The sequence below is a fragment of the Hyaena hyaena genome, unplaced genomic scaffold (assembly GCF_003009895.1).
Source record: "Hyaena hyaena isolate Hyena2069 unplaced genomic scaffold, ASM300989v1 scaffold_175, whole genome shotgun sequence".
NCBI lineage: Eukaryota > Metazoa > Chordata > Mammalia > Carnivora > Hyaenidae > Hyaena > Hyaena hyaena.
Window position 1 is genome coordinate 1,571,509 of NW_024080808.1, and position 71,767 is coordinate 1,643,275.

The 71,767-nt window shown below is 44.3% G+C and overlaps 1 protein-coding gene across 5 annotated transcripts; it reads left to right on the top strand.

Moving 5' to 3' along the window:
* Positions 1-35,430: 35,430 nt before the first annotated feature.
* BMP4 (bone morphogenetic protein 4) lies at positions 35,431-42,317 on the top strand. Of its 5 annotated transcripts, none has more exons than XM_039240500.1 (4): positions 35,431-35,504; positions 38,757-38,881; positions 40,028-40,354; positions 41,342-42,317. In XM_039240500.1, the coding sequence occupies exons 1-4, from the start codon at positions 35,440-35,442 to the stop codon at positions 42,196-42,198; spliced, it is 1,374 nt and encodes a 457-aa protein (XP_039096431.1). In that variant the 5' UTR covers positions 35,431-35,439; the 3' UTR covers positions 42,199-42,317. The 5 variants fall into 5 exon arrangements, with proteins under 5 accessions (XP_039096431.1, XP_039096429.1, XP_039096430.1 ...); XM_039240498.1 differs by having other exon boundaries at positions 35,480-35,504; positions 38,757-38,877; positions 39,975-40,354; XM_039240499.1 differs by lacking the exon at positions 35,431-35,504 and adding an exon at positions 35,524-35,714 and having other exon boundaries at positions 39,975-40,354.
* Positions 42,318-71,767: the final 29,450 nt, after the last annotated feature.

Here is a 71,767-nt window from a genome sequence, read left to right on the forward strand (position 1 = left end):
ACTACTTCTATATGGCATTATGTCAATTGGGAGAAAAGTGGGATTCCTTTGCAGGTGATATAAATATCTTGAAGGTACAGATCATACTGAATCACTGAAAGAGACAAATACATGAAAGGAAAAAAATGAAATACAAGCCAATAGAGATGCATTTGTGGAAGAATGGATAAAGTAAATGGTGTTATTTGCTTTAGGAAATTTTACTGAGAGGAGTCAAATAACCCTGTTTTGACTGACTGTGGAGAATGTCATAGTTGGAGTGAGATTTCAGAACCTGGCAGAAGAATAAGGGAGGAATAGTTGGTGGATTCTTTGGGACTCATGGCCATTAAATGCTTTGTCACTCTGACTTTTTAAGTATAATGTTTATTTATTTTGAGACAGAGAGGGAGAGAGAGGGAGGGGCATACAGAGAGGGAGAGAGAGACTCTCAAGCAGACTCTACACTGTCAGCATGCAGCCCAATGTGGGGCTCCATCCCATGAACCCTGAGATCATGACCTGAGCTGAAATCAAGAGCCAGAGGCTTAATTAACTTGAGCCACCCAGGCACCCTGGGAGACTATTCTTCTAAAAATATAAGCAATTGTTGCTTGAAACATCTCTCTCTCTCTCTCTCTCTCTCTCTCTCTCTCTCTCTCTGTCTCTCTCTGTACTGAAGATAGTTTTGATATTGGTGTCAAAATTTTCTCATGGACAAATTTGCCTTGGTGTTTATAGTCACAATTTAAACAGTGATGCCTGGGACAATTCTCTCTTTTAGCATGAAAGGAGATAAACACAATCTGGGTATGGTGGGCATTTAGACTAACCATCTGAGCTTCCTTTGCCTTTGTAGAAGCCACAGTGGTGTCTCATTAAAGTATAGGACTAGGCAGGTGACAAATTTAAAAGCTAGACCTGGGTATGACCTGGATCCGGGGCTGCTTAAAGAGAAAGTTTAAAAGGACAAGAGTTTCTATTGCCCTGCTCAAGAAGTTCAAGTCAAACCTGATACTTCTGCTATTTGGCCTACATACCAAGATATATGGTTACATCAAAATACTTGTTGACAACTTCACTACTTACTCTAGGACAGGTGTTCCTCACCAGGGATCTAGAGACTCTTAAGGGATTCAGCAAATTCCCCGAAATTATATGCAAAGTTTAATGTGTAGATGAGCGTATGTGTTTTTCTGGGTATTGTTCATCAAATTCTCAAAGGGGTGTGGTCCCAAAACAAAAGTAAGAACTGCTTCTCTAGAGGGGAAAATTTCTCCAGGATTTTCCAAATGAACAAAATTCAGTAATTTCTGGCTACTTTTTTCAGAAGAATTAAATTGAACAAGTTACAACTTCACTGTATTTAACTTTTTGTATAATTTTTATTGCATAAAAATACAGAACAGTCTATTTGTTCATCCAGATTTAATCTTCCTTTTTTTTTTTTTTAAAGTGTATGTTAGTTTACTGGTTACAAATGAAATGCATATTTAGAAATTCTATTCAAGGGGTGCCTGGGTGTCTCAGTCAGTTAAGCACCAGACTTCGGCTCAGGTCATGATCTCACGGTTCATGAGTTCGAGCCCCACATCAGGCTCTACGCTGACAGCTTCTCATGCTCTCACCCACCTTCTAAAAAATAAACAAACATTTTTAAAAAATTCTATTCAAATCAAAATGCTATTCCATACTGCAGTATCCTATTTAAATTCTAGGTATTTTAACTAAAATATTTCAAAGACCATTTCAGTAAGAAACAAAACTATAGCTTTCTCCAAACTTAGGAAATACAAAATGATCAAACTTTTTATCACTGAAAAGTACATTAGAATACTAGCCAATCACTTTAAAAGTCTAAAAAGAAGAGGTATACGTAATAAGTCAATATAAGGGATAAAATAGAATAATAAAAATGCTCAATTAAACCCAAAGAAGGTAGAAAAGAAGGTCATAGAAACTAAGAACTAGTGCCCTAGAGAGAGAACAGCTAGCAAAATGGTAGAATTTCTGATACCAACAATCACTTAAAAGTGAATGATCTAGACATGCCGGTTAAAATACAGAGATTTAAGTTATTTTTTAAATGTTTACTTATTTTTGAGAGGGAGAAAGAGTACAAGCGGGGGAGGGGCAGAGAGAAGACGACACAGAATCCGAAGCAGGCTCCAGGCTCTGAGCTGTCAACACAGAGCCCAATGCGGGCCTTAAACCCACAAACCATGAGATCATGACTTGAGCTGAAGCTGGATGTTTAACCTACTGAGCCACCCAGGCACCCCAAAAGACAGAGATTTAGGTTGAGTAAAATAGCAGGACACAATTACATGCCCTCTATAACAAACCCACTTTAAATGTAAAGACTAAGATTAAAAGTAAAAAAATGGAGAAAGATATAACATGAAAATGGTAAGTAAAAGAAAGCTGGAGTAACTATACCAATTTCAGACAGAGTAGACTGCAGAATCACAAAGATTGTCAGGGATCAATAATAAAGAAGTCAATTTTCCAAGAAGTCGTAACAGTCCTATATATGCATCTAATTGTAAAGGTTCAAAATGCATGAAGCAAAACCCAGCAGCAGTAAATAAAGAAATAGACAAATGTGCAATTATAACTGCGGACTTCAACACCCCTCTCTAAGTAATTGATAAAACAGACAGAAAATAAAGAAGAATTTAGATGACCTGGACAGCGTGAGCCAGCAACTGGACCTCCTTGACTTTTATAGACCGCTGCGTCTAGCAGTGGATACTGCCCTCGTGCACATTGACCATTCACTAACATACACCATATCCTGCACCTTTCATAAAGCTAAAGGAATAGAGATCACACAGGACATGTTCTTCTCAGGCCACAGGGGAATTAAACTAGAAATCTACAGTAGAAAGATGTTTGGAAATTAAACTACACACGTCCAAGTAACCCATGGGTCAGGGAGGAAGTCTCAAGGGACATGGATAGCACATCTGTGTGTAGCTGGGATTAGGGGTGGTGTAAGGGAAGCTGGCGTGGCCGACCAGTGAGGGGTCAAGCCCCCAGGCCCCTCAGAGAAACACCATGAGATGTGGGGACGAGGTGAGCAAGGAAGGCGCTGAGGGTGTGGGTTGGGTGCTGAGGTGGGAGAACAGTGTATGGAGAACATTTGGAGCCCTGGTGCTGTTGTTTCCAGCACAACTGCCCAGCTTGTCTTCCCCTAAGTGTTCCACTCCAATAAGTGCAATGATTTTCCTGGGCCAGATGCAGAAACAAAGTCAAAGGGCCTGGCCCAGCTGCAGTGGACCCTTCAGTTCTGAGCTCTTTGCTTTTGATCTCTTCCCTTCGACCCTCTGAGTATCTCAGACTCTGCTTTCCCCATTCTAAGCACATCACAAAATTTAGAACTATGGTTTTTGGGTTTGTTTTTTTTTTTTACTACTAAGCATTTGGCAAACATGAGTTTCTTCAATCCTCACCAAAAAAAAAAATCCTCATTAGGGAGATATTCTTACCTCCATTTCACAGAGGTGTAAACTGAGGTGCAGAGAGATTGATCAGGCACACAGCTGGCAAGTGGTGAAGCCAGCGTTTGACTCCTATTTTGTCCGATTCCTAAGACTGTCAGTGCCCATGATGTGCTGCTCCCCACTGCTGCCCTACTGTGGGCATTCACTTCCTGGCTGTTAACTTCTCACTTGTGAGTGTCTAAGAACACAGAGGTCTGAGAGGATCTGAACAAGAAGCTTTTGCCTTCCTTGGGCAGAAATTTAAATCGTTAAGAAGGCCCAAGGAGGACTTAGCAGCCATTGGGGCAGGAGTTTATTTAGACAGAACCATTTAGACACCCATTTACAGTATCTTCACTAATGTATGTCTAGATTTAAAAATTCATAGCCTTGCCTTCTTCAGTGGGCCTTCTGGTTTGACTCTTCCTCAGTGGGATCCTGGGACAGTACACCATCAGCATGGAGGAGAAACTCATTTTAGATGTGCCTTCTTCAGGCTGGGACTTCTTTGACTACCCATCAAATAACTGGGATTAAAAGCAAAATGAATCATTTAAAAATCTGTAGTCACTCTTTTCACCAAACAATAAAAATATTGAAGGAAAATAAGGATGCTACACTAGATAGAAAAATATTTATGTAGACAGAAAAAGTAAAGGGTAAGTGGTTGGGAGCATAAAATATAAATGTGTATACATTTGAGTGTGGTGTTTAAGTTTGCCACCTCTGGAGTTAGACAGCCTGGGATCAAAACCTGCCTCTGCTGCCTACTGGCTATGTGGCCTTGGGAGTCTGTTGCTTTGTCTCTCTTTGCCTCAACTTCCTCATCTCAGGAATGGTGGCAATAACAGTGTTTATTATTAACACAGGGCTGTTGTGAAGACTAAATGAATATAGTAATATATGTAAACATATATATGTGTGTGTATATATACATACACACACACACACACACACACACACAAGCAGTATCACAGAATTAAAAACATGTCTGGGATAGTTTGAGACCTAAAGAAATGAGGCTTAAAACATTTAGCTTCCTTCCAGATCAATTGTGCTTGCCTGAACTTCCTAAGAGAATTATTTTTCCCTCTTTCTAAGCTTTGGGTAAATGAGTAATTTAGCATTCCTTACCTTCTGAGTAATAGAGAGTTACTTGTGTAGCTGTCTCATCGGCCATCCATGGCTGGGACCCTGCGAGGGCAAGAATGGGGTCTTGCTCATCTGTCTCCCAGACCCTCCCCACCCTAGCTGTAAACACAAATAGCACCTAGAATTGCCCCTGGGACTTAGCTGGTTCTGAATACATGTTTGTTAAATCAAACTGAACTGAATTGAAATGCAAACACTGGGCCACTCAGGACCAAAGAGACAGAGCTAGAAGCAAAGTGAGGCTTCCCTGACACTGGTTGTGCAGAATTGGGACTGTGGCTCTCCCCCTGTGTATTTGAAGGAAAGGCATTCCATGCCCAAGCACCTGTGAGCACAAGTGAGCCTAGTGAGGCCAGGTGGGGACTAATGATCCTTTACAAAATACGGCCTGGGAAGCCTGTTCACTTTAGGGATTTGGGCCGCCCAAATTTCAGTCCCTATGAAGCTCAGAGATCCCTGGGATGCTTTTTACAAAGAGCTATGCAGCTCTCCTTGTGCGAATTAGCGTGACCTAAAGGAAACTTTTCAACACACTCCAATGTGACATGCTAGTCAGAAGTTCATTGCATTCATAGGTGTCAACTTTGGCAAGAGTGAGTCTAGCTTTGTTCTCTGGAGGCCTGAGCAAAGTCACGGGAACCCAGATGCAATTAGTGATAGTGCCATGAATCCAGAGGGACTGGCCCGAGAGTAGTAGTATGTGTTCTGCAGCGTAAGCATACACTGCTTGCACACATGCTCTCTCAAACAATCGCGTGTGCTCCTAAACACTCAGTCACACACACGTACTCTCAAAGACACACACACGCACTTTTTCCTAGTAATCATTTCAGAAACCACATTGGAGCACTTGGGCAGCAACCGTTCATGTGGGGATCAAGAACCTGGCTTCTGTTGTAGATAATGTCAGCGCTGAGTGGTTTCCAGTGTTTGGCTACTGAACTAGTAGTTCCCACCTTTACATTCGTCTATCCAAATATCTTGTGGAGTATTTAAAAACAAAATTCCTGGGCTCTGCACCTTTGAAAATTCCAAGTCAGAAGGCCTGGGGCAGAGTCTAAGAATCTACATTTGGCAGACAAATCAATAAGAGGCCACCCCGAAGGAATCACACTTTGAGTAATGATTTTCTGAAGGTGTGTGAATACCTTTTAAGACCAGATAGGCCTACGTGTTAGCATTGATGCATCAAGACCAATGAGACCTTAGTGGCTTTGGGAACTCAAGCATAAAAGCCCGGTTGCAGCCTGGTCACCTTATCCGGGATGTCCCAGTGCGTCTCCCTTCCATTGTTACATCATAAGGAGGACTGTTTTGAAGAGCCCACTCTCTTACTCTGGGTGTTCACACCTGGTGTCTTATTTTCTCTTGGCAGAGATGGCACTCAAACTCAAATCTTTTGATGATGTCAAACCCAGCATGTGTCACTGAACCACAGTTGTCTTGACTGGGTGACCGGGAGTCTCATAAAATGAAGTCTTTGTACCGGGTAATATTCAAAATATTTAGCAACCAGTTAAACAGGTGCAGGCCCCTGTCAGAGCTGGTGCAGATGAGTGCTCCCCACCCACTGATGATGGTAAAGCACCCTTCAAGATGTTATCACCTGGGACTCAGGCCCCTAATTAGGGGTGGAAGAGAGAAGCAGGAAATTACCTGCTTTTGCCCAACTTCCAGGATAAATGACACTCAACAGAAAATGATGACCAAAAAACACAAGTTCACTCTTTTCTTAAAAGGGAGTAAAAGGACTGAATTAGCACGTTGGTTTCCATGGGAATGGGGACAGTTTTTTTCCCCCTAACAAACTACATCTCAGACCCTGGCCTAACAAGTGTTCCAGTATTTATGAAGGTAACGGGTCACGGTATTGGAAATCGTGACTGTCCTACACATTTGTGAGAAATGCTGGCCAAATATCCGGCATCATTTGGTGATCGCGACTATGCCTTCCTGTCCCACGGGATAGCTGAAAAGTCACCGGGAGAAGCTTTGTTTCCTTACCATAAAGAGTCGCTCTCTTTCAGGGCTTAGCTGCAGGCACCGGGGATGAGTTCGTGGGAAGGCCTCACAAGGTGACTCATTAAGTCCCAACTAACCTCACAGTCTGGCCTGGATCCAGTTCAGGTCAGCTGTCCTTTGACCCTCTGTCAGGGCCTGTCAGAAGCCCCACGTGGGGTGAGGTTGATTTCCTCTGCAGACTGTAGCTTAGGAAGAGCCCTGGTCAACTGCGGGCTTCCTTCTTTTTCTCTCTCATCTTCCCATTCCCAGCTGGTGGGCATCTCACCTGCTCTGTCCTGAGTTTTTGTACTTAATGTTTAATCCTCTTAAATTTCACAACCCATGATTCTCTGTTTCCTTAAATTCAACTTTCACTTTTGATAGAAGTGTCTAGCCTTCTCTAGAGAAGAGAGTGTGTGTGTGTGTGTGTGGCCACTTAAAGGTAGAACATTATTATCCTAAGTGCTCCACTTCTGACTTGAGATGATTTCCGATTTGAAATCATAACATTCTGATTTAAAATCCCACACTTAATACAGCAATGCCCAATAACTGTGCCCACAAGGTATTTAATGTAACTGGAAAATATTTTATTCTGGCTTCACTTCCCTTGAAGCATTCCAATATCACTCATTCAAGGAGCTAACATAGAAGCTTGATCTTGGAATTAATTGGAGCTTAACACCGAATCTTAATTTTAAATGTATCAAAGGAAAGAAAACAATTTAGACCCCAGTGTACATCAAAGGATAATTCTGTCTGGCAACATACAATGGCCTTGCGGCAGCCTAATCTCTCACCACACCCTTATGCTTCCATAGCTACCGCACCACAGAAGCCACAACAACATCTTTACTGCCATTCCCTCACGCAAGGACCTCTCCCAGAGCACCGCGGCTGGGATTTAATTAATTGCAACTATTTGCACACTCTCAGAAGCCGGTTACACACCAACAGAAAATCTCCAGCCAGTCAGTAAGCGGCCCCCTTGGAAGCCATTGATGAACTGCCTTCTGACGACTTCACATTGAGCACGGATCCATCCCTGGCAAGGATGCCAGCTCGGCCCCTGCCCTGCTGGCAACCTCTGAGGTGGGAGAGGCCCTCGGGCCCTGGGGCGCTAGGCCACAGGGATGAGTGTGAGTCCAAGAACAAGGTGGGAGAGAATTCGAGTCCAACACCAGCTGCATGCAGGGTTCAAAGTGGTGTCAGATGTCAGCACTTGGCAGGGAGGAGATTCCTATGCACATACCTTCTTCTCTTAGGCCAGGTCTCTCGTGCATTTTTTGGTTTTTTTCATTTATTTGAAAACCTTGCACTGCAGAGGAAGGGGATTATGGGCTGGGAGTGTTTCATTTTCAAATGTTTTTGCACATAGCTTTTTGCCTCCCACCAACATTTCAATCACCCATATTGAGGTTCACTGGCAAAAAAAAGTTTTCATTTAAAATTTGAGTAAACACCGTAAAATCAAAAAGGATTCAGCATGCCAAATTTGGAAAGAGGATCCTGGATAAAGCTAACCATCTTTTGGTCGAACCAGGTGAGCCAGGACTTCATTGTCCGAACCTCGAATCAACCTGCCTGTAATTTGAGACTTTGATAGGAGAGTGGAAATTTAGGGCCTGAAAAGTGAAATTTGTATTTCATTAGGGTGAAAACGTTTTCAGTGTGTCTTACTTTCTGACCACATTTACTAAAAAGGGTATCCCTTCTGCAACTTCTCACCCCCTCCTCGTTTTCTTCTTTTCCTGAGAAGCATAACTGAAATAGAATTTTTAAGGGATCCTCGGTACAACTCTCGAATCACCTTTTCTCCAGTGCTCTCTGCTCTGAGTTTCCAAATATTAAGCCTCAAGTGGCTTCCACTGAAGTACAGACGGGGGCTCCTCCTGGAGTCCTGGAGGCAGAGTGTCTATCTATGGCGGAGATCCTTTTTACTTTTATTTTAAAACACTTCTCAGGGGCAACCTTCCCCTCGCAAGGGCTCAAGCGATTACTGCGCGCGCGTACAAAGGAGACTAAATCCTCCACCCCGGGGACAGCCAGTTCCATGGGACACCCCCTCCCCACCCCAGGGCTGGAAATGGTCTTTTATCTCTAAGAGGAGTTTTCAGCTTGAACTGATAAACAAAAATATGTCGTTAGTGAGTGTTTTCCTGGGTATAGTGTATCCCAAAAAGCATTTTTCCTAAGAGGGAAATGTTAAGCTCTAGATAAATGAAAAATAAACTCTTGTTCTCCAAGATAACTTATTACAACGAGAACTTTCTCCAACCTCAAAAATCTAATACTGATCATTGGCTCTGCATGGTAGAGTCTCCCTAAACTTGAACAGCGTCCGCATTTCTCGGACCTTGTTTTGGCAAAAGACAAGGGGAGGATCTCCGAAGGATGAGGGACTGACCACCTTATCCTTTTACTGCGGCCCCAGAGATCTTTATCTCTTTAAGCTGTGGCATGGAAGCCTTTAGGACACCCAGAAGCTTGCCCCAGGCTTCAGACATTCTCAGTTAGGAAAAAAAAAGAAAGAAAGAAAGAAAGGCCAGCTTGGATATCAACAAGGCAGAAATAGAATAAGCCAGGTAGCTCCATTCTGATAAGATTGCAGATCTTCTGCGAATCAGGTAAACCGACCTGCAAACAGCTGCCCTTGCTTGGGCAAGAGGCAGCCTCTCCTATCCTAGGCTTTGTATTTGGGGCATTCATTCTCCCAGCACACTTAATAGTAAGAAAAGTTAGAGATAGGCTTTTTCCCAGCTTCTCTGAGCAAGAAGGTTATTCTTTTACTTTCATAAGCATTTTTAATCACATCTTCTTACCTTTCCTCTGTGCATCAAAAAAGAGGTTATCTAAAACTGAATTATAACCGTCTCCAGGCAGTGTCATAAATACTGGTAAAATCATCAATTTTAAGAGGATTTTATCACCAACACTTTATAGCCCTTGATTGAAATGAAATAATAGACATAAAGAATGCTTGACCTCTGAAATGACGCCCCAACCCCTGCCAAAGGAAAGCCCACTTAAAAAAAAAGAAAAAAGATTGTAGGAAAATGCTCTTCAGACCTAAATGTCAGAATGCAGAAAGTTATTCCTTTATTAAGACTCTGCAAATCGGTCTTATTTTAAACCCTTTTATAATAAAGCCCATATGTCAGAGTAATGATGTCAAAATCCTTGAACTACACTGGTAAATTGAAAAGGTAATGGAAAATGAAAGATTTTATTCGACTTTTTTTTTTTGCATTTTGCTGGAAGTGCTGCCTATTAAAAAAACATAAATAAGTAAAACAAAAGTGTACTGATAGATCTAGTTTTAACTTTAATAAGATAATTCTATTTTACTTTATGATTTTTTGTTGTTTTCAAATTAAATGAGGTTTTTATATAATATCAACTATAAAAAGAATGCAAAAAAAAGTTAGGAAGAGGGGCGCCTGGGTGGCTCAGTCAGTTAAGCGTCTGACTTCAGCTCAGGTCATGATCTCGCAGTTCATGAGTTCGAGCCCGATGTTAGACTCTGTGCTGACAGCTCAGAGCCTGGAGCCTGCTTCACATTCTGTGTCTCTGTCTGTCCCTCCCCCACTCATGTTTTATCGCTCACTTTCTCTCAAAAATAAACATAAAATTTTTTTTAAAAGTTAAGAAGAGCATATGCCTAGAGTTAAGGCCTCCTTGACCTTACATGGAACGATTATAGTTGATGCTTTTTTCTGATTTATTTTAGTTTTCAGAATTTTCCTATTTTCTTATAGTTAATATTTATGACTTTTAAATTTTAATGTAATTTTGTTTAAAGTGTAAAAAGACTTCAATCGTGTTATTTCATTCTTGGGTGTTTAAAACCATTTTTTTAAGGTTTATTTACTTTTGAGAGACAGAGAGAGAGAATGAGCAGGGGAGGGGCAGAGAGAGAGGGAGACACAGAATCCAAAGCAGGTTCCAGGCTCTGAGCTGTCAGCACAGAGCCAACGCGGGGCTTGAACTCACGAGCCGTGAGATCATGACCTGAGCTGAAGTCAGATGCTTAACTGACTGAGCCACCCAGGGGCCCCTTATTCTTGAATGTTTTAAACAAGAAATATTTGACCCTCTTTCCTCTTCTCATCCCTCTGCTCATCTGTGGATTGAATGCCTCCTTAGACTGCTTTTTTCCTTTCTCATGTCCCATCCTTCTTCTGCGCTTTCTCCTTCTTCAATCAGGTTGTCCCCTGCTTGGGACTGAATTGCCTGCCTAGCCCTGGGAGGCTTTTATGGGAAAGAGGCCAGAAGGGGAAGGAGACTGGTCCTGCCTGGGCCACCGAAGCTCCAACTCCATTTCAGAGCTGAAGGGTTGAGACCACCTGCCTCACCTTACAGAGGAAGGAACTAAGGGCAGCCGTGATGAGACTTGCTCCAGGTCCCACCACCAGTTTGGGTCAGAGTGGAGCTGAGAACCCAGAACTAGTTTTACAGCTTGAATTTGTGAAAGGCTGTTGAAAGCAGCAAACACAGAAGCACACAAGGAACAGTGCAGACATCTAATGCATGAAGGAGGCTGGAGTTTCCTAGAAACATACTGCTGACCCTGGTTTGGGGTGTGTGTGTGTGTGTGTGTGTGTGTGTGTGTGTGTGTGTGTTTCATCTCCCCACCTTAGATAGAGGTACAAGCACGGAGAAATAGGTCTCTGCTGTAAGAGACACAGCGGTGTCAAAGCAAGGAGAAACAGAGACTGACCTGCTGCCTCAGCGTCACTGGAAGCAGAGGAGCTGGAGCCACCACACCTCAAGGAGACCTGCCCCTCCAACTGGCTTCAGCATGTAAGAATCTTCTGATTTGATAAGAGAAGTGAAAAATTAAGACTTTTGTGTGAAATTTCCCAGTTTTAAAATGCTTATGCAAATGTTTAAGAATACTATTTAAGCCACTGAAAATATGACAGAAGTTTGCAACCCTTGGTGTCAAGTGTGAGAACAGAGCGTGGCTACCTGGGGATCTTAGAGTGAAGGTAAATGTTATGAGGCCCGTGACACAAGAGGGATGGGCAGCCATGTACCGCTGCAGATGGCTGACCTCAGAATGCAGTGGCATCAATGTACATGGTCAGTGCAGGGGCATACTGGGGCGCTGGGCATTCTTGGCAACTGATCTTCCTGTTTTTCATATCCTGCCTGGCCCTTTCTCCCACTTGTATGTGAAAAACAGGATGAAATTGCTGCATTTTGGGCTTATAACTAATACACAGACTCTTCCTAGCCACTGGTAGAAAGGTGTGGCAGCAGACTGGGGTCTGTTTGGACCTAGGCATGGAAACTTGAATGTAATGCCCAAGGTTCCCCCAAATGTGTGACCCTCTACTCTGATGCCCATTGAATGGATCCCTCTTGCCAGGTACAGGGGTCTGGTTCTGTTTCCTCGCACACTCATTTAGAAAAAAAGAAAACCCTCTCCACAGCCCAGAGCTTATTTATTCATTCTATATGTCTAAAAGTTGGCATCTCATTCCCTTTGAAATCAACTCATAAGAAAAGGCATTGTTTAATGTAGCACTCAACATCAGATTAAGTGAACTTCAGAAAGCCCTGGTGAACATTTGAATTCATGTGTGTCATGAGAACAAACCATTCTGAAGGAAACAGACAGCTCTAGAGTTTGTCTTTGTTTCTCCTGCCAGAACATTCCAGTGGAGCACCACAGAACCATACTGGATGGTTTGGGAACCTGTGTAAAGTCTGTGAGAAAATGAAGAGTTCTTCTTTTGTTTTGAATGTTATACCATTTGTAAAGAAGCCGTGGTTGACTTTACAGTCATTTGTAAATTCAGTTGCTTTAATGTCTTCAAATAAAACAATTATGTCTGATTTTAGTTTTTCCAAGTTTCATTCTTTAGCACGAGAACAGTCTTTTTGAACGAGCTTAGATCTTGTGCTAAAGAGTGTGATAATTTTACTAATGCTTTACACGTAGTAAATACTCACTTAATAGTTACTTGCTATAATGATTAAATGTCAAGCCTCCTTGGCAAATGGCCACAGCATGATAGAATCCAATGGAAAAGTGCTATACATAGTGCATTCAGTGAAGCTTCTCCACCCTCCAAAATTAAGGGAGATGCCAAATCCTTCATGACTAATTCTATAAACTATTTAAGCATTTTCCTAGCCTACTGTTTTCTGCTGCTGTTTTACAGCATTTAATTTACAAGTTATTATGCCAGCTTACCATGAGAACTTTTTCTTCCTTTTTGAAGAAACACTATGTAGTCTGACTACAGTTCTAAGTATCCATCCTCTTCCATCTCACCACCACTGTCCACTCTGGGCTCCGTTGTCTCTGGCCCAAACTATTGTAATTGGTCCCCATCTGGACTTCCTGTCTCACAGAATCTACTGGAGCACGATGTTGTGATCTTTGGGAAATGCCAGTCTAATCCTGGCCTGTGACCTGCCAGATAACAAGAGGCATTGGGCACTTCGTGCACCTGGCATTGTGTTAAGCACTTTGTATTCATGATCTCATTTAATCCTTGTAGCAATCCCGGGAGGTAATATCTCCATTTTACAGAGAAGCAAAGGGAGGCTCAGAGAGGTTAAGTAAATTGTAGATTACACTGTGGGCTTCATTCATCCATTTAATTACGTGTACTCTCCCAAACTGCAGCCATAGCAGCATGATGGCAGCCTGCAGGAGGCATGGCGACATCTCCGTCACATGTTGTCTTCCCTCTCTGGGAGGCTCTCACCCACTGGCACTGAAGCGAGTTCTCTCCATCGTGAGGTCTTCCAGATAGCCTTCCAGTTCCCCACTCAGTCCTGACATTTCCCCAGCACACCTCTGGCACTGATTGCTTTGCTCTTGTAAGTTTATCTGTCTCTCTGTTTTATCAAACGTCATGAGGGCTGAGACTTAACCGTATGGTGTTTGTATTCATTTACACAAAGCCTGGAAATAGTAGGTGTCCAATAAATGTTTATAAAATGGATGAATTCTGAGGCCCTCAAGAGTGTCTTACTGATCTTTATATTCCCCAAATTAAGTTGTGGGACCAGGAGATCAACCAGGAAGGGACACACTGACTGAAGGCAGTTCCAGTGGTCGGTGCAGTTGGAATGTCCCAAGCCATGAGACAGAGAATCAGCAGACACAGATGCTAAAGCTGGAGATAGAGGAACCCAGCTGGGGGCAAGCTGGACAAAGAGAGGGTTGGATACGGAACTCTAGTCAAGGTTCTCCAGACAAACAAAGCCAGTATAAAATTTATTATAAGGAATTGTGGCTCACACAATTATGAAAGTTAGAAGTCCCAAGGTCTGCGGTCAGCAAGCTGGAGACCCAGGAGAACCCATAGTATGTAGTTCAGTCTGAATGTCAGCCCACTTGAGACCCAAGAAGAGCCAGTGTTTCAGTCTGAGAACAAAACATCAGGGACAAAACTGATGTCCCAACTCAAAGAAATTCAGGCAGGAGGAATTTGCTCTTACTTGTGGCAGGATCAGCATTTTTGCTCAGTTTGGGTCTTCAACTGATTCTGAGGGGACCCACCCACATTAAGAAGAACAGTCCACTTTACTCAGTCTACCAAGTCAAAAACTAATCTCATCCAGAAACACCCTCAGAGACCAACCCAGAAAAATGTTTGCTCAAATATCTGGGGACTCCATGGCCCAATCAAGTTGGCACGTAAGATTAACCATCATATATGGGGAGTAGGCTAGAATTGTCCCGGGAAGACCCTCATGGGCACTGACTTCCAATTAGAGTCCCTCTGTCGACAGCCATACCACCCTGAACGCGCCCGATCTCGTCTGATCTCAGAAGCTAAGCAGGGTCGGGCCTGATTAGCACTTGGATGGGAGACCAACTGTTGCCCCATTTGATGTGGACAGTTCTTAAAGGTTTCCTTCCTGACAGCCAACTCCCTGGGGAGTTGATGGGGAGAGGATGGGGGAGAGGAACCCCCATCTCCCACTACTCTGCCCTCAACCCTGTTCCTTCTGCACACGTCTCTCCTGGAGCTTTGAGCAATATAGGCCTTACTTTGAAGTCACCCCTCATTCACCCCGATTCTTGCTCCTAGCATCTAACCAGTTGCCAAGACCTGTCAATTCTGCCTGTAAAATGCTTCTCCACATCTCCCATTCTCTTCACTGCCTGTTGCTATTCTCCTACTTATACAGTGATGGCTCTTCAATTTTTTAAGAGAAAAGAGGGAGGAGGGTCACAGTCTGGTTGCAAAAGAGGTTAAGGGGACTGGTTTTGAAGCTGCCTTCAAAAAGCAAAGTGAAATTTTCCTTAGACTGTATTTTACAAATTAATAATGCAGCAGGATTTTTTCCTTTTTTAAAAAATGGTGATTTATTTTGAGAGAAAGAGAGAGAGTGCAGGGGAGGGGCAGAGAGAGAGGGAGAGAGAGAATCCCAAACAGGCTCCATGCTGTCAGTGGAGAGCCCGATGTGGGGCTTGATCCCACAAACAGTGAGATCACGACCTGAGCCGAAATCAGGAGTCAGACGCTTAACCAACTGATCCTCCCAGGCGCCCCTAATGCAGCAGTTTTACCGAAGTATACTTTACTTACCTTGAGAAAGTGTTCATTGTATATATCAAATTATACATATATATTTCTAAAATTTGTGATAGAGATTATGATGGGGAGATCCTACTTTGTACAGCAACTATTAGAATTGTTTCTTAAACAGTTTCTTTGACTCCAAGCACTTTCTCTTTTGTTTTTGGATAAATCTTCCTAAACTACGACTTCAATACTATTACTATTCACAAACCTTCACTGGCTCCTTACAGCCTCCTAAATAAGGAGTCCAGAAATGGACTCTACGACTTTGCAATATGGACCCCACTCATTGTTATCCTGGCTTTATATCCTATGAGTCACCACTGCCCCTGCATCAGTCAGGAATGCCTTTGGCTGCAAGTAACACCCAATGTATGCTGGCTCCAACAGACAGAGAGTTATTTTTCTCACATCATAAGAAATTAACAGGTGTGTAGTGCCACGCTGGTACAAGCACCTTATAACTCTCTGTTTCACTGTCTCATCATGTGACTTTTGCTTATTACCTCATAACCTCAAGATGCATTTCCAGGCATCTGAGCCGCATTCCAAGTAGGAGGCAAGGGCCAAAGTTGGAGGAAAGAGCACATTAATTGAGCCTGTCCTGTTTTTATGGGTGAACTGAATCCTTTCCCAGAATCCCAAGTCAGCAGTCTTCTGCTTATGACTCAGTGATCAGAAGGATGTCACATGGTGGAAAGTGACATGTGTTGGCAGGGGGTGGGGGCAAGGTTGAGGATGGAGGCAGGCCAATTGGTAGTACCTGCCACGTGCACACCTACTCTCCTTAGGCAGCTCACTCGCCTTATTCCTCCCCTGCCTTCACATCATTTCCTCCACCTCGAATGATCTTTGCCCTGCTTCATCTCTACTTTCATTTTATTTAGGTCTTGATAAAATACCACTTCATCCGAAAAGCCTTCCTGGTCTCCTTCCAAACCTCTCGGACAAAATTTCCCCTTCTGAGATCAACTGCCGTTTGTCTTTCTACTATACCTAGAACCCTCACACTGTACTGTGGTTGAGGACAGGTGTTTGATCTCCCCGTCTATATTTTGAGGTCCAATAGGACAGGGAGCATGTCCCATTCATCTTTGTATTTCCAAGGCAGCTCAGCACAGAGTAGGTATTCAATAAGTGTTGGATGAACGCATGCATATTCTGTAATATTCCGTTCTGAACAGTAAAGGCTGCAATACCCACACTGTGTCTATAATGGTCCCTCTGATCCAAGTTAAAGGAGAACATCTGCAGTCCTCTGTGAATATTGGCTGCTGTCCCCTGTCCTCAGCCAAAGCAGGGACATCTGTGGTGACAACGTGACTATCTACCAATGCTTTTTATGTCCCTCTGTCCAAATGTGCAGCTGTTTCCTGGGTGGGAAAGTAAAGAAACAGTAAAAATCAGACAACATAACAGCAATCTCAGCTGGAGCCTTGTGAGGGTATTAGGTTCAAGCAAAGAGCCTCAAAGTTGTGTTACAATATAAGCAATAATAATATTAATACCCATGAATATCATTTATTGGACCCCTATGCCAGGCGCTGTACTTTATATGCATTAACTAATGGACTCCTCACAAGAACATACTCCTATATTAAATAAGGAACCAAGACTCCAAAAGATTAAACAATTTGTTCAAGGTTATACAGCCCGCAAGTGGCAAAGCTAGGGAGACACTCCTTTCTTAGTGCAGGTCTGTGAGGGAAGGGGTGTTAGTTTTGTTTTACACACAATGGAACTGCAACACCCGAGTAACTTGCCCAAGTGGTTAAGAGGATGGGCTCTGGAGTTGGAGTTCCCCTACAAGACCTGGGACAAATGGTTTCTGTGCCTCAGTTTCCTCACCTGTGAAACTGGGGTAACAGTTACTTCCTGGGTGCTTATGAAAGCAACATGCGTAAGTACATATATAGGGACTGGCCTCACACCTAGACCAAACCAAGTATGTGGTAGCTCTTGGCCAGGGCTGCCACCAGCCTAACTGGTAAATTAGCCAGAGAACAACATACCTGATAAGCTGAGCAGGAGAGGGTTGGGCATTCATATGTGCTTTGTCCTTCTGGAGAAAGGATTCAGTGCTACTTTCTGGCTCCCAATGGTAGGAGTCCTTTATTTCTCCACAAAAGGGACCCTTACCAACCCCATGCATCAAAGAGTCACACCTTTTGAACAAATGCCTGTGTCAGCACTTCTGTCCACTGCCAGCATTCATTGATCCAGAGAATTAGCAAGCTTGTGGTACTAGGAATGTTGTTTTTTTTTTTTTTTTTAATGTTTATTTATTTTGAGAGAGAGCGAGCACTGGGGAGGGACAGAGAGAGAGGGAGAGAGAGAATCCCAAGCAGGCTCCACTCTACCAGCACAGAGCACAATGTGGGACTCGATCCCACAAACCACGAGATCATGACATGAGCCAAAATCAAGAGTCAGACACTTAACCGACTGAGCCACGCAGGCACCCCAGTATTGGGACTGTTTTGAGAAAGGACCTTCTTTTGGTGTATGCTGAGCTCTGTGGAGTAACCTTTGGTATTTTGATAGTATAATGCCATTTTTTAAATTAAAAAATGTTTAATTTATTTATTCTTGAGAGAGAGAAAGCAAGAGCGTATGGGCAGGGGAGGGGCAGAGAGAGGGGGAGAGAGTGAATCCCAAGCAGGCTCTATACTGTCAACACAGAACCAGATGTGGGGCTTGAACTCATGAACGGTAAGATGATGATCTAAGCCGAAATCAAGAGTCGGATGCTTAACTGACTGAGCCACCCAGGTACCCCCATTTTGTTTTGTTTAAGCTACTTTTCTCATCTTGGTAGGTAGGCCCTTAGGGTACTCCTGCAATAAACACTGCCTTTTGGCATTCACACCCTTGCATAGACCCCTCCCCCATTGAATCTAGGCAGGCTTTATGTAACTAATAGAATACGGTATGGGTGGTTTGTGTGATTTCTGTGGCTAGGTCATTATAAACCTCATAGCTTCTGCCTTGGGTTCTTTGAAACCTGGCTCTAGTGGAAGTCAGCTACCATATAAGAAGTTTAAGTACTATGAGACCACCATGCATGACAAAGCCTAAGTTATCCACGTTGAGAAGCTGCATGGAAAAAAAGAGACATCTATCCCCCCACCCTCCGCTGTCCCCCACCAATCCCAGCCATCTCGGTGAGGTGCCAAACACAGAGGGAAGAAGCCATCTTGGACATCCAGCCCAGTTGAACATTCAGTTGTCTGTAGCCCAGCCCCCATCTGATTGCAACCACGTAAGAGCTCAGGCCAAGAGGTGCCCAGCTGGGCCCAGTCAATCTACAGAACCCTAAGAGAGGACTATAAGTTGTTATTTTAAGCCACTCTGTTTGGGGGCTATTTATTATGAAGCACCAGATAACTGAAACATTCACGATTCCCCAAGGCTGCTGGTACAGTTACAGTACACTTAAATCCAAACCACAGATGAGGACTGTAAGCTGTTTCTTTTTATTAAATTAGATTTGGTGGTAAGTATACAAATCAAGACCAATTGAAGTCTGTATGCAAAACTTTTGTAATTCTTTCTGTTTTTCTAAAACAATAGGAGAAATACTATTCTGACACCACCTAGCATTGTATTACATGTTTATTTGCTTCTTTGACTATTGTTTGTCTTCCCTTTTTGAATGTAAGCTCAAAGATGGCAATAATTTTGTCTGTTTTATTCTCCTTTGTATCCGCAATGTTGGCAACAGTGCTTGACCTACAGTGAGTCTACAGCAAATGTTTATTGAATTAATAAACCCTTGAGGAGAGAACAGATAAATGTGTCATAGATAAAATATTCATATAATAAATACATTCAGCCTATAGAAAAATTCTCACATTGGCTTCAGGAATAAAATCTGACATGAAGATACTCGGGATGTATTAATAAAAAGGCTAGTTTTTAAAGATCAGCTTGCAAATCAGTAAGTGCAACAAAATTACATTAGAAATGTTTTTAAGTGTATATTTGCAAAAACAACAACAACAACAAAGAGTTGGTAAGTATTTTCATCAAACTATTGATAATAGGTATCTCTGGGTGAAAAGCTCACAAAGGAATTTTGTTTTTTCTTAGTGCCTTTCATACTCTTTCTAAAATACTTCAAATAAAATTGTATACATTTTGAATCAGGAAGAAACATTATTTAATAAAACTAAGTTGGAGTATCGATATACCTATTTAAAATTTTTTCAAAGTGTTTTATATATTTTTGAGAGAGAGAGAGAGAGACAGAGCACAAACAGGGAAGGGTCAGAGAGAGAGGGAGACACAGAATCTGAAGCAGGCTCCAGGCTCTGAGCTGTCAGCACAGAGCCCAACGCGGGGCTCGAACTCACAAGCAGTGGGATCATGACCTGAGCTAAAGTCAGATGCATAGCCAATTGAGTGACCCAAGTGCCTCTGAGATACCTATTTTTTATGTATGTCCCATCTGAGACCACAAAGTGTATAAAGTCTTTTGATTTTTTTCTCAACCATATGAATATGTTCCAGGTGTCTGTCATCGCTTCGCCAACTTTCAGTCGAGTCATGGCACGGCACTTCTGCTCACATGGAGAACAAAATAAAACGTAGAAAAAAATTCATCTGTGGCTCTGGTAAATTTCCAGAGCAGCTTCTGTAGGCCGGAGTGCGGAGGAATTGGTTGTTGAAGTGGCAGACAGTGATGGAAATGGAGAATTCCATGATTATGATTTGAGTTTCTCAGGTAGAGTAGGAAATACTGTATTTGTAATTATGTGGAAGCAAACTTTGTAGCCCATTGTGAAAGTGGTCCGTTATAGAAATAAAATAGGACATTTGCTCATGGTAGCAAATTCTTGTTTGCTTGTGTCTTTGAGGTCCACGTGAACACGCCTTGAAGTTCACCAGAGAAATGGAAGCAAAATCACTTGCCCTTTCCCAGAGACGCGAGAAGCTCTGTTGGAGAGGCCGCACACACTGGGAAGGAGTGAGGTCCTGCCACTTCTGAATGTTTTCTAAGTAGCAAAATGGTGACACCACCACTCTTTCTACCTAATGTTCTGTAATTTGCTGTGATGAACAAAGGCAAGAAATTTATGCAAAACTGCACTGCCCATGAGAAATGGTACTGAGGATCAGATTTGCTCTTCGTAATGGATGGTAGGAATTCTACCTCCTCACCTACACAGTAGTACCTCTCTCTTACAGTGGCCCTTGTTGGTCTTTTAGATGTTCTATCATTGGGAACTAAGCATTATTTACTGGTAAAAATGCTTTCTAAAACATAGATTAACCTCGTGAATGACCAGACACTGATTTTTTTTAATTCACTAGTTTACTGATTTATTAAAAAGGATATTAAAAGATACAAATCAACAGCCAGGTGAAGTGATACATAGGGGTGAGGTCCCAAAACTAAGGAGCTCCTGTCTTTAGGGAGGTTGGGGCTTGACACGGTGACACATGGGAGCATTCCACTTCTCCAACCTGGAAACTCCGACCAGACACTGAATTTATTTAGCATAAAGGTTCTTCAAACCTGGCTTTCCTCTTAGATTTCCTGTCTGCATTAATGGCTAGAAACAACAGAATCCTCCTTACCCTGACTTCTCCTTTACATATCCATCACCTGGAAGTCCTTGTCAACTAATCCTCAGAAAAGTTCTCAGACTCTAATTTTTTCTTCTTGTCCAAGGTTCAGGATCTCACCACCTCTTACCATGATTAGTGCATCAGCCTCCTAACTCCACTCCTGACAGGTGCTCTCTCCACATCTTTCCCACCATATTAACGAGTGTTCTCTGAAGATGAAGAGAACGTTTTATAGACTTTTACATTTCCCAAAGGGCATTTCTCCTAATGGGTGCTCAATAAATGATTTTTGCTCACTGATCTGCTTGCTTGACTGAGAGGTAATATTTGAGGTGGAAGAAAGAACGAGACTGAGAAGCTGAAGACCTGGTCATGGCTCATTGTATCAGTCTCCTACGGCTGTCGCCAGATCACCCCCAAACCTAGTTGCTTAAAACAATTATTTTTTCCTCACATTTTCTGTAGATTAGGAATTTGAACAGGGCATAGTGAGGACATGTATCTTTCCTCTATGATGTCTGGTGCCTCAGGTGGGAATATTTGAAAGCTGGGGGTAACGCAACAGCTGGCAACTAGAATCATCTGGAGGCATCTTCATTCCCATGCCTGCTGCCAGCCAGAACACCCACATGTGATCTCTCCATGTAGCCTCTCTGCTTGGGTTAGCTTGGGTCTCCTCACAGCATGGCAATGGCAATTGGGTTCTAAAAGCAAATGACTCAAGACAGCCAGTTGAAAGTAGTATCACTTTCATGGCTGAGTCTTGGAATACCACAGCCCAATACTGCTATAGTCTTGGGCTTACCCAGTGTGGTAGGCACAATAACAAATCCCCTAAAGAGGTCCATGTCCTAATCCCCAAGCCTGTGACTATGTTACCTTACCTGGCAAAAGGGACCTTGTGGTGTGATTAAGTTAAGGCCTTTGCAATGGAGAGATAATCCAGATTATCTATCGGAGTGGGCCCAGTATAATCACAAGTGTCTTTATAACAAGGAGGCAGAAGGGTCAGAGTCAGAGAAGGAAAGGTGATGTGGTAGCCGAAGATGGAGTTATGCTGGCCAGGCATCAAGGAAGGGCAAGGAAACAGACTTTCTCTAGAGCATCCAGAAGCAACACAGCCCTACTGTGACCTTTAATTTTAGCTTAGTAAAATCCATTTTGGAATTCTGATCTCCAGAAATGTGAGGTAAGAGATTTGTGTTGTTTTAAGCCATTAAGTTTGTGATGATTTGTTACAGCAGCAGTAGAAAACTACTCATTTCTCCATGGGAAGAGTGTCAATGTCACATTCAAGAGCATGTGGGATGGAAGACATTGTTGTAGTTAGTTTTGAAAACTACGGTCTGCTATAGTCTACCACTAAGTAGGTAACTGTGGGTTGATCTCTCTGGATCTCAGTCTCTTCGTTTACAGAACGAAAGGTTGAGTGTGAGGATAGCAAACTTTCTGGACCTAAAAGTTCCCCGGTTTTACAATTGAAAGGGAGCTGCAGTATTCCCATGAGAAATCATAATAAGTAATAACTGATTTCCTAAATCCTTCCTCGATGCTCACTACCATCTATACACTACTCCAAATGGAACAAAAATGGAGGGCCTAGACCAGCAAACTCAGCATGAATGGTGAATTCCTCAAAAGATAAGCTTTGAGAAAGGGTTTTTGTTTTCAATTTCAAAATATTTAAAGAAGGAAGGGAGGAGAGAAAGAAGAGAGAAGGAAAGAAGGAGGAAAGAAAGGGAAGAAGCTATTAATTTTTTGAGTCAGTGACCATTTCTTGTTCATTATTGTAACCCCAGCTGCTAACCCAGTCTAGAATGTAGGTGATCTCCAAAGAATGTTGAGTGAGAACAAAAAAGAAAAGTCAACCCAAGGCCCACTGGTTATGTGTCTGAAAGCTGTATGAGGTGGCCCAATCCTTGGCAGGTCACCATTTTACCGTGGAAATTATTCCAACAGTCCTCTATTTGGCCCTCTTTGTTCGATCCTTGCCCTCAACACAGCAGCCAGAGTGATCTTGATAAAATGTAACCCTGCTCATTCCACTCCTCTGCCGAAAACCCAACAACCGGAAGGGAGGCAGAGGCGTGTTGACTCAATTGTAATGAAAGCCAAAGCCCTTTCCAGGGCCTGAGCTGGGTGATGTGAGGGAGGCACAGCATTGAAGGAGGTTCGCACTCTCAGGGCTCACCCTGTACTTGCACCACTGTGAGAGTGAGTGCCTCCTTAACTAGTGAGCCCTGGGTACCTCCTTTGTCTCAACCTAGTCCAGAGACTGGCTCTTGGTAGAGTACAAGATCCCATACCATTTAACCTCTAACCTCCTCTGCCTCTCCGACGTTATCTCCAAATATCCAGCCGCTCCCCTCCTTGGCTCACTCCACTTAAGCATACTGGCCTCTTAGTTGTTTCCTGGCCCACTTCCACCTCAGAGCTTACAGTGCTTTTCCTTTTGATGAAACAGTTTCCCCCAAAATTCACGTGGCTGGGTCCCTCATCTCCTTCAGGTCTCTGCTCAAGTATGACCTTTTCTGTAAAACATTTGTGACTACTCTCTTAAAATTCAACCCCGTTGCTATAGCTCTTTCCCCCTTTGTTTTTATTCTTGGTACTTAGTTCCAGCTAACATGCTATAGGTTGTTCATATTTACTTGGTGGTGGTCTGCCTTCCCTACTAGACTGCAAGACCCAGGGCAAGGATTTTAATTCAGTTTTCATTGCTATGCCCCAGAATCAAGAACAGTACCTAGCATATGTAGATGCTCAATTAAAAAAATTGTTAAATGAATGGATATCATGAGACAATTTGTAATTTGAAGCCATGAAGAATAGAGAATTACAGGGTTTTGGATTAAATAGGGGCCTTACTAAGGAGATCAGCAAACTATAGCTTGCAGCCTATGTTTGTATGGTCTGTGAGCCAAGAATGATCTTATGAAGTGAATTCTGTCCCTCTAAAACTCATATGTTGAAACCGAACCCCCATCATCTCCGAATGTGACCTTAATTTGGAAATAGGGTCAATGCAGATGTAATTAGTTAAGATGAGGTCATACTGGAGTAGGATGGGCCTCTAGCCCAGAATGACTGGTGTCCTGTGAAAGAGGAGAAATTTGGATGCAGACACACAGGGAGAACACTGTGTGAATGTGAAGGAAGAGGCTGGGGTGAAGTTTCTATAAACCAAGGATTGCCAAAGATTGCCATGGACCAGATTCTTCCTCATGGTTGCCAGAGGGAAGCAAGTCTGCTGACAGGATGATCTCAACGTGTAGCCTCCAGAACTGTAAAACAGTACATTTCTGATATGTAAGCCTCACACTTTGTGGTGCTTTGGTATAGAAGCCCTAACAACCTAATGCGACTGGTTTGTACATCTGAAACAATTGTAGGAGGAGGAAAAAGGAAGAGAAGAGAGAGAAAGGGAGGAGGAGGAGGAGAAGGAAATGGGGGAAAGATACGGGGAAGAGGGAAGGAGGGGAAGAAATACAGAGGCAGTATGTGGCCCACAAAGCCTAAATAATTAGCTATTTGGTCCTTTACGGGAAAAGCTTTGGACACTGAGAGTGTAGAGATCCTGGCCCATATAACTCATGAAGAAATGGCGGCCTCCAGAACTGAAATCGCATATCCAAGTTCGTACACCTAGTATGCACAGGTGTAGCTATACCTAAAACCAGGCTCTCAACATCAAGTCTATTTTTTAAAACTCACACTACACAAGCTACTACACTTTGAAAAATCATTTCATCAATTCCCTCTTGTTTAAGGATGAAACTGTTACTGAGAAGACGTTTTTGTCAGTTATTCCAGTCCAGCAACCTGAGGCCTTTACAGAAACATACCAGAATTCCTAAATTTTTTTGAGCAGGTTGCCTACTATGATCCATATTTTTGTTTTGTTTTGTTTTTGCTTTTGGGCCTTGCCCTCCAGCAACTCATTTTCTGTGATACTGGTTCTCAAACCATAATTAAAGCATAATTAAAGATCAAGAACAGATGTCTGCCTGCTCTCTGGAGCGTCCACAAACTCTGTAGTGCAGAGTTTGGTATTACGGGTTTTATGCTAAAGAGAAAAGGAGAACTCTCTGTTGAACAAACCCACATACAAATGTTAAAGGCACAAGATAGTGTTTAGAAGAAATATTGATGGCCCAAAGCTTGTAGCGCTTCTTTTAATATACCTGTAACTCGGGGAACAGCAAAATTAGTCCTTTCTGTTTTTATCAACTCTGTGGTTTGATGGTGCAGACAAAAAATGTCTCACCTTGGGTGAGACATTGAACTTTTTGGAGGAGGGTCTCAAGTTTTGCCATTTGTCAGCTGCCAAAGGGGACAGTACCTCCTATAGAGAGTTACTGGAAGGGGTTGCCGGAGTGGAGGGTGGAGCGTTCTTTCTCTTTGAAGGCTGCCATATTAGTTGAACTATAGGTGCCACTAATAAGGAACTATGTGTATACATTTCTATTAATTTGCTGGTGAACCCAAAACATGGAGGAAATGAAAAGAATGTGAATGAGTTAACAGGTTTTCCAGCAAAGAGTATATGAGAATTCCAAACATCCCAAATATGGCTACTCTAATTTAAACTCTTACACTTTTGCACAGAATGCACAAGTACCATAGGAATTAAATTTACCTAAATCTAAACAAAATTTGCTCCCCGCCCCCAATACCCCTTCTCTAAAGTAGGGATCTTATCTGAAGTTGACATCTGGTGTTAGTTGGGCGGCTCTGGGCAATTGAGTTAACCTCTCTTTTTCTTTCTTCAAATGTTAAAAAGGGGTCAGAAGGGAGGGGGGAGGGGATAACTATAATATACAAGTCAAAAGTTTTTCAAGGATTAAATGAGATAATGAAACGTGAACATGCCTAACAATGGTCAGGAATCCAAAGTATGTTGATTTTCCATGTAAGTATATGGTTGAAGAAAATATGCAAATATTCACCTAATTATAATTATTTACATAATTGTTCATCTAATTATAACTAGCATGTGGAACATAAGCATTTATTTTCATAATAACTGCCACTAGCCATATGTTTTGTGATCTGTGAATTAGCTTCACATACACTCCAGCATTTGTCTACAAATTAAGAATCTCAGGAGTTTCAGGTGGGTAAGTGGTCGGTACAGCTACTATGGGGCAGAGCAGGGAGCTGAGATCCAGGTTACTTTTCTGTTTTTCCACCAGGATCCTTTCCCCTGTGGGTGTTGGCTCTAAACAGACATTTCTGTTATCTCAATGAACAGTTAAGATTTTGCTCTGGAGTGTGAAAGCTGTGTACCACTGAGTCAAGGCTTGTGTGTGTGCAACTTGGAGACGTTCTCCGATAAGAAAGGGATTGCATGCAACATATTCTACAGGTTTTTAACAGCTCCTGGGTCCAAACCCCTTTAAAAATTCAATAAAATTATGCCCCCTCCCTGCACTTTTACATCTACCTCCATAATTGTATGCATAAATGTTGTGATTTTTCACAGATCCCCTCAAATCCATCTAGAGATCCTTAATGATGCCACTTAGCAAGTTTAAGAATCTCTAGTTTAAAGAGATTAGCATTTAATTTAAATACAACAAAGAATGTCAGCTCTCACTTTCATATTTCCCTTAAGACCTTTTGTTTTTCAGTCCTCGAGTTTCTATTTCTGTTTTTTGTTTTTGTTTTTTTCTAATCCATCTAAATCTGGGTACATAAAACCATACTGTCCAACTTTCTCAGGTTCCAGCTAAAGAAGCACTCAGATGCAGGAGAGGCACAGCACATTCTGGTGCAACCTGAAGACCTATTTACCCATTACCTGCAGTTGATACCCTAACACAGGTAGGAAGTGATGAAGGAAGAAAAAGATTTTCAGAATAGAAATCAGAATTCTGAGGCAAAGTCTTCAGAATCCAGCCTGACATTCCTGTGCACTGGTTAAAGGAATGTCCTTGTCAGGTTTCATTTTTACCTCTCTTGCGGGAAGGCTAGGGCCCCCAGGTCGTTTGGCAATGATCCACTGCCCCACCAGAGGCCACCTGAAGCCTCTTCCAGTAGCTTCTTCCTTGCTGGCCTTCTTCATGCCGTGTCCCTGCTCCTCCCCTTCCTAGCCTTATTAATTTCCCCTCCCTGGTGTTGCATAAACTGACAGGTATCATCACTGCTGGGCTTGGTAAGTAGAAATGGCAGGTCCCAGAAGCCCAGGCCCCCGAGCAAGCTCACTCTTTTCCTTACCAGATGGGAAAAGCCAGACTCTGTGGTCTGGACAACCTGTCTAAAGATGGAACCGGTAGGGGAGGGTATGGGGGGGGGGGCTAGCAAGGGGGCAAGCTTAACAAACAGTATCCAAATTTAATATTCTGTGAGTGGCAGCAGGGCTCCAGCACCCTGGGCCCCAACATATCTCAGGGGTGGAGATGGGGTCCTGCAGAGAGCTGGAGCAAAATTGCCGCGGGAACCACGTTGGGACGTTCCTCCTCTTCCCCCTCCCTCCTCGTCTTCCTTCTATTCTCCCCCACTCCCCCTTCTGCAGGAATAGTCCAGAGTTTCCAAGTCGAGGTAGACGGAGAAAGCAGTGGGAGCTCGGGGCGTCTGCGGAGCCACTCTTGCGGCTGCACGGAAATTCTGGGCGGGTGGCTCGCCCCGGTGGCGGGGGGCGCGGGGGCGGGGGCGGCTCGCTGTTTATTTAGGTCAGGGTCAGGTTAGGCACCTGGGGCACAAATTCTGCAAAACGAGTCTGAGAGGGGGGCGAGCTCTCGCAGGTAGGAAGGTGCAGCCGCCGAGCCAGAGGGGCCAAGGCCACAGCCCCCGGCCGCCGCGCCGCAGGCGGCAAGCGAGGTGGCGTCCACCAGCGCGCGCCGGCACCGCGGGCCGCTCACTCTGGGCCGCGACGCGCAGGGAGCGCCCGAGGAGCGGGCGCCGCCGCCTCCCGAGCCTCCGCGCCGGCCCGTGGCCCTCGGGCCTCGGGGACGCGGCGGACGTTCGTTTGAGGGACCGCGGGGAAGCCCACGCCTGCGTCTGACCCGCGAGGACGCACCGGGGCTGGCGAGGCTCGCGTCCCCCGCCTGCCACGCACCTGCAGCCGGCGAAGGGACGGCGTGCCTCGGGACTTCCGGGTGTCCGCGCCTCCTGCTCCCGCGTCTACCTGCCTCAGGTGAGAGCCGGGTGCGTCTCCGCCGTCCACAGACGCAGGCCGGTCCCCTTCCCGGAGCCTCTTAACTTTCTTAACTGGGGCTTGCGCGATCTCGTGATCTCGGAGCCTGGCCCCGGGGACGCAAGGCCACATGCACCTAGTACCCATCTCTGCAGCCGAGCTGGGCATCAAGAGAGGCGCTCCTTCGGAGCCCCGTCGTCTCTATTACAATCCTGCCCCCAGCCCGTCTGCAGCCTAGCCCCCAAGCCCAGGACTCCCAGAATCTGGAGATGGAGCCCATTTCTTTCTCCGAAGCGGTTATCTTTTCCCTGGGCTTAGTGCACGTCTGTCCTCAGAAATCCGTGTCTGGTGTCCCTGCCTCACACCCCCGCCCCGGACTGACGCACTGTAATGCCCTGCAGTCGGAGCCTCTCAGCCAGAGAAGCCAGGGAGGGGAACAGCCAAGTCCAAAGTGCACAGGCCTCCAGGAGCTGCTTCTCGGACCTGGCAATTCTGACCCTCCCTAGGCTTGAGAAGAGTGCAGGGGCGCGTCAGGTATCTTGCCCTCTGACCTTGGGCAGCACTGTTCCCCAGAGGCCAGGCCCTGGTAGCTTCAGCTGCTTTTCTTTGGGCAGCCCTGGAGGGGATTCCCTGAAGCCAAAAGTCCATCTCCTTGGCGCTGTGGTCACCACGGAATTATGGAGGGTGCTTCTCCTTAGCTTTGCCCTGAGGTGACAAGAAACATGGTCTCTTTCTGGTGGGCTTCTGATGGTGGTCAAAGAAAATAAGTTAAGGAATAATTTCAAAAGCATATTTTTAGTACAGTTTTATTGATATATATATGTATATATGTATATATATGTATATATGTATATGTATATATATATGTATATATGTGTATATATATATATATAACACGAATAGAAAAGTGCACAAATCTCATGTATACAACTTGATGAATGATCACAAAGTGAATATTAACATTTTTGAATGTTTGTTCTATCTACGCATAATCCCTGAAGGGTTACAAATCATATACATTTATTCTTGAGGGGGATATTGGTGAAAAGGATCCCCCCCACCATGAAATATTTAGACTATTTGTAAACACACCCAAGTTGTATTTGTACAACAAAAATTTCTGGAATCACATATCGCTTTGGACAAAACTTTCCTTGCAAAAGGGTAGAAAGTGGTAGCTTGAATTGAGGAGAGAATGTTAGATGGTATTGCCCAATTGACATCTAGTTGGGAAACAGATAACATATTATAACAACTTGTTGGGTACAGTGTGATGTTTCTGCTTCCAAAACTCATCCCAAAGTGACACTGCATTTTTATCCAGGTCATGCTGTTAAGGTACAACAGAGAGAGAAAGAGAGTATGTATATGCAGAGATAGAAAATTTACAAACTTTTAACATTCTTGATGAATTTCATAATAATTTATTTCTAAAGAGCATCTCTGCTATAGAAGCCAGTGGGTACAGTTGATGACTTCAAAAAAGTTTTTTTAATGTTTTATTTATTTCTGAGAGAGAGAGAGAGAGAGAGAGAGAGAGAGAGACAGTGTGAGCAGGGGAGGGTCAGAGAGAGAGACACAGAATCTGAAACACGCTCCAGGCTCTGAGCTAGCTGTCAGCACAGAGCCCGACGCGGGGCTCGAACCCACGGAACCGTGAGATCATGACCTGAGCTGAAGCCAGACGTTTAATGGACTGAGCCACCCAGGTGCTCCCAGTTGATGACTTTTTAACAGAGGAAGCTTAAAACAAGGAGAGGCCAAATATCCTTCCGTGTATGCCAATGCCATCCTCTTTGGAAAGGGAGAAATTTCAATATCCATGCCCTGTCTGCCATCCACATGTTAAACATGTTTAGACATAAAAGCAGTCTTTTCATCTGTCTGATCTCTCTGGGGTCTTGATTAGAATTCTCTGTCCATTTTTGATGGTCTGTTTTGAAGGCTTTTTTAAAAAAAGAACTGTATTCCAAAAGTAGTAAGTCAATAATTTAAGGAGCAAGGAACTGAAATTGTATTACATTTTATTTTATTTGTGAGAAAATATTAGAATCCAGTATTATTTAGCTTTGAGTGAGGTGTATCAAGGGTGGACCACAGTCTCAAATGATCAGAGAAGGAAGACTTTGCAATTGGGCTTAAGTTTCTTCTACACATCTGGGTAAAGGAAATGGGTTTACATTTCAACAAGAAGTAGAGAGAAAAATTGTTAAAAGTCAGAGACGTTAGAGATCAGAAAACTGGAGATGGAAAATGTTTCAGATATGTCATCTAGTCTGTTATTTTTTTGCTCTCAGTAGTTGACGCCTGTCCACTTTGACAGTCACTGGTCACCTCGGCAGAGATCTGTTCATGGGTCAGCTCTCTATAGATAAATCATAACAAATGTTAACTCAGTGCAGTGTTGATTCACATAAACAGCCTTTACCAATCAATGCCTGAGATGTGTGCAGCCCTAACGATTATAAAGTAAATGTCAGATATATATATATATATATAACCCCTTCCTTTTAAAAAGCGTATCACTAACAGTAAATAAAACCCAGCACCAGCGTAACCCTTCACCTACTTTGTTCACGTAATCGTTACCTTTGTGAAGAAAAATAATCGCTAATATTTGCTGAGCACTTTATGCCTGCCGGTTTATTACATGAACTCTTAATGCTTACAGTAAGAATATTAAGAGATAGAAATTATTATTCTCAGATTATAAATGAGAAAACTGAGGCTCTGGAGGTGAAGCCAGTTGACCATGATTTTAACTAGTGGATATATTATTTCTCCATCTTGGGGCCTGAGAAAGACCTGTGAGCAATTTGGTCAGTCCTCACGTTTTACCATGAGGAAATTGAGATCCAGCGGAGGTAGGTGGCTTCTTTCTCAAGATCACAACTTGTCCCTCCCAGGGCAGTTCACTTAAAGTCTTGTCCTAAAGTGGGCTATGTAATAAGATCTGGAGGAGATAAGCTTCTGGGTCTCGATTTCGTTCTGTCTTCTAAGAACTGAAAGATGCCCTGAAATTCTCTGTAGCAGCGTGCTGTAATATGGATACAGCAGCTGCTGCTGCCTTGACCTTGGGTAAGTAAGCCTCCAGGGCAAGACTTATTTAGTCAGAAGCTGGGCCACGGGAATCCATCCCTCTGCAAGCCCAGCTAAACTCATGTGGAGGTGGTGAAGAACTGATCTGGTCTGCATTTTGAGTCCCCGACCTACCTGCTCTGTGACTGAGAAATTTATAAGAACTCTCTAATTTCAGATTCTCGTCTGTGGAACAAGGATTTTATGAGGACCGTTGTGAGGACTAGACAACAAAATAGGTAACAAATGGTAAATATTAATAAGGGGAAAAGAAATGGTCCTGGCCAGTTTCAGAGATCCCTTGTAATTCCAATTCCAATTTATCTTTCTTAGTGCTTCTCAAGTCACCAGGACTGGGGAGTCCTTCAAAGTATCTCTCCATAGCTTCAGCAGACACTTACTGGCAAAGAAGATTCGATGACTTGATGTGGGTCTTAATTCAAGGGCCTAGAAGTAAGGCCTACTATACCTATAGGATTAGAAATCTTATCATTTATGAAGACCTATTTGGTGTGTTCTAGGCATAGTAATACCATAATTACCATATTTGACAGCTTATAAAGCACAAGCCAAGCATATTCCTTGCCTATTTAATAATGTCCAGGTGTCAGCGTTTTAATGGTATCTATCAGCCTTGAAAATATACAGGAAATAACTTTTAAAATAGTAGTTCTCAAGCTTTAGTGCACTCAGAATTATTTACTGCGCTCAGAACTAGATCTGAGGCAGACGGGGCTGGGAAATATGCATTTTATCAGCTCCTCCAGCCTTGTTTTGAAGCTTAAGGTGCTCAGAACACACCTTAAGAAAGGCTCTCTTGGGGCGCCTGGGTGGCTTAGTCGGTTAAGCGTCCGACTTTCGCTTGGGTCATGATCTCGCGGTTCGTGGGTTCGAGCCCCGCGTCAGGCTCTGTGCTGACTGCCAGCTCAGAGCCTGGAGCCTGTTTCAGTCTGTGACTCCCTCTCTCTCTGACCCTCCCCTGCTCATGCTGTCTCTCTCTCTCTCTCTCTCCTAGAAATAAATAAAAACATTAAAAAAATTTAAAAAAAAAAAAAAAAAAAGAAAGGCTCTCTTAAGGGCTTGTGGTCCAGATTCTCTTTCTTGATGCTTTGCAGGAAAAAACCCAAACAAATGCCCTTCATTCAGCAGTAGCAGCAGAGAGCAATAGTTAACTCTTGAATTACAATAGATTTCTCCTAATCTACATGATTCAAACAGATACAGTTTCATTTGGCCCAGCCAAATGTTCTTATGTTCTATAAAAATACCAAGATTCACAAGTAAGCTTGAGATAGGGAATGGATTTCCCTCACCAACTCTGATCACTAGCCTGTGATGGATTTAGTTCTCTAACCAACAAGTGATTTCTTCTTTGGCATGAGAGATTGGTAGTACAAAGGAAAGAGGAGTGAATAAAGGGAGGTGATAATAGATGGTTTGCACTGTCTGCAGCACGGGATAGATATAAAGCTGCCCAAAGAGAACAGAAGCTGAGTTCTCCCACCACACATCTGAAGATACATATGGGGGTCTAAACAAGGTATGTCAGGTGGCTTAATTAGAAACTCCTGGACTATGAGTTTCACACACTCATGGGTGGGTCAGTGGCCACTTTAGTATTCAGGCTTCAGCCAAATGAGATGATAGCAGTTATCCAAAAGCATTTGACTTAACCCACATATGCGCGCATGCACACACACACACACACACACACACACATTTTCTTATGCCTTAAAATAAAGCCCTGCTTTAAAAAAAATTTTTTTTTAACATTTATTCATTTTTGAGAGAGAGTGCAAGTGTGGGGGTGGGGCAAAGAGAGAGGGAGACTCAGAATCTGAAGCAGGCTCCTGGCTCTGAGCTGTCAGCACAGAGCCAGAGGCGGGGCTCAAACATTAGCAGTGAGATCATGACCTGAGCTGAAGTCAGACGCTTATGGCTTAACCGCCTGAGCCACCCAGGCACCCCAGCCCTGCTTTTTTTTTTTTTTTAGAGTTTTTTATTTTAAATTTATTTATTTACTTTGAGAGAGAGTGAGCTGGGGAGGGGTAGAGAGAGGGAGGGGAAGAGAGAGAGACAGAGACAGAGAGAGATCCAAGCAGGCTGCACACTGCCAGTGAGGAACCTATTGTGGGGCTTGAGCTCACTAACCATGAATGAGCCCCAAAGCCCTGCTTTTAAACACAGCATATCACTGTTGTTTTTTAGTTTAAATATTAAGGACCACATTTTGTTGATGATTAAAATATTGTTAAACAGGGGCGCCTGGGTGGCTCAGTCAGTTAAGCATGTGACTCTTGGTTTTGGCTCAGGTCACGATCTCTCGGTTTGTGAGTTCGAGCCCCACTTACGGCTCTGCACTGACAGTGCGGAGTCTGGTTAGGAATCTCTTTCTCTCTCTTTCTGCCCCTCCCTCGCTTGTGCTCTGTCTCTCAAAATAAATAAATAAACTTAAAAGATAATTTAAAACAATACTAAACAATACTAATCGTGTGCCGGGGAGGGGGGGGGGGGGGGGGGGGGGGGGGGGGGGGGATTGGTGAACATTTATTCTGTCCTGCCTCGAGGCAGTGTGCTAAAGGGGCGCAGTGCCTCAGCACAATGCCTAATGCCCCAGGATGGACATTAGGTAACTCTTCAATGGAATTTAAGTTTTGTGTTGTTATTGCTAATTGGTGTAATTCTGATTATGCTCGAAGCTGGAGGTATATTTTCAGCCATCCTTCAGGGTGGTAGTATTGCCCTGCCCTGTTTAATCAGAACTTCTTAGAAGAAGTGGGCTCAGGAGTGAGTTAAAATGAAAGATGATGAATGTTTAATGAATTTCAATAAAAAATTAAATCATTTTTAAAATGAGAGGGGGTATGGAAACGGAGACGCGTGGGAATTCAAGGAAATGCTCAAAGCCATACAGATTGTTTCCGTCGTCGTCGTCGTCGTTGGAGGCTTCACTGGGCTAACAGACCTCACAGGGCTCGCAGGCCTAACTTGGAAAAGACTGTCGGATGCCCTGGCCCCGCTTTCACAGTTGTTCCCTGATTTCATGCAATTCCAGCCCTTGGTACTCTGCGGTCCACATAGAAAGGCATGCCTGTTACGTGAATATTGAAGGTCCAGTGTATATGTAAAGTTTTTATAGATGAGGTACCCAGGACCAATACCTGTTTAAGTAAAGCCCTAAATGTTTTGCTGAGACAGCGAAGTTAGTATCTCTCCAGGGTAAGAAATCCAGGACGGGAAATGCTCAGTCCTCCAGCACTCCCGGGCCACCTGGGGCTCTGGGCTGTGACCCTCAGCCCCACCCTGCAGTATTAGCTCAGGACTCCAGAGCAGAGGCTGTGATTGACTTGGGGGCTCCGGGCAAGTTCCTGGAAGCTGGCTGTCCTTCCTGTTCAGCGTTTGTAAACCAGAGAGATGATGCTTCATCAGAGATGCTGTGTGAAATTAGCTCCTGTTTGGGAAGGTTTTCAAGCACACATTCCACCTCCCTGCTAATACGATTACTAGCACTTTCTTGTAGGAAAGGGCCAACGCCTCACCCCTTTTCTTCCTTGAAAAACAGAACAAAGGGAATCTTTCCTTATCTCCCTGTGGCCAAAAAGGCTTTAGTGGTTGTTACCTCTCCAGAAGGTCAGTTTGCTGAGGCTTAGTATTCCTAGGTGCACCACAAATAAACAACAACAACAAACATTACTGCTGTGGCGGTTCTTACAATAATCAGACTTTTCTAACTGTAACAACATGGCCCCAGCCTGTCTCCACACCACCTCTGTCCTCAAAAGTGCTAGGCCTGGGGTCGCTGAGGGGAAACTAGGCTGTTTATTGGGGCCATCTTGTTACAGTCATCGCCGAGGCTTTCCACAAGAAGTATTTAAAACAATGTTTTGGAAGGAAGGTCACCTTTCAGTAGCCAAAGAAGTACCTCTTAGGGCACGCAGTTCTGTGCACAGCCGGTTTCTCACTGTTTGGAAATCCTTTAACAGTTTATGGAAGGCCACTCTTTAAACCAATCCAACAGCTCCTTTTTCCATAACCTGATTTTAGAGGTGTTTCATTATCTCTAATTACTCGGGGTAAATGGTGATTACTCAGTGTTTTAATCATCAGTTTGGGCAGCAGTTATTCTAAACTCGGGGAAGCCCAGACTCCCATGGGTATTTTTGGAAGGAACGGCGACTAGTCGGTGCATGCTTTCTAGTACCTCTGCACGTGGTCCCCAGGTGAGCCCCGGCCGCTTCCCCCGGCTGGAGGCAGCACCGGGCCCGGCCTGGGCAGCGGCTGCGGACTCCGGCGCAGCCCGGGCTTCCGGGACCCGGGCCTGCGAGGCGAGGCGCGGCGGCTGGAGGGGAGGATGTGGGCGGGGCGCCCATCTCAGAAAGGGAGGCGAGCGAGGGCGGAGGGAAGAAGGGAGGGGCTGCCGGGGGAGAGGAGGAGGAAGGGAAGAAAGAAAGAGAGCGAGGGAAAGAGGGGGAAGGAGATGATGCACGAGGGCAGAGGAGGAGGGAGGGAGGGAAGGAGAGCGGAGCCCTGCCCGGAAGCTAGGTGAGTGTGGCCCCCGAGCCGAGGGACGGGAGCCCGAGACACTGCGGCCGCTCGGGGCTGAGTAGCTCGCCTCTCTCCCTGATGGGAGTCCCGTCCGCGCCGTCTCGAGCCTGCCGCGCCCCAGTCCTCGGTCCTTGCCCAGGTTCACTGCCGCCGTTCAGAGGTCCCCGGGAGCTGCTGCTGGCAAGCCCGCTACTGCAGGGACCTATGGTGAGCAAGGCCACCTGGCGAGGGGAGCCGGGCACAGGGGGCCGGGGAGCATCCTTGGGGGGAGCGGCGGGGGGCTCAGCCTGTGGCCACGGCTAAAGGTGGCCTATTTTCCCCCGAACGGTGGTGATAGGGGTAGGGATGATGGCGCTCAAAGGCACTTCTACAGCTTCTGCTGCCTCCACCCAGGCCACTTTCTCCGTCCAGCGGCGCCGGGCGAGTTTCACCTTTGATAGGGTCGGGGCAGAAGAGAAGCGGGAGAGAGGAGCCTCTAGTTGCGGGTCGCTGGGAAAGACCGAGGGGTCCTGAGCCGAACGCGTCGCGAGGGCACTGGCGTTTTGCGATCCCCGGACGGGAAGGACCGGGAGAGAAAGGAGTGTCGGCTCGGAGGTCCGGAGGGTGTGAGAGGGCCGAGGGGCCGCGAGGTGGAGAAAGAACACTTAACCAGCGCTGGCTGTGCCGCGGGGAGCACTGTCCTGCCGCCTCCCGAGCTCGCGCGCCGCCAGAGGGGCTGCGTCGAGGGGAGTGTCACCCGACCCGGCCCCCAGGCGGCGGGAGCCCCTGGGAGCACGCGAAGCGCCCCTGCACGACGTGCCTGATGCACAAGCTATTTTCGTGCAGTTGCAGCCTCCAAGGAGCCTCTCCCCTATCATTTCCTGGTGTGGGGTCTGTAGGCACCACGGCCAGGTCGCCTGGCGCTCGGGACACGCGTCTTCCGGCAGTGTCGCGGCCCGCGGGGAGTCGCTGGCGAGGCGCGCCACGGACCCAGGCTCTTGCTGGTCCTACGAGCCCAGAGCCGGCCGGCCAGCATACTGGGATTCCCGAATCCTTGCGGACCCCCACCCCCCTTCGGGAGTTGGGCCCGACGCTTCCTGGGCTCCGCTTAGGAGGACGCACTGTGAGGATCGCAGTTTGTGGGCTGAAAGCTCTGTGAGACGTCCAGCGCCTCCCGCCCCTACCCCGGCACACATAGGCTTAGTAAACTGAGGCCAGCTCTGGGCAGATTTGGGCGTCGGAAGAAGACTCGCGCGGTGAAGTAAAGGACAATCGCTGCGAGTTGCATCCCTGCCTCCCCCAACTCCCAAGAAAAAGTTCTGGAGACGAGCGTCCTTTTCGGCATTTATCTTTTTATTTCAAAAAACGGGGGGAGGGGGAATTGGGGGAGGAAAACGCGACTAGAGACGAAACCTACGGAATCTGACGTTGAAACACAACACGCGCTTCGTCCGGCCTCCGGGTTTAGCGCCGCGCGCTCCCGCCGCCGCCCTGGGAGATTCCCTGGGGCAGAGGCTTGTCCGGGGTCCCCGGGCGCCCGCCTCGCCACCGGCCCTTCGCTCCGCGGGGACCGGCTCTTCCCCGTCTGCTTTGCCTAATTCTACAGCTCCTCCCACGTGGCTTTTTTAGGGCTCCCGGCGTCTCAACCCGCTTGCTCTCCCAGCCCTCTGGCAGTCAGACCCTGCGGTGGCGCGGGAGCGGGAGAAGCGCAGGGCCACTCCAGGAGCGGCGCGGTCTCGCGGGGCGCCCGCGGCCCCCACATCCCGGCCGGCGGGGCGGGGCGGCGCCGGGCAGCCGCGGCTCGGAGGGAGGGCTAAGCGCCCGATTCTTCACTCTCCCCCCAAAGGCTTCCCGCGGGCGTCCCGGAGAAAGCAACCAAGTTTGAGGGGGGGAAAGGAGGGCAAGCTGAGCTCCCCGTCTTCTAAAGCAACCCGAGGCTGGAACTGGGAAGAGCCGCGGGGACGGGAGGCCGGGTGCAGTGACCATGGGAGCGAAGAGTCTGGGGCTCGGGACCCCCAGGCGGGGCGGGGGCCGACGAAGAGTCGCGCGGGACAGGTTTTCGAAGAGGCCCCCGTGCAGAACGACCCACGCCGGCAGCGTCTCCCGTTAGTCGGGGCATCCCGGTAATTCCTTGAGCTGTGGGTTGGTAAAATTCTTGCAGAAATATTTGCTGCGACTCTGCAGCTGGTGCAAAGGAGGAAGCGGGTGGGGGGAAGGAAGTGGCGGGGGGAGGAGTGGTGGTTTCAAAAATAAGACAATCTGGAGAGAGAGGGAGAGACGCAGACGCAGAGGTCGAGCGCAGGCCGAAAGCTGTTCACGGTTTTCTCGACTCCTGGGAACGCGGTGGGATTTCCTTTCTGCGCTGGGTCGGGAGTTGCAAAACCTCAGCGACATGCAGACCTGAAACTTGTGATGCGCCCTTCCCGCGGCGACGTCTCCTGAGTCCTCTCCTCCGCCTTGAACGGCCCGCCAGCCGCTTTCTCTGGGGATTTGCTTTGCTCGCAGAGGACCCCGCGGCCGACGCGGCGCGGGGCTTCTCCGCATGGAAGCGCGGAAAATAGCCCGGCGGCCGCTCCCCTCCCACTTTCCCACACCGATCTCGGCCTCACACCCCCCACTCCGGCCTGTTGCGTGACAGGGGAGGCAGCTTTGGGCTCGGAGCTCCAGCACCCGCCTGGCTCGTCCGAGCACTCGCAGGCTTTCGCCTGGGGGTGACCGGCTGTCGCTGGCAGCAGTCTCTGGCCTCGCGGAGACGCCGGGAAGGAAGTGGCGGGGTGCGTGCGCGCGCGCCTGTTTGTGTGTCCCTCGGCACCCCCTCGGTTGGCGAGGCTTTGAGCTTGCTGGGACGCCGCCGGCCCCGCTGGAGCCGCGTTCGTGCCGAGAGGCGCAGCCCCTACTGTGCGTCCCAGATCCTCCAGCGTCAGGTCGCTGGCGCGAGGGCCGGGCCCGCTGCACCGAACGCCGCAGGTAGAAGCGAGGACGTCGTCCTCCGCGTCCTGCGCCCGGGGACGGCCGGGGACGGCTCCGAGCGCCGCCCGGAGCTCCTCCCGGACCGCCGGCTGCCCGGGCGGCCGGCGCGGGGGTTGGCCTCTCCTGGAAGGGGCGGGGCCGCGGGGGAGGGCGCGCGGGCCCTTTCGCCGCCCGCTGCGGGAAGGGCGGGCTCCTCCGTGCGCGGGGCGGGCCCTCCGCGTTCACGTGACTCAGAGGGGCTGGAAGAAAAACAGAGTCTGTCTGCGCCAGAGTCTCATTATATTCAAATATTCATTTTAGGAGCCATTCCGTAGTGCCATCCAGAGCAACGCACTGCCGCAGCTCCTCTGAGCCTTTCCAGCAAGTTTGTTCAAGATTGGCTGTCAAGAATCATGGACTGTTATTATATGCCTTGTTTTCTGTCAGTGAGTAGACACCTCTTCCTTCCCCCCTCCTGGGATTTCACTCTGCCCTCCCCACCCCTGCGCGCCTTGCGTCCCTCCCGTCGGACCTTTTTTTTTTTTTTTACCAGAGTTCACACTCCGCTTTCTGGCAGCGCTGTCGCTTTCTTCTTGGCCGGGCAGCCGCGGGGCTCCGAGCGTACCGGTTTTGTGTAAAGTGCTGCTTGCTCCCACTCGCGCTCTCAGATCGGGTGCGTTGCAAGAAAGGGGAGCAAGAGGGGGCTAAAGAGATGAAAGGTCCGCAGCCCCGGGTTGTACCTTCTGGACACGGACACACACACACACACACACACACACACACACACACACGAACTGGGGAGAGCCCAGTGCCCCCGTGCATGTTCCCAGCTGCTTGTCAAAGCTCTCCGAGGTCTCTCTCGGAATCATCCTCCCTCTCCTGCCCCCCGCTTTCCTGGGAGTGAGTAGCGGGCGCGATCAGATGCTTTTTGCTGGGCATTTCAAACTCGTCAGCCAGGGTGAAATAAACCGTCAAGCCACTGGGTCAGCTCCCAGACCACGCTCTCCGCCTCAGCCTCTGCTCCTGCCGCCCAGTGTCTTCGCCCACCCTCCCGCTCCGAACCAGCTGGAAGTTGTGAAGGAGGGCGGAGGAAGAAGGGGAGGGGGGTGGAGGAAGAGGGAGAGAGGCTGAAGGTCTGAAGTGGAGAGCGGTGGCATTATAGCCCTCCCTCCCCCACCCTTTCTTACCCCCTCAATGTTAACTGTTTATCCTTGAAGAAACCAAGCTGAGATCATGGCTCAGATAGCAGTTGGGACAAAAAAAGATTAACAGGATGGAGGCTATCTGATTTGGGGTTATTTGACTGTAAACAAGTTAGACCAAGTAATTACAGGGCAATTCCTACTTTCAGGCCGTGCATGGCTGCAGCTGCTGGTGGTGGGGGTGTGTGAGGGAGAAGACACAAACTTGATCTTTCTGACCTGTTTTCCATCCTGACCCTCCATCGCTAGCCTTAGATGCATCTGCAGAGACATCTCTATTTCTCTAGTTATTGGTGTTTATTTATTCTTTAACCTTCCACCTCCTCCCCCTCCCCAGAGACACCATGATTCCTGGTAACCGAATGCTGATGGTCGTTTTATTATGCCAAGTCCTGCTAGGAGGCTCGAGCCATGCTAGTTTGATACCTGAGACGGGGAAGAAAAAAGTCGCCGAGATTCAGGGCCACGCGGGAGGACGCCGCTCAGGGCAGAGCCATGAGCTCCTGCTGGACTTCGAGGCTACACTTCTGCAGATGTTCGGGCTGCGCCGCCGGCCGCAGCCTAGCAAGAGCGCCGTCATCCCAGATTACATGCGGGATCTTTACCGGCTCCAGTCTGGGGAGGAGGAGGAGGAAGAGCAGACCCACAGCGTCGGGCTGGAGTACCCTGAGCGCCGCGCCAGTAGGGCCAACACCGTGAGAAGCTTCCACCATGAAGGTCAGTCCCTGCGGAGAGTCTGGGGCGGGGGAGGGCCAGCAGGGGCTGGGGGGGGGGGCAGTGGCAGCCCTGGGGGACGGGAGTTCAGGTTACATCAAAGCCCCAAATCCTGGAGGCCGGGAACAGAGCTGCTTACCTCCAAGAGCTGTGGCTGAATTTATTTTTTGGAGACAGAGGGGAGGGGTTCTCTGGGGCAGGGGAATGACACCACTCAGACGTGGGCTAGCCCCTGCGGTGTGTTTTTGCTATATCAAAGCCTTTTCTGCCAGGTTTTCTGCCCGGTTTTTTTTTTTTTTTTCAAAGCACCTACTGAATTTAATATTACAGCTGTGTGTTTGTCAGGTTTATTCAATAGGGGCCTTGTAATCCGATCTGAATGTTTCCTAGCGGATGTTTCTTTTCCAAAGTAAATCTGAGTTATTAATCCACCAGCATCATTACTGTGTTGGAATTTATTTTCCCCTCTGTAACATGATCAACAAGGCATGCTCTGTGTTTCCAAGATCGCTGGGGAAATGTTTAGTAACATACTCGAAAGTGGAAGAAGAGGGAGAGGGTAGTGGTGTGCCTGTTTCCTCCCGCCTCTGCTCTGTGGCCCCCCTTTTTCTTTATAACCACTTGTAAAGAAAACTGTGTACACAAAGCCAAGAGAGCTTTAAAAGGGGAGCCTGATGGTGGTGGAGTAAAGAGTTGACACATGGAAATTATTAGACATATAAAGGAGTTGGGGAGATACTTTCTGTCTTCGGTGCTTGCTGCATGCTAGCTCAGTTTTGCTGGTTTGCTAGCTGCCCGTTGATCTGTTCCTTCAAATTAAAAGGTATGCTTCTTTCTGCACATAGGCTTCCACTATGTGAGCAGAATTCACCTCTTATCACCCAGTGCTTCTTGACTGAAGCTATTTCTCCACTTTCTAATCTCTCAAAAAAGTTAATGTGCTTTTTTTTTCTTTTTCCCTTTTTTCTTTTCCTCCTCAACGGTGCCTAGAACATTTGGAGAACATCCCAGGGACCAGCGAAAACTCTGCTTTTCGTTTCCTCTTTAACCTCAGCAGCATCCCAGAGAACGAGGTGGTCTCCTCCGCAGAGCTTCGACTCTTTCGGGAGCAGGTGAACCAGGGCCCCGACTGGGAGCAGGGCTTACACCGAATAAACATTTATGAGGTTATGAAGCCCCCGGCAGAAGTGGTGCCTGGGCACCTCATCACACGACTACTGGACACGAGACTGGTCCACCACAATGTGACACGGTGGGAAACGTTCGATGTGAGCCCTGCGGTCCTTCGCTGGACCCGGGAGAAGCAGCCGAACTACGGGCTGGCCATTGAGGTGACTCACCTCCATCAGACACGGACCCACCAGGGCCAGCATGTCAGGATTAGCCGATCGTTACCTCAAGGGAGTGGGGACTGGGCCCAGCTCCGGCCCCTCCTGGTCACTTTTGGCCATGATGGCCGGGGACATGCCTTGACCCGACGCCAGAGGGCCAAGCGTAGCCCCAAGCATCACCCACAGCGGCCCCGGAAGAAGAATAAGAACTGTCGTCGCCACTCGCTCTACGTGGACTTCAGCGATGTGGGCTGGAACGATTGGATTGTGGCCCCACCGGGCTACCAGGCCTTCTACTGCCACGGGGACTGCCCCTTTCCACTGGCTGACCACCTCAATTCAACCAACCATGCCATTGTGCAGACCCTGGTCAACTCTGTCAACTCCAGTATCCCCAAAGCCTGTTGTGTCCCCACCGAACTGAGCGCCATCTCCATGCTGTACCTGGATGAGTATGACAAGGTGGTACTGAAAAATTATCAAGAGATGGTAGTAGAGGGATGTGGGTGCCGCTGAGGTCAGGCAGTCTTTGGGGACACGCATGTTCCCATCCACTCACCCACACACTACACAGACTGCTTCCTTATAGCTGGGCTTTTATCTTTTAAAAAAAAAAAAGGAAAAAAAAAAAAACCTAAACATTCACCTTGACCTTATTTATGACTTTACGTGCAAATGTTTTGACCATATTGATCATATATTTTGACAAAATATATTTATAACTACATATTAAAAGAAAAAAATAAAATGAGTCATTATTTTAAAGGTAAACTGTTCCTTTTCTCTTTAATCCTTTCTCTTTTCCTTCTACCCCATCTCTTTTGAATGAGATCCTCCCCCCCCCCCCATTAAGGAGAGGTTGGGGGCAGGATAGAAGTCAGAGGGTGGTAACTGGAGGTGGTTAAGTTGGAGGGACAGGAAGTAAACTGATGGTAGAGAGATGGTAATTGCCAGGATGAATTGTTTTCCATTTCTATTTAATGTTAACAAGGACGCAGCATCCTCTCCCATCTGGATGACACATGCCTTGGGGAAACAGTGGGATGAAAGGAGCAGGCCAGATTAAAGACTCAGATTTGGGCTCCTTGTACATCTTCTGTTTTTGCTAACCTGTTAGAGGTGCGTCCCAGCTGAGTGTGATGGCTAGAGTCTCAACTCGAGGGAATAATTCCCACTGCAGTTTTATGATACCCTAGGGTGTCTCCAGTTAATATAGGCACCAATGATGTATTTTCAAACCCAAACTAATTTGTACACTCACACATTGATGTGTGGTGTGTGTGTGTGTGTGTGTGTGTGTGTGTGTGTGTGTGTGACAGGATTTGGGGTGGAGGGTGACGTGGGTTTTATCGACTAGAACAAATTATGTGCCTTACCTTTCAAAAGTTTGGTGACCAGTATTTTAATATACCACAACGGTGGAATCTTCCAGTGTTTCTTGGCTTTTGCCCCTTGTCCTTCTATTTCCCACATGGAGGCCTTCATTGAATTCAAAATTCTAACAGACTGGGCTACAGTGGCAAAGGGATCAGATACTGAAGGGTCAAAATTGCCAAGGAGGCACTGTGAAAGCATTCTCCCACATGCAAGATGAAGTCAGACCCAGCTCCCTGGCCTCTCTGTGCTGTCTGCCCTCCCTTCTAGAGCTGGGCAGAGAGCAATACATCCAGTGGATGTGCTGTCCTGAGCCAGGGTTTCTTCCAGGAGAAAGCTGAATTTTTGGCCAAAGGAAAAAAGGAAAATGCCAACGTGTGTGAGTCCCCTCAGTTAAGGGCTGCCTGGAACAACATGGGTATAGAAGCTAAGAGGATCAGAAGAAGAGACCTTCCCTTTCTCTGACTTGCCATTAGCAATGAAATTAAGCTCTGGAATTTTAGCCTGTGTAGGTTCATTTCTTATGTGTGTACTTTTCCGGTAGGTTTAGGGCAAAAGCTTTGTCTTTGGATGTAGTGTGTGTGGGGCGGGCTGATAGGAGTGCATTTCTCCCTTGGGAAGGTGTAGACACCTATGGCAGTGGTGGGGGGAGTACCCCTGCATTCGTGTACACAAACTCTTTCCAGTGCTCTTGGGGGGGGGGGCAAAGAAGGATTCATTTTTGTTTTTAATTACTGAAGCCCTACAATCCTCCAAAAGGAGCAGCTTAGTGGAAACCAATAAAAATAGAAGTGCAGCGGCTGCCAAAGGCCCAGCTCCCCGGAGAGCGCAGGTGGAGAGAGGAGATCAGAGCCCCAGGCAAAGGCAGCAAGACTCCAAGGTTCCTCCAAAACTGCCTGCGAAGAGGGATACGTGCCTCCCTCCTCCAGCCCCCCAGGTCGCTGCCCCTTTGATTAATGGTATAGAGGTCGAATAAATCATTTAGGGGAAGCCCATTATGGGTTCCCCTCAGGCGGCCTCGTTTAGTTTTGCCCGATTTCCAGCAACTTTCTGAAATGTCGGTGTCATTGCAAAGGAACCGGCAGATCTCTAGCACTTGGACACATTCTCAGAGGGCGAATCCCGAGCCTGGTGGCAGCCCGGCCCAGGTCACTTTCTAGCAACCACCCTGCCCCCCAACCTCCCCCTCCTTCTACTGGCTTATTTTCAGGAATGGATAATGTTGTTTATTTGTTCAGCCAAATATTTGGTCTGGGGAATTTACCGTGAAATTCTGTGAATTGCATATACCTAGTTAACAAAATAGTCCTAATGCCACAAATGTTAGCATGAAGAACAACGAGCTAGGGCCAGCTTTAACTCTTTAAATTCTGTTTGAAGGCAGAATTTTGAAGTCATAGTCCCGAGGCCCGGGGAGATAAGGAATTGAATGTGTGTGGAGATTATTTAATTTAGATTACAGCGTTCTAGTTTGGACTAAGGCTCGACCCAGTACTTTATGGAAGTCGTAGACTGATTCTCTGCCTCGCTTTTGGATCACGCCTGCCACCCCGCCCCCATCTCTTTTTCCCAAAGAAATGTTCCCTTTACTTGAAGAAAGATGGGGTGGGAGGATCGCTCTTGAGGAGTTCAGCAAAGTCGTAACCACATCAGAAGAGCTGATCGGTCGATCCCGGCCCAACCTTTAAACTGGAACCGGCTTCCCGGGAGCTTAAGAAAAAAGAAAAAAGAAACAGAGGGGAAGGGAGTAGGGGCCCGGAACGCATCACACATTCCCCGGCTTCGTTGCATAATTCGCTCAGAACCTGCCAGGTGACCTGCTGACTTTGTTTTCTGTCTTGACCACGCTTCATTCCACCACCCCCTTGCCGCCGGGCAGCACCACGCTGAGAGGGCTCGGGGCTGCCGCGGCGCTGGCAGACCCCAATAATCACCCGGCCTTGGACGGACGTCAAGATCCGGCCCGACAGGCTCCGCCCCGCGCCTGCTCCCGGAGCTCCCCGGGTCGGCGGCGGCGGGGGCGCCAGGGGGCGTCCTCCCCGCCGAGGACTAGACGGTGCGCTCGGCAGCTTCGCAGGAGAAACGCCGCGGGCTGCCTCCCCTCTGCCTCCCAGCCAGACTGTAGATTTCACGTCCCCCCCACCCCGCTCCCGAGCCGACCACCCGCCCAGCTCATCCGCGCTCGGGGCCCCGGGCGCTCAGGTGAAACCCTGCAGAGACAGATGGATCTGATTAGTGCACCCAGGTCCTAAGGGCGTGTGCTCGGCACATTTAATGTGAAATGGGGTCAAGCGGTCGTGCAGAGCGGTGGAGTCTGGGGAGTAAGCTCACCCGGGTGGAGGGGCCTAAGAAGGGTGGAGATCTTTAGGCATTTTCCGTGGGCGGCCAAAAGCAGAAATTAGGGAGCAACGCTCTGCTTTGCACAGAGTGGGTGCACATCTTGGCGTGAACAGACTGGGGGCTTGGGTGACTGGAGAACAGACCCACTTGACAGAGGGTTGGACCCGCAAGTTTGTCCCCCGAGACGCCCTCTCCGTCTCCTTGGGGTGCACAGAACCCTGGGATCTGCCTGATTTGCCTCTATGCCCTTCCTCCCCATTGCAGGGGAGGAAAACAGAAAAGGCCTATGGTGTGCAAGAAGGGGTTGACTGATTTGTTTGAGAAGTGAGATGCCAACCCCATAATGCTGGCAAGTCTTCACTTCAGCTGATCTCCTCTGGGCCTTTGGGTTCCCCCCTCCCCCCACCCCCACCCCGGGACCCACAGTGCCCAGACCCTCACCCACCACCCAAAGGCCAGGCACAGAACGGTGATCCCAAAGCTGAACGAAGGAAAATAAAACTCGAGGCCCAAGTCCCCAAACTGTGCTCAGTGATACTTTGTCTTCAACACACTTTGTATAAAATGTACACACATTGTCTTTTTTAAATGAAAAGAATAATACAAAAGCAACATCGGCGACCTTACATTACCTGAGAATCAGAAAGTTATTAGTATTCCCTGGAGGAATTTAGGATAACTGGTGGACTGCCAAAGTCGAATTCATGCAGAATTATTCAGGCATATTATCTGAGATAGAGCAGCACAATCCTGAAGACTGGAAATCAATTCAGAGTGGTTAGAAATGCGGCCGCAGTGGCCCCATTTCCCATGTTTTCAACACTTAGTGGCAGAATAAATAAACGATTCAAAACTGTAGCGGTTACCAGTGAGGCAAAGTGGCTGGTTTTAGGAAAAATTGTCAACTGGTCTAATATTTTTTAAAAAACTGCAAAATTTGAAAAATAAATGGAAAAACTCAAGATATGCAACATTTAGTAAATTCTAGAAAAAGAAATTACATTAATTGTTCACTAAGGAAGCCATGTGAAGTTAGCATTCATAAGTCACTTTCCTTAATATTAACTGAAGCAAGTTCTAATTGTCTCTGCTTTTTCTCTCTCTCTTCAAATTATTCTCTAAAACCCTGAGTGAAAATATAAATGCTGTTTGTTCTTCAGAACAAACTATTCATAAAATATAACACCATAGGATCATTACTATAGAAATGTCTACTATTTGAAATTTGAGGAAAAGAAGACAAAATGGAACAATAAGTTGCTGAGTTATGTTACTAATGAGAATTTCTGAAGCCTGGCTTTCAGTTGGTTTTGCCATAGTTTCTAAAGAAAAGATGTCATTGATCTCTCTTGACCTCTTATGACTTGGTTTCTAACAGAAATATTTAAAAGACAACAAGTCCCCTCCCCCCCCCCCCCCCCCATCCTAAGTCCTTGAGTCCACTCACTCACCAGGGTGAAAATGGATTCTGGTTTTGCATAGTTTCATTGTTATTACTTAAGCAGCATGTTTTTGTTTTTTGGGATTTTTTTTTCAGTTTTACTAACTGAAGCCATGGCCAGCAGATAACTGTGCAAAGAATCCAAAGCATACTGATTGAGAGTTTAAAATACCAGATTCCATTCTTTACTCTTGAAATTATTTCTCTGTCCATCTGGTACCAGCCACTGACTCCATCCTGCACATAGTTGCCATGATTCAATTCAGAAAATGTGGAACTGTGTTCATCTTAAGCTTTACGCTGATTTAATTTTTAATCCTTGTCATCAAAGCAGTTTGTTATTAAGGTAGGACCCAGGTGAGGGGCATCTGGGTGGCTCAGCTGGTTAAGCCTCTGACTGTGGCTCAGGTCATGATCTCCAGTTTCACAATTTGAGCCCCGCATCAGGCTCTGTGCTCACAGCTCAGAGCCTGGAGCCTGCTTCAGATTCTATGTCTCCCTCTCTTTCTCTCTCAAAAAGAAATAAACATTAAAAAAAAAAAAATAAGACTCAGGTGAAGAGTCCAGAGATATGCACATTCAGAGAGAGTGAGAGAGAAAGAAAGGAGAATTTCAAATTGAATTTAGTTTGGCTTAGATGCCTATTGATTATTCTGAAAAATAATGTAGTGCTGTTTTTCAAGGATAACAACAGGTATGGTTATGGATATACTCGATATCCTTTGAATTCATCTAGGATTCCAAAGTAGAAAAAGGTGTATCTTTCGAGAACTGACTTATAAACTCTTTTGAAGTGGTCAGTGAGCACTATATAACCCAAGGCATGAACTTTACCTCCAGAAAATTCAGTCTCAGGTATTTAATGTGCAATTGTGATAGCTCATTCTAGTTGCTTAAATGCAATGATGTCCTTTCCCCTTCAAGTGTTTCTAGTCTGTATTTAAATATTTTTTAAAAATTTATAAGAAATCAAATTTGCTTGTAGCCTCATCATCCTAAAACAACTATTTATGTTTTGCTATCTTGTTTTTTAGCCTTTGTTCATATATTTACATGTTGTCATATAGCTTTTATTTTGTCTTGTGTTTCTTAATTTCAGAAAATTTAATAACCATAATATATTTAGGATGCCAAGTATATGGTTTATATATATGTTAATGTGGATCACCTTCCCTCCTTTGTGAAAGTGGGCTGGGTATGAAGCTTACATAGTGACTTGAGGTAATTTTAAGCAGCCTGGCTATAATAGTAGAAGTGTGGGCATCACTTCCAAATTTCATTAAGACCCTTCCTGATTTCTGTAAGTCTCAACTTTTGTGGTCCCAGTACTAAACAGAATGCTCCTTGTGTGCTTTAAGTATCCTAAAAAGTGGGTTAGCTGACATCTAGGGCTCAGACAATTTCATACAAGAGGACTTGTACCTCCCTGATTCAATCATCTCAGGAATATGTTCCTTCTCTGGAGAAAGTCAGTTGTGACCCAGGCAAGGAAAGACATACCAAAGAGCTCTGTCTCATACACTCAGAAGTCATTGGTTGAGCAATTCCCTAGGGGACTCAACGTGCACCCCCCATTTTCTCGCCCTGACTTAGTGCACTGGTTTTCTTGAGAGCTGAGGCTGATGGGAAAGGGACGCAGAGTGATTGAAACACAGTAATTACCAAATTGAAACCTATTCAGTTAGGTTACTAGGCTCAGAACCGACCTTGACACTTGCAACCTTCAGATTCCAGTTGGTTGGGGTCAAACACAAATGTGGAGTTGCTGAGTGATTTCCACATGCTTCTTTTGTGCACCTTAACTATGGCAGACAAAAGATGTTTTTCCAATGGGACTCATTCTTTTGGAGGCCTGACCCTTGAAGGAGCAATCTAATCTCAGGTGATTTTGAGGTTTTAAGGCACTAAGAGAACTTTTAGAGCATGGAGAAGTAATTTGTTCAATGGTTCCTTAAAAGAGTTAATTTATCTCCAGAAGGTGAGTCCCTTTACTATCCTGAGTCCTTCACTTCCTCTGGGATCAGACTCATAATTTGCATAGCAAAGCATTCCATTTCGCTGGAAAGGAGGGGGTGGGGACCGTTAACAGGGGTAGTCGCTTTTCCCACAGTCTTCCACAACACAGGAGTGTGCTAAGTGGGGTTGATCAACCTTTCCCCTCCCCTAAACTCCCGAAGTTCAGACTCTTTTGCTCACTATCTGTCTTGAGATTGAGCAGTTTTTCCGGATGGAAGAGTTGTAGGATTTAGCAAATAGTTGTTGAGAAGACAGGTCTGCTTAGCATTATTGTTTGGTTTGGCCCAGTTAGTGTGGACTTGCAGGTGAAACTCCAGGAAAACAAACAAACCCCACTCACACGCCTCCTCCTCTTTTTTACAGACATCACATTTTATTTTCAATTAAAAAAAAAAAACCCCAGATAAGTCAAAGAGGAGGTTTTCCGTATATTGATGACAGCCTGATTGGACATGCTACAAATTTATCTTGATATTATGTTTGTCACTTGGCTATCCTGCTTGTTTTACTCAAAGTCATACAGGCAGTTAGATCACAGTCTCTGAGGGCCTACACTTTGTTTATTTGATTGTCACTTAACGATTCTCCAGAACCAGCTCATAATTTATTTCAACCAAATATGCCCTACCTTAGAGACCCACCATTATAAATACAGGGGACTTTTCAGCATTCTGGAAGATTGAACCCTCTGAGATTCAAATTAGCATGAGATCTACCGGTGCTTCTTTTAATGTGCCTATTATTTCCAAATTGGGAGATTAGTCACTGGGATCTGAGGGAAGAAACCAGGCTTTTAATAAGCTCTGTCAGTCACAAGGGGCAGTTGCAAAAATATAAAAGATTTGCTGCTAGAAGCCAAACTGTGATTTTGAGTTGAAACGATTACATTTTGAGCATTTGTGGGAGACTCTAAATCTTGCCCTATCTCCCTAAGTGATGTTGTATGAGAAACCATGGTGATTTTAAGCACAGCAAATTTAGAGACATGTTAGAGGAAGGAGAATGGCAAGCAGGACAAAATTATCTGTGGTCTTTTCTGCACTGTTCTATGTATTGACAGGATATAGAGGTTTCTCTAAGAGAAGCATGGCTTTGGGAAGAGGAGTATAACCAGGTGGGGGTGAGTTAGGAAGACGCTTATATTTTCCCTAGAATAAGAAATGTAAACATGTATTCTGGTTGTGCATACATAATTAAATATAAATACCCAGAATTTAAGCAGAAAAGTAACACATGAATTTACATAGAACTGATTGCATGCATCCCAGTGTTGTATTGCTGGGGTGCTGTGGTTTTTGTTTGCTTGTTTGCTTGCTTTTAAAGGCATAGATATGTGAATAAGTAGAAGACTGGCCATCAGTGGGGAAATTACGATGAACAGGACTATGCCCTCAAGGTTAACTTAATGCAACACTAAAATCTCGAACATTTTTTATGGCGCTTAACAGATCTTCAGATGGGTCAATGAACGGAGAACATTCCCTCAAGTTTTAGGGTAATAATAGCATACTGGCCTTAGCAGTTATAAAAATATGTTACAAAATGACAATGGTAAGAAGCTCTTGTTACAGGCGATCAACAGAGAAAGGGATTGGTGAAATAAGCAGAAAGCTGAGAAATAGGTTTAAGATACTGTTAGAGCTCAACAGCTGACAAATTAGAAGCAGTAAGTGTAGGTACAGGAATTACTAGGAAATGCCACTTGGTTAAATGCGAATCATGCAAAAATGATTTAATAGAGATGTGTGAATCACGCCAATCTTTAGAAATGTCTAAACATAGTTTAGAGTTAACCACATCGGGGTGCCTGGGGGCCTCAGCCGGTTAAGTGTCTGACTCTCGATTTCAGCTCAGGTCATTGTCTCACTGTTTGTGGGGCTCTGAGCTGACAGCACAAAGCCTGCTTGGGATTCTTTCTCTCCCTCTCTCTGCTCCTTTCCCACTCACGCACTGTCTCCCTTTCTCTCAAAAACGTTTTTTAAAAAATGAGGTGTTAACCATGTTTTTAAGTATAGGAAAATTGAATTGCCTCTTATCCAACCTATTGAAGAAACATACATTCAGACTACTTAAGAAACTGAGGGTTTCATTAGAGGTAAAGAAACTAGATTTGATATGTAGAGGTTTTGTTTGTTTTATTATTTTGTTTTTGTAAGTTTATTTATTTTAAGAAAGAGCATGAGCTGGGGAGAGGCAGAGAGAGACAGAGAGGGAGCGAGAAAATCCCAAGCAGGCTCAGCAGAGTGAGCACAGAGACCAATATGGGGCTCGAACTCATGAAACCATGGGATCATGACCTAACCCAAAATCAAGAGTCAGATTCTTAACCAACTGAGCCACCCAGGTGCCCCAGTATATAGAGGTTTTAAAAAAAATAATAACAAACAAACAGTAACACACATAAAAGGCAAAACAGCAGAGTATGAATCGGACATTTCTTGATAAATATTTACTCTAAAATATAAAATTATGGCTCTCATCAGAAGTCCAAATGAAGATTTATAGTCCAAGTAACTGAACAGACACTTTAGACCAGAGGTTGGCAAACTTTTCTGTAAAGGGCCAGATAGTGTTTCAGACTTTGTGGGCCACAGGTCTCTGTCACATCTACTCAACTCTGCCATTTTTGCACAAAAGCAGCCACAGAGAATAGTAAACAAATGCACAAGGCTGTGTGCCACTAAACTTTACTCATGAACACACAAATTTGAATTTCATATAATTTTCACATGTTATAAAGCATTATTCTTCTTTTGATTTTTAATGATTCTTTTTAAGTTTATTTATTTTGAAAGAGAGAGAGCATGGGTAGTGTAGGAACAAAGGGTGAGAGAGAGAGACAATCCCAAGCAGGCTCCACACTGTCAGCGCCGAGCCTCATGTGGGGCTTGAACTCACGAACCATGAGATCATGACCTGAGCTGAAATTAAAAGTCAGAGAGAGGCTTAACCGACTGAGCCACCCAGGCTAAAAATATAAAAGACTAAAAATATAAAAACTAAAAATATAAAAACTATTCTTAGTTCAAGAGCTGTACAGCAATAAGCAGCAGGCTGGATTTGGCCTGAAAGTCAACTCCTGCTTTTGGCCAGTGTTCCTCAAAGCATTTTCCTTGAAACAACAGTCTCAAGGGCTTTTTTTATGAAAAAAGAATGCTGTGACCAAATATATTTGGGAAACCCTGTGAACTATGTTACTCTCTTTGAAATTTACAATGAATATTCACATTGTAAAACCCTTGAAAGTCTCCCGGGGAGAAACCTGCTTAACTTTGGTCAACCCAATGATGCTTCCTCAAATTATTTAACCATAATACCCCCTCTGTCTCACAGGTCTTCAGCCTTACAAGGCTTTTGCACAACTGGGCCCTTACCCAACTCTCTGAGGACACTTCGGCCTCTTTTCTTCTTGTTAACAGGATGGCAGCCACACAGGTTTTCTTTCTGTTGTTCAACCACCAAATATGTTCATCACTCCCTTGGGTGTTCTCCTACGCACTGTTACCTATGTCGAAGAGTTTCTGCTGCAAGATCTTCACAAGGCTGGGCTTCTTGTTGTTCAGTTCCCAGCCAGTGTCTCGTCAGTGAGGCTGCCTCTGATGTGCTACTCTAGAACTGCTCTCTTCTTCCAATGTGCTCAAGCGCAGGAATCAGGGCATCCGGCTGTGTTCTTCACTGAATGTTATAAGAAAATGTGTCTCTCTCTATGTATGTGGATGTATCATCTTCTTGCTGCAATGAAATTTCCATGAGACTGAGAACCTGGCCCCTCTGGTCTTTCTTAGATCACCCTGTCTCGAGATGAAGCATCTGACATATAAAATATATGCACTATACTTTTATCAAGAGAGACTGAAACAGACAGAGAAATATAGAGATGGGGGAGGGGAAAAGGGAAAGAGGAAGTATTTCACACATCACATTTCACAGTTTTGGAAATATTTTTGTAAAAGAAAATACAAATGCTAAATTATTGCTTGCAAAAGTGCACAGTGTCAGGGGAGCCTGGGTGGCTCAGTCAGTTAAGCAACTGATTTCTTTTTTTCTTAAATAATTTATTGTCAAGATGGTTTCCATGTAACACCCAGTGCTCATCCCAACAAGTGCCCTCCTCCATGCCCATTACCCACTTTCCCCTCACCCCACCCCCCATCAGCCCTCAGTTTGTTCTCAGCATTCAAGAGGCTCTCATGGTTTGCCTCCCTCCCTCTCCCTGACTATTTTTCCCTTTCTCCTCCCCCTTAGTCGTCTGTTAAGTTCCTCCTAATCCACCTATACATGCAAACATATGGTATCTGTCCTTCTCTGCCTGACTTATTTCCCTCAGCATAACACCCTCAAGTTCCATCCATGTTGCTACACATGGCCAGATTTCATTCTTTCTCATTGCCATGTAGTATTCCATTGTATAGATAAACCACATCTTCTCGATCCATTCATCTGTTGATGGACACTTAGGCTCTTTCCATGTTTTAGCTATTGTGGAGAGTGCTGCTATGAACATTGGGGTACATGTGCTCCTATGCCTCAGCATTTCTGTATCCCTTGGGTAAATTCCTAGCAGTGCTATTGCTGGGTCATAGGGGAGTTCTATTGTTAGTTTCCTGAGGAACCTCCACACTGTTTTCCAGAGGGGCTGTACCAGTTTACATTCCCACCAACAGTGTAGGAGGGTGCCCGTTTCTCCACATCCTCGCCAGCATCTATAGTCTCCTGATTTGTTCATTTTAGTCACTCTGACCAGCGTGAGGTGCTATCTCAGTGCGGTTTTGATTTGTATTTCCCTGATGATGATGGATGCTGAGCATCGTTTCGTGTGTCTGTTGGCCATCTGGATGTCCTCTTTGGAGAAGTGTCTGTTCATGTCTTCTGCCCATTTCTTCACTGGATTATTTGTTTTCAGGTGTGGAGTTTGGTAAGTCCCTAATAGATTTTGGATACTAGCCCTTTATCTGATATGTCATTTGCAACTATCTTTTCCCATTCCATCAGTTGCCTATTAGTTTTATTGACTGTTTCCTTTGCTGTGCAGAAGCTTTTTATCTTGATGAGGTCCCAATAGTTCATTTTTACTCTTGATACCCTTGCCTTAAACAACTGATTCTTGATTTCAGCTCAGGCCATGATCTCAGGGTCGTGGGATGGAGCCCCATGTCAGGCTCCTCACTGAACATGCAGTCTGCTTAGGATTCTCTCTCTCCCTCTCTCTCTGCCACTCCCCCATACTCTTTCTCACTTTCTCAAAAGAAATTAAACTTTAAAAAAAAAAAAAAAGAAACAATGCACAATGTCACTTGTAGTTACAGTGCACATAAAGTTTACATTTCAACTCAAAATGTATTCTAAACAGGTCATGTAATCACACTCATCAGTTGCTGAGATTTCTCTAAGTGGATCCATTTATTTATTTATTTATTTATTTATTTATTTATTTATATTTCTGGGGGACCCAAGGAACCTGCAATCAGAACATTAAAATTGTTTATACTCTTTGACACTTTGAGGAACACACTTCACAGAAATAACCTGTAGAAGAGAATGGTATTGTTTTCCATAAATTGATATCAACACTACAAAGATTGGAAATGATCTTTCTATAATTGTTAGAAATGACAATAGTGTAAATTACATTAGTACTTGGACTTGTTTATTAAGCAATAGTAAATGAGAAGAGCAACATATGCACCCTCTGATTACACTAAGGGAAAATGCACACACGCCCACTAAACCTAGCCAGACAAGAACCTGCAATAAAGCAGAGTAAATTTCATGTTTGCCACAGTCTCTTCTCTGTAAAGTTAAAAAGTAGACAAGAAAGAGAGAGAGAGATTGGAGCTCGTCTGCACTGAGCAGAGCAAACTGGTTCTGGACATGCTTTATTTGAGGTCAAAGAGACAAGACTTTAAAATCCTGAAGTAAACGTGGCAAATGTATCCGCTTCAGCCCTGCAAGGTAAGCCTGAGCCTGAGGTCCCAAAGGCATTTGTCAGTGAACTCACTTGGCTGTGCTTTGAGAGGCAGAAGGTTACTATGCACTATGAACTATTTGCATTACATAGGGTACTTTCACGTAAATTATATGGAAGACACTAGTTCGTACACCTTGGATTTATGAGCTTTGTTCTGTTGGTTTAAATGGTTAACAAACACCTGCTGTTTAAGCCTTTCCAAAGCAAAAACTTTCCCATGCCAGGATTAGCTAAGGAGCAAAAGCCTGGTTCCCTGTTCACAGGGTGCTCTGGGGTCCCAGTCCAGCAAGGAATGAATGCCAAAGTGCCCACCGGAGTGCTTTGCAAAGCTGTTTGATCTGCAGCACGAAGATCCCCCGGTGTGTACGTGAGCTCCGTGGATAAGCAACTGGTCGGAGAACTGTTACATAATTATAGCATCCGGAGCGTCCGACGCGCTGCCCGGCCTAGCCTCCTACTTTGCACTGGGAGTGGGTGTCATTAGGATAGTGAGAATTAATTAATGTTTATGACGACTTGTCTGGATTCATGAGAGAAAAACACTGTGCAAAAGGCAGTGTGTTAATGTGTTCGGGAAAATGATGCCTTTTTTTTTTTTTTTTTTTTTTTAAAGAGCTCATTGGGTAGAAATGTTGTCATTCTAAATATTCATCTTAATTCATTGGAAAGTTTTGGGCAAATTTTGGGGCGCCTGGGTGGCTCAGTCGGTTAAGCGTCCGACTTCAGCTCAGGTCATGATCTCACGGTTCGTGGGTTCCAGCCCCACATCGGGTTCTGTGCTGACAGCTCAGAGCCTGGAACCTGTTTCGAATTCTGTGTCTTCCTCTCTCTCTCTCTTTCTCTTTCTCTCTCTCTGCCCCTCCCCCACTAGTACTCTGTCTCTCTCTGTCTCAAAAATATATAAAAAACAAACAAAATTAAAGAAAGAGAGTTTTGGGCAAATTCTTTTCTCATCATATAAGTCAGGTTTATTTGGAATATGGTGAATATTTTGCCAGCATACAAACTTGAGGAATTAAGATTTGACCTGGTTTACTATATGTAAAATATCATCATTCTTGATGAATAAATAGAACCAATTGTTCGTCTATGTCATTATGCCACTTCTCTATTGTGTGCAGAGTAAGCAAATGTAGTATCTGCAAAATACTGTACTTTAAAATCCAAGAATAATTTTTTTTACCAGAGTTTAAAGAAACAGTGCCTGGTGATGTATATTTGGATTAGTCACATAATTTTCATCTTGGCTTAAAAAAATGAAAGCATGATATGAAAAATATATTTCAAGTGCCATCAATTGAATTTATCACTTTACTGTAGCTAGCTTGCTAGATAATCATTTCCGTGCTTTCTTTTATGAAGAGTGTTTAAATACTGAAGGCAGAAAAGGAACAGGATTAATATAAAGTTCCACAGTTAAAATAAATTGCACACAGTATTTGTAATGTCATTGGCTCACCTACATGGCACAAGATCTAGAAACATATTTTACTTAGTAGATTAACTGTAAATTTAAATACAACATAACATGAGAATAAATTGCTAACTCATGTGCCCTTCCGTAGCTTATCAACCTGTGTTCTGGGTGTATATGGAACATAGATTCTAAATAATCTTTGCCTATTGAACAGAATGTCTGGTGCTCTAATGAAAATGATTTGGCAGACAAGGTGCATTCATCCTATTTAATTTAGAATAATTGTTTTCTTAATATTTGAGAATGATCCTTCTTTATAATTAAAGGAGATGCTTAGAATATTCTTAATATTACACTGTAATTTTCCTGCAACAGATGCTTAACTCAGCAGTACCAGTTCATTCATTCCTAAGTGTTTCATTAGGCTAAACGCATTTAGAAGCAAAGCTACAAAATAAGGAAAGTTACTCAGGTGCTGGAGACCACAGATATTAAACATTTTGTGCTGACTTTTAATTCTGCTTACATGTGGTTTGAATTATTTGATAACTCTTCATACTTTTCTCAGGTGTACAAATGATTCTCTTCTTTAAATTGCATTTTCAGTAGAAAATGGTACTTTGCTCACTAACCTAGGGAAATATGAAGATGTTACAGGGAATCTCGTGTCATCCAATTATAAAGTCACAAATCTAGAAACTCCTTTGGTGGCACAGTTTCATATTGAGTGACACATTAATCTCTAATAGTTATCATTTTCAAAGTGAAAGGATGCTTTGGAGCCTTGTGACTGGAATGCCTCAAAATGGGAATTAGGCTCGGTTACCGAGGAAGCCTATGAAGATGGGGTAGGATGCGTCAGAGGTGAAATCAGCCCAAGGAAGGAAAAGATCAAACCTAGAAGAAACACTGTGATGGGATTTAATTTGATGAAAAAAGAGAATTTGTGGTAGGAAACAAGTTGTTTCTAACCTTAGATTTTACAATTGGGCAAATGTGAGCTGGAAACCAGAAGAGAATATATATGAGGGCAGAAAACCAAAGTGACATGACCGATACATGAAAGCTTAGGTCATCGATCTGGCAGGATTCGGATCCACAGGCTCTGATACTGACACCCTAGGGTCAAAGAAGAGCTGGGTGAAGTCACCACAGAGTGTGAAGTAAGCATTCTAAAGAATTCAGAGTTAACTGACAGGATGCCTAAATAAAACAATACATGTATTTTTTAAAAAGAAGACCAATCAGCTCACCAATCTAACTTCAGTGTGCGGAATTACTCAAGTTTATCACAAATTGTCTTAACTATAAGTTTTCATAGAGTGAGCGCAATTTGAAACCTTTAAGGTTGAGAACAGTCCCCTTCAGAGGTTCCTGACCTGCTGTATCCTGCATGGACTTTGAAGCAGTTTTCCACCAGTGGCCTTGCCTTGCACTGCTTTTCCACATAGAGTTTTGTCTCTAGGTTCCTCATGGGATGAAATCATGCTGAATTATTATGGCAGTCTTCTGTGTCTGTGCCACAGAGGGAAAGTAACCGATTTTGTAAACTGATACATTGACCTTGCCCCCGAGCAGACAATGCTATAACCAAATTAGCTAACTGGTCACAGACCGAAGTAGATGAGCTTGGTTGACCGAGGGGAAGCAATAAATTATGTTTGTATTGACCTTAGTAAACCTCTTAATTCTTTCCCACATGATATAGTTCTCAACAAATTGGGAAAATATGGCCTAGAGTCTTGGTAATTGCACTAGTGCAGATCAATGGCCAAGGCCTGCAGCCTGCCTTGGTGTATGCAAACAGTTTCATCATCTGTAGGGAATGGCGGGGTGCTTAAACTCCAGGCCATTCCCTCCCATGGGCCCCAGGAGGATGCTGACCTTTTGTTGCCTACAATAGTGGGAGGGAAGGGACGTGGCCTCCTGCCCCATTAGGGAGGAAACACTGTTCCAGGTGTGGCGGGGGTCAGGGTTGACAAGAGGAGGCCTGAATGTTATTGTTGCATTTCCCCTAATAGCTGGTCTCTCCGAATGGAAAGAGGAACCCAACTTGCCTCCTTGCACCATTTGTTTGGCTGCTGGTTGCTATCAGCTTGAGTGGAAATCTTCCTGAAGTGACCTGGGCTTTTAGTCTCTGCCAGTTTGCTAAGAAGTTGCTTCACAATCTCTTTCTCTCTTTTGTTTTCAGTTTTTTGTAATGCTTATTTATTTTTGGGAGAGAGAAAGAAACAGAGCACGAGCAGGAAAGGGGCAGAGAGGGGAGACGCAGACTCCAAAGCAGGCTCCAGGCTCTTAGCTGTCAGCACAGAGCCCATCGTGGAGCCCGAACCCATGAACTGTGAGATCATGACCTGAGCTGAAGTCAGAGGCTTAACCGACTGAGCCACTCAGGAGCCCCCCATGCCCCAATCTGTCTCTTAGTTGCAATAGGGAATGCACTAAAAACTTACATAGCTTCCAAGTTGGAAAGTTGATACAATTTGTAGAAAATTCACTCCTTCATTCACTCAAATACATAATTGTTGAGTAACACGTATCATGTGTCAGCATTGTACTCAGCAGGAGACTACTGGGTAAGATTGAGCTTTTGCTCTGGAGGAAGTTCCATCTATTTGATGACAATGATGTGTGCATACATAATGACTGTATTGGTTTACTAGGGCTACCATAAGAAAATACCACATTCTGGGATTAAACAAAAGAAACATTATGTCCTCTCAGTTCTGGAGGCTGGAAGTCCAAGATCAAGGTATCAGCAGGTTTAGTTTCTCCCGGGACCTCTCTTCTTGGTTTGTAGATAACCACTTTTTCCCCGTGTCTACACATGGTCTCTCTTTTGCGCGCGCACATCCTTGGTGTCTCTTTGTATGTCCAAATACCCTTTTCTTATAAGGATACCAGTCAGATTGGGTTACGGCTCACCCTACAGACCTCATTTTCATTCAACCACTTCTTTCAAGGCCTTATTTAGAAATACAGTCATACTCTGAGATACTGGGAGTTAGGGTTGTAAAAGTGAATTTTGGGTGAACACAATGGAGAGGTAAGTATTAATAGGTATGGAAAGTTTTATGTGAGCTCATATGGTCTCTTGGGACCAGGATGAACATCAGCTCCCAATATTACTAGAGCCTCGAGCAGGTGTCACTGTCTAACTCACAGGTGGAACTAGGTTTATGGTCATTATCATTTGACTAGCATCACATATAAAAAATTCTAAATCTGAATGTCTTTAAGGTGGGACAGACACTTGCTTCTTCCCCACATTTATAATATTTATTTAGTCATCTGAGGTATTCAAGTTTGCAATCCTTGGTTAAATTGATAAGGAAGAAGAGAAACATTCTTCTAACCACCCCATAATTTGCAAGGCCCTCTTGCCCACATCAAGTCCGTAAACTACATCATTATATATCCGCTGTTAATTCACTTTATCAATTCCTCTCTCTACCCATTTTTATTTAGTCTTCCTGCAGCCAACCAAGAATCAGAGATGGACTCCTTATTGAGTCATATACCTCTTTACAACTGCTTTCTTGGCTACTTGAAGAGTTAGAAAAATTTTGAAACTATTACTTAATTTCCTGTTAATTTCTTTTTATTTTATGTTTCTTTTTTGTTTTGTTTTGCTTTTAATGTTTGAAAAAAACAGAGAGTGCAGGTGAAAGCGGGGGAGAGAGGCAGAGGGAAAGAATCCCAAAGAGGCTCCATGCTCAGATGGGAACCCAACACAGGGATTGATCCCACAACCTTTGGATCATGACCTGAGCTGAAATCAGGAGTCAGCTGTTCATCCAACGACACCACCCAGGTGTCCTTCTGTTAATTTGTTAAACAAGACTTTCCCCTGCTACTACAAAACTGAATCTTCCCCATTCTCTTCTAATTTAAAATTACACATGGTCGTGGCTGATGATAACCAGGACCTAACTCAAGTGATTCTTTAACATTCAGCTCTACTGCCATTGGCCATTTTGGGGAGATATCCTGGTTAAAAGAGCAAGGAGAGAATCCAATGGGTTGATTCATTTCCTAGTATCAGGTGGTAGGATACCACCATTTATAATGTGGATGAAGTTGAATTAGATAAGTGGGCAGAATATATCCAGATGCCAAAAGTACTTCAGGATTTTTCATATTGCCGATTTTTCTGTGATAGTTTAGAAATAACATTTCAAAAACCACTATGATTAAAATGTTTTATGTAAAATGTAAAAAACGTGGAGAGTTTCAGTAGTAATCAAAGAAATGCAAGTGACACAAATATGAATTATAACACTTAAACTTCTCAGCTTGGCAAAGATTTAAATATGGATGATATCCTATACTTGCAAGACTGTGGGAAGATGGGCACGTCTACGTTATTAATGAGGTATAAATTTGTAGTTTCTGGAAAGCAGCTTGATATCAAAATATAAAATTCTACTTCTAGGAATTTATCTCAAGTGCACCAAATATAAATACACACACACACACACACACACAAATTATCGCAACATTGGAAATAAATGGTAAACAAAATAACTAGAGAACAAAGCGTCCATTACTAAAGGATGGGTCAGAATCATTATTGGCCATTCATATAATGGAACTCTGTGTGGAACTCTGTGTTGCCATTAAAAAGAATGAGTCATAGCTGTGTTCTTGGGCATGGACAGACACTTCAATAGCATATTATTTAATAAAAAAGAAAAACAGTCTTAAAAATAACTATGTAGGACAAATCCACCAAGAGTAACGTAGGTATATATATCTTTTTGTGAGTGTGTGCGTGGAGAAATGATGTGTTCATCAATATAGTTACAAGGACAACCTCTGGGAAATGAGATTTGGGTGATTTTTACTGATGTAGGGGACTTTTACTATCTTTATTCTTTCATAATGATGAAACATTTTCTTTGTATTATCTTCATAATTAGAAAAAAGTAAATAAAATATTTGGACAAAAATATATTTCTTAGGGCCAGGATATTTACTAAACAGTTCGATTTCAGTATCTGACTCTATAAAGTGTTGGCTTGCTCATATATCTTCATTTTATTTATAGGCATAATTCCTGTCTGCAGAGCATTATTACACTATCCTCTGAACTTCCCTTTTAATAAATATGAGGTATTCCAACAATGGCCAAACAGATTAGGGGTATGTACATGTTCGCCGAAGACCCGGGTTATGGGCTGAATTGTGTCTCTCGAAATATATATGTTGAAGTGAATATGACTGTATTTGGAGATAAGATCTTTAAAGACATAATTAAAATAAAGTCGCTAGGATGGGCCAACCCAATATGACTAATCTTATAAGAACAGGAAATTTGGGCAAAGACATGTACAGAAGAAAAGTCATGTGGAGACCCAGAGAGAAGGCCATGTACAAGCCACAAAAGAGGCCTCAGAAGTAAATTCCACCGAAGCCTTGAACTCCAAATTCTAGCCTCCAGATTCCTGAGAAAAGAAATGTATTTAAACCACTCAGTCTGTGGTGGCCCTTTTTAAATTTTTTAACTGGAAAATTTTTTCTCAATGTTTACTTTTTAGAGAGGGAGACAGAGCACAAGCTGGGAGGGGCAGAGAGAGATGAAGACACAGAATCCAAAGCAAGCTCTGGGCTCTCAGCTGTCAGCACAGAGCCCAAAGCAGGGCTTGAACTCATGAACCACCAGATCATGACTTGAGCCGAAGTCAGAGCTTAACCCACTGAGCCACCCAGGAACTCCTGTGGTGGCCCTTTTTAATGGCAGATCTAGAAAACTAAGGCAGCAAGTAAGCCTGCCTCATCTGTAATCCCTATTGAAAGTCTTATTTTTGTTCTGTAATGTTTCCAAGGCACTAAAACATATTTGAAATAGACGATCTTAAATACATTTTATTAAACTGCCTAAATGAGTAAACTAACAAAAAGTAAACACCAACTTCAAAATCTTACACCTGGAAAAATTAGAAACATAAATATAGCACCAAACAAATGAATGCATACCAGCCCTAGGTAAGGCTGGATTTGGCAAAGAAACTTATATACACAGGTGTAGAGTTATTCTGCAATTTCAATTAGATAAAAGTATATGGAATAGAAATACGGATTTTAATCAAGGCTATATCTTGTAAAAGTGAAGAACCTACTATTTTATCCCATTTATGGTTTTTGTGTATGCGGTTTTCATAGAATTTTCATTGGGAAAGGAAAACCTCACAACACAGAGAATTTAAAAAATGGGAGGAAGCCATTTCACCTAAAATATTCTTAAACTGGTGGGGCTTTTAAAACTTGTTAGTGACAAATTAAGTCCAAATAGTAATTTTTATTTAGCAATATCTAAAGATTTTAGATAATGTTTTTAAGTTCTCTTCTTACTGTAAAGGCATATTTATAACCGAAGGGTTTGATTTTACCGAAGGTATGGTAGCTACTTAATGGTTACAAAGTATGCAATCCTCTGGAAAAAAAGCTACTTTTAGTTAACATATGTTGGATCTTGTGTATTTACAGGAAATGTTTCCATTTAAGACCATTGATACATTAATAGTTTCCAGGCATGTTTTATGAAGGCCCAAGTTTGTACTCTTTTGAACAACTAGAAAAGGATGTTTTTAAAGTAAGCACTTAGATTTGCCTGGATCTCATTTATAAAGCAAAGGTCTTAACTTCCAATGTCTCTGAAATCAAACTGTGGCCCGAAGCAGTGAATTCCTCAGAGGTACGACCACAACATCTTCCATTCGATTTCTCTTTACTATCAAACTTCTTGAGTCTCTTGTACCTTTGTGTTTTCTTTCTGGGAAAGTAGTGAATGGATGCAACAGTGAGTGAAAGTTGTCCCTTCAATGCCCCCATTTTTTTCATGGATAGTCTGTGATTTTACTTTCTTTACTTTCTTGGAGACGTTGCTAATCATAAATCATTTGTTACAGCACCGCTTGAAAACTGTGCTCACTTTGATACTGGGTTTTGGCTGGCATCTTTTAGTGGCATTATGAGGCCTTTAAGAATGGGAGACTGAGGGGCGCCTGGGTGGCTTAGTCGGTTGAGCGTCCGACTTTCGCTTAGGTCATGATCTCGCGGTTCGTGGGTTCGAGCCCCGCGTCGGGCTCTGTGCTGACTGCCAGCTCAGAGCCTGGAGCCTGTTTCGGAGTCTGTGTCTCCCTCTCTCTCTGACCCTCCCCTGCTCACGCTGTCTCTCTCTCTCCTAAAAATAAATAAAAATATTAAAAAAAAAAAAAAGAATGGGAGACTGAGGGGCACTGGAGTGGCTCAGTCAGCAGAGCGTCCATCTTCTGCTCAGCTCATGATCTTGTGGTTGGTGAGTTCAAGCTCCACATTGGGCTCACTGCTGTTAGCCTGTCAGTGCAGTGCCTGCTTCAGATCCTCTGTCCCCTTTTCTCTGCCCCTGCCCCGCTTACACTCTCCCCCCAAAATAAATAAAATATTTTTAAAAAGAATGGGGACTGATTTGGTGGAGAAATACAAATATATGCTCAGGAACAGGTAAGGTATCGATGACCGTGATCATTTTTGTCTTCCAGTATGTAATGAAATGCCCTAGTGGCCAGATGACCCCAATTGGATGCTGTGTGCCCCCTCTTTAGGGAGAGGAGCTAACTCTTCCTCTCTCCAGATATCTGTGAACTATGGGGGGGGGGCACTATTAGGTCCCTAAGTAGCCCAATTCCCTGGTTTCAAAGCTTCTCAGGGAGTGCTGGCCTTCATCCCTATAGGGTTCCCAAGGAAGGGAGAGGCCAGCTGGTTCTCTGGCTCAGAAGGTTTTTAACTAGCTCTTTAAAGTGGTAAGAGACATTTCTCCTGTCACTGAAGACTGCAAAACTCATTAAGGCCCTGAGAGCTGTGAGCTGGGGTTCCCTGAGGTAGCTTCCTCATTTTAAGTGTCTTACCCTGTCTGCATAACTTCAGGAGAGGTGGAGGTCCAGATTTCCCCTAGATTGTCTTATAGGAGAGTTTAGGTAGCACAAAAATATAGTCTGTACAGTTAACTTGTACTTGGTTATACTGCACAGTTACACATGACTTGGGTACTTGCTTTAAGATCAAATGACCCTCAACTTAGGCTCTACAGTGCAGACCCTTGAGGAATCAGTCCCCTGTCTCCCCATTCCTCTGCACCTGTATGGCCTCATTGGGCACAAGCCCATTTATAAATGTGTGACAAGGGACCACCTCTTCCCTGTGTCCTCAGTGATGAGCAGATGTCTGGCACATAATAGGGCCGCATTTAGTCTTTGAAGTAAATGGAAGTAATTGAACCAAGTTGATCTGAAGTATATATGTTCTTGAGGAAACCCTCGAGGTTGCAAAAGATGCACATGACCAAGCTTCTGAACTCAGATGAGTTTGCTGTGTGTGAGCACTATGCTGAGGACTATGGGGATGCAGAGAAGTCTTAGATGGAGTTAATTCCTGGACCCAATGAAGCACCTATAGTCAAATGGAAAACCCGGGCCCGCCTTGAGCCTATGCTTCCCTCTGACCCTTGCCCTAATTCTCTTCTCCCTGTCCAGCTTCTTGGCGCTCTTTCCCACCTCATACTCTCCATTTACCCTCTCTTCTTTGCATTCTGTACCCTCAGCTCCCGGAATCTGCTTGCGCTGAGATCACTGTCTCCCAAACTCCATAGTCACTTTTTTGCCCTTCTAACGTTAATTTCACCTGCAAGAACATTTCCATGTGTGGCCATCTGTTCATTTCCCGCTCTCTGCTCCAGGATGTCTAGTTTCTGGCTGTTCCCCTTCCAGGCTCTCTTGCCAGTTCTCCTTTCTCATCTCAAGTCCACGTGTAGCTTTTCATAGATTTCCATCATGGATTCTCTTTTCCTGTAGCACTTTTCTGGTTATTTCCATCATAGACATATATTAGAAGACCTTGGGGAGTTATTTGAAGCTAAACATACCCAGATCCCAGAAATTCTGATTTATTGGGCCTTTGGGGTGTGTGTGTGTGTGTGTGTGTGTGTGTGTGTGTGTGTGTTTCGAGAAAAGAAAATACCATAGGTGATTTTTAATAACAACTCTTGTAGAACCTTGGCATTCTCTCTCTCTCTCTCTCTCCCCCCACCCCCACCTCTGTGTCTTTCTCTCCCTCTCTCTAGGTGAGCTTATCCTCTCTTGGCTTCCATATGCTGATAACTTCCAAATCTAAATTTTCATCTCAGAGCTTGCCTTTGATTCCAGATCACTGCATACAGACATATTCTTGGGTAACTCAGGGGCATCTCATAAAATTGTCCTAAATGGAAATTATTTCTCTAAAGGGGCCCCTCCTCCTGTTTTTCCCTTTCAGTAAGTGACATTGTCATTTGTACAATCCAGAAAACCAGATATTTCTCCTTGACTCCTTCCTCTTTATCTTAGTGAAGACCCCAAGCTTGCCAAACTTGCTTCCTAAGTACACAGTTGCTGATAAGCAACCATTTTTACTGCAATAAAAAGGCAATTGCAAATGATTTAACCCAATGCTTATTAACTATATTCATTTTTCTCCATTTCAGTGACAACATCTTGGTCCAAGTGCTGGTTTTTCAGATGGCTGAAATGCCTTGCTTACTGACCTCTCTGGAGAGACGGTATAAATAATGAAAGAAGGGACAGATGCAGAGTTATCTTCCTTCTTTTTTTTTTTAAATGCAGTCTGATGACGTCATACCGTCACTTAAAATAAGTTTTCAGTGTACTTTGAAGTAGATTTAAAGTCTTAAATGGGCTTTGAAAACCCTATATAATCTGGTCCCTTTTTTCCATCTGCACTTTATTCTAAGCAACTGTTTTCCTTCCGCTTCCCTCTCTAATCACAACTTGTTGGACTTCTTCAGGTACCTTATGGTGTAGGGACTTGGCACATGGTACTTTTCTTGGCCTGCTATGCTTTTTACTAATTCTCTTGTTTGGATAGCTCCTATAAATTTGTCCTATCTCCCTTGTGCCGGAAGTTTTGCCTGATAATCCCCTTTAGGTTAAGGCCCCTAGTACGTATCCCCACACTCTCAGTTCTAGTGCATATCATCATTGCCATTCATTCTGTAAATTGTCGTCCAATTATTTATCCAACAAGTTTCCCTCTGCTAGACTAAGACTTCACGAAAGCGGGACTATATTCATCTCATTTTCTGCAGTATCCTCAACTTTTAACATGGTGCCTTAAGCCTGGTAACTTCCTGATGTATATGCATTGAATACATGAATAAGATGGGAATTGAGACACAAATGTAGAAAACAAATACCAGAAAGTATTTTAGGGGTGTTAGAGTAGAGACATAGGCAAAGCATGGTGGGGATTGGAAAAGAAAGAGAGATTGTTCTGTGTTTTTCGTGGAGAATTTATCACATGGAAGGTAATATTGGTCTTGGCCCTTTGCAGATAGTGAGTTTTTTCAGGGATAAAGAGGGGCATCATAGGTGGAGGGGAAAACAGGAGCAAAGGCTTAAAAGTGGAGAAAGATAGAGTAAGCTTAAGAAATAGCAAGGACCCAACTGATCTCAGGATAGGGTGGGTTCTGGGGACCTAGGAGGTGATAAGGATGGGACCTAAGAAAGGAGAGAGGAACAAAGAGACCCCAGGGAATTTAAACTTATCATTTTCAGCCAAAACCCTAGCAATGTTCTGAGAGAATTGATCTGGCTTTTGTGTGCAGGGGGAGCTTTGAGCACCCAAAACCAGTTAGGAAGTTTGCAGTAAACTTTGCGAAAGACAATGAGAGCCAGAACTCAGTTTGTCACAGTGGGGATGAAAGGAAAGACACACCTGAGGCTAGGGTACTGGATGTGGCATTGCCAGCGCTTTGATGGCTGGTTCCAGGCAATGGCAACAGAAGGAGAACTGGCCCAAACACCAGAAGAGAGGCCAACAATTTCAGAGGAACACCAGTTAGAATTTCGAGGGACGTCTGATGACTGCATCAAGTGTCCATTCCGCAAAAGCTGCAAGAATTCATGCATTAGATAAATACGTTCACCAAGATTCCCTGCTTTCTATCCAGTGTCTGCTTTGCTGGCACATTCCTACTCTTGAGTGGTTGTTGAGGTGGTTTGTAAGCTGCTTTCTAGACTGGCTATTAAAACATATGTTTTAATATATATATGTATTTTAATAAATAATTTTTTTTTAATTTTCTTTTTTTTTGGCATTAAAAAAATTCTTTTCTTTTCCCGGAAAGTGGTTATGGTTCAATCTACTTTACAGGTATGCGAGAGCCTTGCAGATGACTATTTCACATTTACTGTGTTAACAAGTGACTCAGTATGTTACTTTAGAACCAGATATGTGTGGTTTTGCTTCACTTGAGGAATTCAGTAAAGAACATACTTCGTGTCAGCAGAAGCCCTCATAAATCTATATAGAGAAGGGCATGAGTGAAACCTTTTATAATCACATGGCTGCGTGGAATCCATTTCCTTTTCTTCACGGAGAGGCTTTAGATTTTTCTCGCATACCTCAGAAAAAGCTTGTTCATGCCCGAGAGTGATTCTGATAAGGGGCACCTCTGTCATCTTTTTCTTGAGTTCACTCTTCAGGATTAAAAAATGATTGGAGGAGAAAGTAAGATTCGAAGGGTTGTTCTCGTGCCTTGTCAGTAAGAGGGTAAGCGTTTTCCCTCTAGAGCTGTACTCCAGGGGAAGCTTGCCAGAAAAAACAAACAAGGTAGCAATGGTCCGACGCAGCTTCTCCTGCACAATGGCTGGGCTTCTGTATCTGGCCCTATGTATATAAACTATGTGTCTTGGAATAGAAAGTCTTCCAGAAGCACAAAAAGATGGATGCAAGAAGTAGGGGAGAGAGATAAGTTTCTTTTCATTGTAAAAGAACATTTATACTATTACTCTTTCAGCTTGGATATTAAGGTTTAAAAAAAAAAAAAAAGTGTCCATACATTTCATCGTCTGGCTAGGCAGGTTTTGGCTCAGAGATGAGCACGATGAGCCGAAAGGAGATAAATGTTGGGAGGAAGTCCCGCATAGCAGGGTTTCTGCAGGAGACACCTGCCCAGTTTGGCATAATGGACTCAGCGGCCTGGCAGAATTGCTATTTGAATACTTTGGTTGGATTGATGACCTTCTGTGGCTTTTGTGGCATGGAAAAACATATATTTTTTTTCTGAATGGAACACTATATGTTCCTCTAAAGAGTTCTTGGCATTCTGTTGTCTCCTGGCCTTACTTAGTGAATTTGGGGGACATTCTTAGACATGCATGATGTTAGAAAGAAATTTAGAACTTTCAATCTACATATTCTGTATGCCATATTACAAAATCCCCTAGGAAACTGATGTATTATTATTTATCTCAATTTATACATGAAATGCAAAGCATTTCATGTCTTCACAGGGACATTTACTTAGTATTAGTCGTTAAAAACATGTTTTATTTTGGAAATAACACCATTCCTGTGTGTGTGTGTGTTTGTGTGTGTGTGTGTTGTATATACATGCACATGCTTTAGCCTCTGCAATCTGTCTTATTTTGTTTGACTTTAGAAGACTTTTGAGGCTATTTGTCATGCCTGGTGATCAGCGTCCAGGGACTGCATATCCCACAGTCCATAGATTTGGGAACAGAGGTTATCCACTCTTGGTTTAATAGCAGCCTGAGCGCCCCCTGTGGCCAGGTATCTTACTATTTCATTTGGTGAGTAGAACTAGAAAACATTGTTCTTTTGATTTATAGATGACACTTTCTTGGAAGGAAAAACAAAAAGTGTCTGCTTGAGATCAGAATTAGACTTCAGAATAACTCTGATAGAGCCCAAGGAATGAGAGCAAAGATTTGTTCTATGGCAAATACATTCCCTGGTTCACAGAGCACCCCGACCCCAGTCTCCTGCTACAGCTCAAACCTGACTGCTTCCCAGGACAGTGTAGGATGCTCCCCCGGGTCCCTGCACCCGTAAGGGACACTCACAGAAAGACCGGTTCCTCTGAGGTTGTCTTCATCTGACCGCCATCTTCTGACCACTTTTCTCTCACCTTCCACTGACACTCACTAATGGCTTTGGCATGTTCCTTAATCCTTTAACTCATATTTGTTTTTCTCTCTTTCCCCTGTCATGATGGAAAAGATGTTCCTCGTTCTACCTAAAGTCAGTCCCTAAGTGGAGGCTCTGGATTCCATCCTTTCCAGACTCCTTATGGCCCTCTCTGATTTTATCTACTTAACAGCTCTTGGATTTTTTCCCTATCTCCAGCTTCACTGCTTGTCTTAATTTATGCCACCACAATCTCATAATCTCTCAGCACCCCTAATTTGTTTCTCTGCACATATTATTGTCTTTTCCAGACCATCCTTCTTCATGAAGCCTGTGACTTTTCCAAAACATGAACCCGACTCTTTCACATAACCGCTTCCTTCCCTTCTAACCTGGGTTCCCCTTGGTCATGAGAATAAGACCTAAACTCCCCAGCACAGCATTCAGGGCTCTGGTCTTTCCTAGCTCTGGGAGGTGATAACACATCACCATTCAACAAATTAAACAGTGATATGGATTCATGAAGCCTTGTATGTTAAACTATATATTTTTTAAAGAGACAATTTCTGGTATGTACAGAGCCCAGTGTTAAAGGGCTGAGAGAGAATTTTGGAGCTTGGAAAACAGGCTTTTCTTTATAGGCATGCCAATAAAGAGTACTGTTTCTGACATTTGCCCAATCTCTAAATACCATACACCTTTTCCTTTTAGATGACTAGGATACATGTTTGGGCAATTTCTTTTACAGTAGACGTGATTCATAGGAGAGGTCGATGGGTGATTTAGGAACCATGAGTTCTAATTATAGGAAGTTGTCTGTGTGAGGCATATGCATGATCTCTACTTACTTCCTAAACTGCAGGATGGTGACAAACAAAACTACTATATCATCTCCGTGAGTGTTTGTGGAGCGTAACTAATAAAAATAACAGGCTGTGTTATAGGATATGAAGATGCCGTGCAAACAATCTTTTTCCTTAATAATGCATGATGATTTATGAGTCCCTTGAAATTGCTTTTAATCCCTGAGCTTAGCCCTCATGTAATTTAAGCAAGAATAATCAGATACAAGGTGGTGATATTTCCTGCTTCTCAGTGTATGTAATATGATACAAGATACCAAAGTAAAACCATGAAATTGAAAAGAAAATCAGCTAATATTTAGCATTTATGAGTATCATTCTGCTTTTACAACTCTTCCCAAACCTCAACTAATTAATTTATACCTGTTTCAAAGGAAGGTGATGATTATCTATTTTACAGGTGGGAGTTCGTTGTTAAAAGTCTTGCCCAAGGCCAAGGAGGAGGGGGATGTTTGGGTCCTGGCCTAAAACCTGGGCACCTCTGGTGTTCCATTCAGCTGCTTCACACACTCCCCTCTGCAGCAGCCTTGACTGTGGACTGAATGAATCTTCAACAAAGATCTTCAATGGCTAGAAAGTTGAAGCTAATACGTTTTGTGATTCATGTGGACTTCATGGGTCTCCAGAAAAGCTGAGTTCACGGAACCGTATTGTTTTTTTAGGGATGATTTTTAGAATATAAGATCCCTGAGGGAATAAGTAAAAACATGATATATCAGGAAATACATTCTGCTCTAACACGTGAGTGAGCGGTAACTGATGGCCTGTGTAGCCTCCAGTGAGGAAACTTAAAAAACATTTCGTGTTAAATGTTAATTGTGAGTGCACTTACCCTACCTAGTATAAGGTGATGAATTGTAAACTTCTAGAGGGCAGAGATGATGGTGTGATTCCTTTGTACCTGCAGACTGAGGATGACAGGTTAGACAGGTTGTTCCAAATGCTCTTTGAAAAGGGACTGTCAGAGGTCTTAGGTTGTTTGCATTCCTCAGTTTACATAACAGACATATCCCCTCAAGTTTCTGTAAATGGGTCATATTTTTAAAGCACCAGGACATTTTGCCTTTTAAAGGGTCCTTGTTTTGAATCCATTTGCAAGTGAACTAAACTATTGTGATAGAGGCAATTGCTTCTGAATTCATCTCTTGTGCTGATTTGGCTTTTCAAATAAGTGAATTTTTAAAAGCCTAGCCTTTCTGAGAACTTGTCACAAAATGTTGCAGCGAGACCGCTACAGATGGAAGGTAGGCGGGAGCTCTGGAAGAACAGGACCTTTAGAGACAGATGTTTCCAGGTCACATTGCAAATTTTGTTAACTAATACTGAGTGACTGTGGGCAAGTTCTCTTTGGCAAGTTTTCCAAAGAAGTGAATGATTTTACACTGAGAATTTTAACTTAGCCAGGTGGCACAGACGACTTCAAGGGATTTCCAAGGCAGTTTACACAGAGCTCTCTTCTTAATTTTTGCGTGATATTCCATTGCATAGATTTGTCATATCTTGCTTTCTCATTCATTTATTCACTCATTCATTCATTTTTTCCTCTGATAACAGATGTATTATTTTTTCTCATTTTTTAAAACAAATGATCTTACAAGGAACATCTTTATAATATGTGTTTTTATATTCCTATTATGTATGTAGCTCTAAAAGTGGAATGACTCGGTATGTGTATCTTTAATTGAAACTGTACTCCAACA

Coding starts and splice junctions, on each gene's coding strand:
- BMP4 (XM_039240500.1), top strand. CDS start 35,440: ATGATGCACGAGGGCAGAGGAGGAGGGAGGGAGGGAAGGAGAGCGGAG. Junction 35,505..38,756: donor GAGCCCTGCCCGGAAGCTAG/GTGAGTGTGGCC, acceptor TATTCATTTTAG/GAGCCATTCCGTAGTGCCAT. Junction 38,882..40,027: donor ATATGCCTTGTTTTCTGTCA/GTGAGTAGACAC, acceptor TATTATGCCAAG/TCCTGCTAGGAGGCTCGAGC.